Source organism: Gossypium arboreum, chromosome 13 (assembly GCF_025698485.1).
Source record: "Gossypium arboreum isolate Shixiya-1 chromosome 13, ASM2569848v2, whole genome shotgun sequence".
Taxonomy (NCBI): Eukaryota; Viridiplantae; Streptophyta; class Magnoliopsida; order Malvales; family Malvaceae; genus Gossypium; species Gossypium arboreum.
In genome coordinates, this window is record NC_069082.1 from 97,011,002 (window position 1) to 97,083,090 (window position 72,089).

Here is a 72,089-nt window from a genome sequence, read left to right on the forward strand (position 1 = left end):
CAACACCCTGCCAAAATTTCAATTGTATTTTTCCCTCTTTTCCCTTCTTTCGTCTTTCTATCCATCTTGTTCTTTTGCAAAGTGATTTGCACTAGTGCGGGTTCAGTGAGTCCTCTTTTCTTTTCTGTTGTAACCGTGTAACAATTGAGTAGGAATCTAATTTTATGCAATTAATGGTGTAGGAGAAGACTTTGGGCAGAAAGTTTCGTTCCGGTTGTCTTTAGCGGCGGTAATGTAGGTTTTCGTGGGCGGTAAGTCACGTTTCTGTTAAGTTATTATTTTCGAGTTTGCTTGTTAATTCACTAAATTAGTAACGGATTCTATGGTTTTAGGTTGCAGAAGTCTCAGGTGTGTTTCTTCGGTGAATTAATATCAAGTGTGTACCCAAAAACACAAAAAACGAGAAATGGCGAAAGCCAAAAAATGGTTATGTCGATGTAACACAGGCGTGTGATCACCCGTGTGGAAGGCCGTGTGGCAGTGCACAGCCGTGTGAATGAAGAGGCTAGGCCGTACACAAAGGACACAGCTGTGTGATGGCCAAGTGAGGCCGTGTGCGACACACGGGATCAACCAACTGGGTCGTGTGGGCCACACTGGTGAACCATAAGGGCATGTGGGATTTTGGGCCAGGCCGTGTGATCCACACGACCAAGGCCAAATTGCATCGTGTGGGCCACACGGGCGTGTGGGCCTATACGAGTAGGCCACATAGGCGTGCGAACCTAATTTTTTGAAATGTTTTGTAAGGTTGAACGGGTCGCACTGTGGACCTACTGTAAGGTCGGTAAGCGTTACTTAGACCCCTAAACAAGTATTCTGACTGTCTGATTTCGGTATTGGGCATGAACTATGATATCTGAATTGATTGTATGATCTGATAAATTGCATATTAGCATGTCATATTTGTATGTTGCATTGCATCGGGGTTGGATTGATGTTTTAGAGGAAGTATTCTAAAAGGCTCTTAAGCCTGATATCTAGCAGCTCAGCTGTAATTATATGATTATGTGCCGCATTCGGTACAGCATGGTGTGTAGGGATGGATGAGTCGGTTTTATCCCCACATAGTGTATAGGGTTGGACGGAGTTGGTGTGTAGAGGCTGGTGGGTAGGACCCTGTTATTCTATTCTGTTCTGCTTGTTATATCTGAGATGGGTTAAGGCCCTAACTCGTATCTGATTCTATATCCAAGTAGGCTAAGGTCCACATCGATTTTGTAAAGGGCTCAGGCCTAAACTATTTATAAATATATGACTGATTTCGGATATTGTGTTGTGTGTATATTTTGCTGTGGCGATTACACACTGAGTTTGCAAAAACTCACCCTTTTCTGTTTAATCTGTTCAAGTAATCGCCAGCATTAGACGGATCGGTGCAGCGGAGAACTCGACAGTGACCACTACTTCTGCCTCACGATAAATTTATGGTTTTATGCTTATCATGGTTTTAATTTTTATTTGCGGAATTTTGATGTAATTATGGTCATTACAGGTTTTTGTTTAAATTTGGGTTTTGCAACATTTTTATAGTTTTACTTCTAGTAGTATGAAAACTCGGGTTTTCAAAATAAACAAATGTTTAATCAAAATATTCATGACTACTCAATAGTTTTGAAAGCTTCCACGTAGGTTAACGTTTTGAAGATGATAAACTAAATAAGTGACTCAGTTTGAAAACTAGTGTTAAGATAATGTAGTGTTTTAAAATGGGAAATGAGGTAATAGCAACGATACAATTTCAAAAGCACTATCATGTGACATCGCCAGATTTGGCCATGACGTCCAGGCCGGGTTTGGGGCATTACACAACTTTCATCCTTTATGCAATTTAGTCCTTATACCTAATTACTCTTAATTCATGCAAATTCACCTAACCAAAACCAAATTAACCACACAACTAACTTCGTAAATATTGCTAATAAATATTTACGAGTCTAATTTACAAAAATAGAGTCTCGAAAATACATTTTTTGACATCCATGACTATCGGCTGTTACAATTTCACATCAAATCCTTGTATTTTTACTATTTCAACAATTTAGTCCCTAATTGGTAAATTCATCAAAATTACTTAACAAAATACTTATAAATAATAACTAATACCTCAAATTCATCATTTAACATTTAAAATCACAAAGATTCATCAATGGCAACATTCAATATCTTTAAAAGTTTCAAAATCGAAGGTACGGGTTACTAGACCTAGTTGCAACAACCTAAACATAAAAATTATTAGAAACGGGGCTAAAACAGACTTACATGCATACATGGAAGCTTGGCCGAAGCTTCAAGGTCTAACAATGGCTTTCTTCTTTTCAAATTCTGTGAATGAACGAATTGAAAAGATAATAAAAACTTTGTTTTATTTAATTTATCAAATTACCATTTTATCTTTGGTTAATAATTAATTAAAACACCAAATCTATGTTCATATATGTCCACTAACTCCTTAAATGGTTTAATTACCATTTAAATCCCTTTTCCTTTATTCAATAAGCCATTTAATCACTCAAATCAAATATGATTAAATTTTACATCTTTTACAATTTAGTCATTTTAATTAATTAACTATCAAAATATTAAAATTTCTTAACGAAACTTTAATACAACCTTAATTAATCATTTTCTAAAACTACTTGACTTTAGGGTCTTACCACTTGAACTTAATTAATTATTTATATAACATCAATTATCATATCAAAAACTTTTTTAAAATCATAATTGATTATGAGCTTACTCGTCAGATTTGTGGCCTCGAAACCACTATTTTCGACACCACTGAAAAACAGGTTGTTACATTAGAAGGGAAAATTATAGTCATTTGAAGAGGGTTATGGAATCATCTTGTTTCAAAGGCTCTTTAGGATCTCCATCTTTTCCATATCTTTTCTTTATTTTCTTTGTTTTTCTATTCTATTCTTGTTATTTAAATCTAATATTTCATTTTACTTAATTCTAGGTCTTGTTTCAATCAAGAAGGATGTTCTCTTATCTTCTCTCATCAAGAATCGTCTAAAAATAGGAGTTCTTTTCTTTTCTTGTTGATTTGAATTCTTTTGTTACAAAACAATTTTTATTTTTCTTAATTTTTCATTCTAACAAACTATTTTATTCTTTTTGTTTTCAGATTTGGTTGAGGGCTTCTTTGAAATTCAAGAATAGTTTCTTCTCATGCAAGAAACCCTTGTTTGATCATTCATGGACTCTTTTTCCAGCCACCTTCTCTTTCTTTCGATTTGGGTTTTTTTTAATTCAATTTTGTTCAATTACTATTTTTTGTTTCTCTTGTTTAAATCTCATTTTGACAACTTCTTCTAAATCAATAACGACCCAAATCACTTCAAATGTTTGGTTCTCCATTATTTTTGGCTGGCCAAATATTCTTTTGATCTTTTCTTTTGATTTCATTCGGTTTTAATTGTTATTCTTTCAAATATATTCTAAAAATTTGTTTTCTCTTATTTGGAAACCTTGAATTGTTCCAAATTCATCAAGAACAAGTTTTCTCTTTCAAACCGACTTGGACTCCCAAAAACCCTAATTTTTCAATTTTGTTTACTTGTTCTTTCTCTCTTTTTCAATCCGTTTTACTTGCTGCCTTTTTATTAAATTAGATCCAACTTGGATTGTTGTGTTTTTAGGTTTAGTAAAATCCAAATATCCTCATTTTTCTAGAGCCCTAGGATAAATATACGACTTGGAAAAGCTTTCGATCTTATTTTGCTCGGGTCTCCTTTCAGGCTTTATGCATTAACATATGGTTTTGGAATCTAATTTTTGATGATCTTGCGTTAACCGTCCAAAAATGCATGTATGTGGACCATTATCCTTTTGTATCTCCAAATCTACTTCTTCTTTGGAAGTGAGGCATCGATCTACCAATTAAACCCATTGCCAAATTTAACTCACTTGCCAAAATATATGGTTGGGGTTGACTCCACCACCTTATAATTTGAGGAGGATTTAATGTTGTAATGCTTCATGACTGCTAGTACATTCTCTTTCGATGAAAATTATGTCCCAACAGATAAATCATCGAAATGCGAAGTTGGGAGCTTATGAGCCAGTAATATATCAAGATATTCGGGGAATTCTAACGCATCCATTGCATCTTCATCGATCAACTACATATGAGAGGAAGGGTCATATGGTGGGATATCCACTTCTTGTTTGGCGACATCCACTTTTTTATTGGCTCGAATATCACCTTCTTATTCAACAGCATCTGCTTCTTCATCACAGTATGGGTCACTAAATCCTGTCACATTCGTGTTGGCATCCCTCTCCTCCCCATGCAACCTTAGCTACTGAAGGTTGTATCACTGTGGAAGTTCCCACTCTGTTATAAGAAAATGAATCTTTATATGAAGAAGGTACAGATGTTGATGGTGCAACGAACTAGTATGGATCTTCCAAACTTAAATTCAAATAAAAAACCAACTCGTATACAAGAGATCATCCTTCAACTAGTGCGGTATACTAACATGTATTAGTAGGATCACATTGAGGATATAGTGCTCTAGACATCATGTGACATGATGTTATTAGGGATTGGGGTTTTAATGGAATGAAGGGATAAAATTAGATAAAAAAATTTAATTTTGAATTTTTTTACCTAATGGATGCTTTAATTAACTGTTGGGTAAGGATCTAAAATCATCCCCTAAACCAACTATTGTAGAAAGAAAATATTTTTTTTTACATATTAAAATCGTCGTATAAGGGGGTTCTTTTAGAAACAAATATTTTTATATATATATTGAAACCACCATGTAAGGGAGCACTTCCAAAATTTAAAAAAAATGTTTTTTATATCAGAAACAACATGTGTTGAAGCCCGTAAAATGTTCTTTTTTTATATCTTGAAATCTCCATGTGTGGGGGCACTTTTAAAATAAAAAAATTATTTCAGAAACCACAAGTATCAAAGAGGGGTAAAATTGCCTTTTTTTGCAATATTGAAACTGTCGTGTAAGGGGATACTTTTAAAATAAAATAAAAAACTATATCAGAAATGACAAGTGTTGAATTCAGGTGAAAATACTACTTGACATGGAGGTTTCACTCGCTTTCGATATGCGTTTTGCTATAAAAAAATATTTTTTTATTGTGAAATCATTGTGTAAGAGGTAATTTTAGAAAAAAAATTTATGTGAAAGAAAACTATATTATTTTTCTAAATAATTATTAAAAATACAATATTTTATAATAAAATACAAAATTATAAAATTGCCTTAAAATTATAAAAAATAATAAATCATAAAAATAATTGAAAATATGGAAAAATTTTAAAAAGTTATCAAAATTATAAAAATATGATAATTATTTTTACAAAATTTATTAAATATTATAAAATATCATAGAAAATTATAAAAGTCATGGAAAATGTTAAAAATATTATTAATAATTATAAAATTTAAAATTACCACTCTTTGTTTTCTCTCACACACAATCTTATATATTACCTCAATCCATCTTTTATCAACTTACCTTGCATCATCTTTCAAACAAAACCATTACCTATCACTCACCTTAAATCACAAAACACTAAGGATACGCTTGGTTCACTATAATGGAATAGGGCTGTAATTGAATAGAGCTGTAATTGAATAGAGTTGTAATCAGTAATTCAACTGTTTGGTTGAATGGAATGGAATAGAGCTGTAATAGTATTCTTGTGTTTGGTTGAATGGAATAGATGTTGTAATAGTATAAGGAAAAATACTTAAATGACCAAAGTACCCTTAATAGAATTTTTTAGATAGATAATTATTGTTATTGTTATTAAATTTTAATAAAATTATTGTTAAATATATTTTAATAAAATAAAATAAATAATTTAATCATATTTTAATATAATTATTATTAAATACAATTTAATAAAAATTATATAATTTAATAAAATTCTTAATATAATCATTATTATATGAATTAAAAATCATAATATATAATATTATAAAATAATATATAACCTACTTTATTATTTTTAAACTACAATACATATTTAATGTGCTAAAATATCATTAATGAAACAAATAATTTGATTGTTCTACAATAAAAAAACAAAGTATTAGAAGTAATAAATAGCTTGTGATTAAAAAATTTAGACACTAAAATAGAATTAATGATATAATTTAAATGTTAATTATGAGTTAAGTAATAATTTTAATCGATACTTTGTTACATATAACAAACATTATAATGTTACATTTCACCTTCTCATTTCATTTAAATTGTGAGAGAAGGAAAGAGCATCACCATTGTCAATGGAGATTCCCATTATTTTTGTAGTTTCTAAAGGTCACTTTCTCAATACAGGAAAATTCTCAGGACATGTATCATTCTTGTGATTTCATGCCAACCCAACTCCACCAGATCTTTAAACTTGTATCTACAATAGGTATGCTGGAGAAGTACTCACATGCATCTCCGATTATGCACTTATCAGCCATCAAGTTGAATTTTTATCAGTATTGCCTTCTTGTTGTGCTTTAGAAGAATCTTCCTTTTTCTCCATGATCTGCTGGATACCCTCTTGATATCCTTCTATGAAACTCTTAAGAGCATCTCTATATGCAGAAGCCCTTGTCATGTATAACCTCTGTAAAGCAGGTCTCAAAGTCTCCACCCCTCCTCTTGCAACAATCGCTATTAAATCATTTCCATAGACAACATCAAAACAATGTAAAATTCAACAAGATAAACTATAATACCAGGAAAATAAGAGAGAAAATGGTGAGAACTAAATAAAACAAAATGCAATCACAGATGACTTTGAGCAGCAAGGGGAAAAAGAAATCGATATTATACCACAACAGTACCTTTGAAACACTCAACACCAAGGTTTTCTGCAACAAGATTGAGGTCTCTCAAAATTGTGAACTTGTTCATCCTGTTGAGCCAACAGGCTTTTAGTGTAAAAACTAAGCTACTCCAGGCAAGCCAAAAGTATCTGCAAGGAATATCGATGGGATATTGATAGGCATATAACTTAAGTTTGACACAAAACTAGAATATAAGAAAGTGAAGTTGAAATAAAACTGACACTAGCATAAGGATACTTCTTTACTTTTCACTCGCTCTCCCAAAATAGAAAACTTAAGGCTTTGCTTGGTTGCAGAAATCTAAAAGAAAACAGAAAACGGGACCATGTTTCCAACAAAGCACATTATTATTTTCATTTGACACTAGTATCCCTTGAATGCAAAAATGAAGATTAACCCATTAAGATAATACAGTACTTAAAAAATGCCATGCTACCTATTTTTCCTCCAGAAGAACTTCCGTGCAATAAAAAAGTGATGACAACTCTTCTTACTTTGCCAAACCAAAGCCCTGCCATCTTATTCAACCAAATTTGTCAAGCAGAAAACTATACCTTCAAACAAGTGAAAAAGCATCTTCTTAGACTAACAAAACAAAACTGTATGAATATTAGTTATGTTCTTGATTAGGATATAAAAAACTTTTGATTACCTAGTTAGAAGGTTCAGTATCTTAAGTTCCTTTCTTGTGAAGCTCTAAAAGACAAAAATATAAAACATAAATCCATGAAGAAAAATAACACATAAAAATTAATAGATCATATGCATAAACGAAAACATACTTGATCCAGGCTTTTCAACTTCCCTCACAATATGGGTTATTCTGGCCTTATAACCCAAGAATGTAGTTAATCTGCATGCCTTAATAGGATCATCTTTAGGGAAAGCCTTCACTGAAAACCATAAAATAGTAACATAGATTAGCAATTACAAATTCAAACACAAAACAAAAACAAGATAATTTATTTGATCTAACAACTACAGCTACAAAATAAACATTATTAAACAATTAAGAGGGAAAACTAGGGGAAAATGAACCTTTTCCTCGATGTTAGGAGCCTCTTTTTCGCGGGAGAAAGCCCAATGAACCGTGCCTCGGATGCTCAAACTTGCGATCAGACATGCTTATTCACTAATAAGAAAGCTGTAAAATTCAACTGAACTCAATTTGATTCTTAACGTAAGCTATAAGCCACAAATGTGAGCAAAGCTCCATTTACAAAATTATTTGAAGTCAATATACATGTTCATCAAATAATCACATTAGAAGTAAAAACATAAACCCAAATACGAAATTGGGTATTTGAAGATTTCAACAATTACCCAAACATAAACTAGAAAATAGAAATCCATTTAACCTAAAACTGAATTAACCCGAACATACACATACATGTAGAGCAAAACTATACAATCCAACCATAAAGTCGATAACTAAAATCCATTTGACCTAAACCCAAATTGATCCAAATACAAAATGACCAAAACATGAGCTTAAAATCCAAATCAGCTGGTCATAAAACAACTAAAACCCATATAAAAAACAATCCAAACCCCAAATTGGCAAAACCCAAAATAAATAAAAAATTTTAAAACTTAATTTAATTCAATCTACATTGATCCTACTCAAAATCAACCCAAACTGACAAACTGTTAGATCTATAAAGATGTATAAGAGATTACAACAAAATTCAAGCTAATAAGTAAACAAATAGATGGATCTGCTAGGAGTAGAAAATTGGGTTGATTGAAATTGTATTGATTAAGCTAAATCAAAATCGTTATTGAAATTTTGAAACATGACAGATCCATTTTGAAGTATCATAAAATGATTAAAAACGATTTTCAGAAATAATTCAACAAAATAAGTGTAAAATGAAAGAAAAAAAAGTTGATTCTTGATGTTAAAACATATGAAGAACAATAGATCTGGCGAACTGAATGGAAATGGATCCCCCAAAGACCAAAGGCCTATGGTATAAACTTAAAGTATGCCAATTCTGTAACATCCCAAAATAGGGCCTAGTCGGAATAGTGGTTTCGGGACCACAAATCTGACATAAAAATATTTATTTTATGATTATTATAAGGCCTAGAATATGAGAATATGCATGTGTTAAAGTTTCATGAAGAAATTCTTCGAGTAAGGTGTCCAATTGGAAATTAGGGACTAAATTGAATAAATTGCAAAACTTGGATTCTAGAAGAAATTTGTATGAAATTGCTTTATATTATAAATTATAAGGTCTTGGAGAGTAATTTTCCCAATTTCTAAGTTTTTCGACAAAAATAGGCTTGCATGGATGAAATTTTAAAGAAAGGGCATAAGGGCATTTTGGTCATTTGGCATTTTAATAAAATAAAATGGGAAAAATGAAACAAAAATCAGCCATTTTATTCTCCATGGCTGCCAAAAATTGAAGGGACACCATAGCTAGGGTTTTCAACATTTTCAAGCTCAATAGTAAATGCTCCCAAGCCCCGTTTTTAATGTTCTTTGTATTTTTAAAATCTCGGTAACTTATTCTCTCTATTTTTACCCATATTTCATGCTAGGATCCATGTCTAAAAATTTACCCATGCATGATTTACTTGTATTTTGATGGTTTAGGGAGGAATATGAAAGTTGGATGAGTGTTAAACATCTTTTTCTAGGTGGTTTTCATGAAAAACACCTAAAAGGACCTTTTTGCAAAAGGCGTAAAATATGTGGTGGAAATGAGAAATAATGGAAAATGCGGGTTTCCATAAGAGGGAAAAACATTCGGCTAGGCTTGGGTAAGATAGAAAATGCATGTGTTTCATTATACGAGCCTAGGGACTAAATCGTAAAAATATGAAATGTTAAGGGCAAAATGGTCATTTGGACCGGGGTGGAATTTAGACTTGAAATGTATAATTTGGAGTGTTAATGATTTAATTTTGTTGTAATAGACCCCAAGAAATAAATTCTGGAGGTCGATCGAGGAAAACGAAAGGTTTCGGAATAACCGAAACACAGCTCTGAAACAAATACCAGGTAAGTTCAGATAACTTAAAGTAAACTCTTAATATGCCTAATTATATGATTTGTGAATGAATTATGATTTCATGTATTGATAGCATAAGATTTCATGAAATGCATTCCCAATAATGATGTGTTGAAAAATTATCTCGGTTGAGGTTAAAAAGGGAATTCGATAGATAAACCATGCTTTACATGTGTAATAAGATCCTGCATGTGTTGCAGAAAAGATTTAGCCCGGATGGGTAATCCGTTGATCTCAATTATGAAAAGGATCTAGCCTGAACAGGTGTTCCTTTGGATGATTGAGCCTTCCGAAGAATACATATGCATTATGGATTTAGCCCGGACGGGTAATCCGATCAGGGTCTAAATTTAGCCTGGACTGGTAATTCAGATCCGAGCTCATTAAAGGTGTTTGTCGCAATAAGGGACTTAGCCTAGACTAGTAATCCCGACATCACCTTATGAATTTACGATATGAGGGATTTAGCCTGGACTAGTAATCCTGACATAAAATGTGAGGTTCGCAGGAGTGCACACCTGAAATGATCATCCTTATGAATTGACGGTTAATGGATATTTCATCGAGATTTCCTAGACACTCAATGGGATTAACATGAAAGACATGTACAAAATGAAATGTTGAATGATGAGCTCATCTAAGATAAATTACATGGTGTTTTGTTATGTGACTATGTGACTAACTCATTGGTTGAGTGCATGTGATAGGGAACCATTTCATACTTGTTGGTTTCCTTATCTATTATGGATGTATGCTAATTGCTTGGTAAGTCTACTTTCCGGTTATTTGAGCTTACTAAGCATGAAAATGCTTACCCTTCTCTTTTTGCTGTCTTTCATAGCTCGAGGACTCGTAAAGGTTGGAAGACGGTTAGAGAGTCAACACACTATCAACTAGTCCAGCTTTGGTAGATAGATACTTTATTTTGTTTAATAGCATGTATAGGTATTTTTGGGTCATTTTGTCATATGTGTCATTTGGCTAGCAATGTAAAGGTTTGAATGTTATGTCTATTCTTTTTGTATATGGCCTTGATATATGGCCTGTATTGGTGTAGGTTGCTATCCTACTAATTATGCAATTTTTACTTGTTGAAATGATTATATGGTGTATTATGAATGAATACGATAAATGTGACCAATTTATTTGAAATTGGGAGGATCACAGTTGGCAATGAGTTAAAAGACGAGCCAAATCCGATATTGTGATTAATGAGACTATAATCCTTAATACAAAAAGGGTAACCTAGCATGTGCAAAACCAATGATATGAGGTTTACACGCAATTGACAATTATGATAGAACTTGAGTGTGATTAGGGAATGTCAGATATCAGTAGAAGCTATAGATGAGAGTGGGCAATTGAGGGTGACCAAAGGCTTGAAAAGTAGCCTAATAAGGTCCACACAGGTAGACACAAAGGCGTGTGTCCAGGCTGTGTGTGACACATGGATCACCCTTGGGCGTTTGGTATGACCGTGTGTCCACTGCACCTAAAATTTTAAGTCATTGTTGAACACGAGCTAGATACACGAGCGTGTGCCTTGGCCATGTGAATCTAATAGAATACTCAAGTTTTGGACACAGGTGACCACACGAGCATATCGTAATGCACACGAACGTGTGTATGATCTCAAAACGGGCATGCGAGGTATTAACCTATAAGTTTTCCTTAGATCTTTAGTTTGCTCCCGAACCTTTCTCAATGTTTGTTTAGGGCCTCGTAGGCCCAAAATTTGGACACTACAATGTTAGTGGGTTTGTTTTGAGTTGAAACAAAATTTTATAACCCGTATTTTCCGTTTATGCTCATATATATGTCCAATAATGCCTCGTACTTATCCCCGATCTCGGGTACGGTAAGGGGTGTTACATTTAGTGGTATCAGAGTTACGATTTAGTCAGTTCTAAGACTGCCGTAGAGAGTATTAGATTTCACTATACATGTCATTATTTAAACACTGATAGTGTGACATCTCCTAACCGTTTAAATTGTTTTTAAATATAATAAATGTCTTCTAATCAAGCATAAAATGAGTTCGAGGGAGTCGAGAGGCATGCTCCAGCTTTCGTACATCAAACCGTTTCTAGTAGTAGCAAAAGGTCTATGTCTGAAGGCCGGGAAGAGGCCAAGACCGCCTTCTTAGAAATGATGGACGAGTGGCTTGGGGATTACTTGAGGAATCGCCCCAACATACCACGACCTCCCCCGCCCCCTAACCAACCTAATGAGGAAGTACCACGAGGTATGGTATCTATGAGAGTTGGTAAAGCCGCTGTAAACAAGCTTAAAAAGTATGGGGCTGAAGAATTTAGAGCTAAGGTTGATGATGATGCCGAAAGAGCCGAGTTCTAGCTTGAGAATACTACACAGGTATTAGATAAATTGTTATGCACACCTGGGGGTGCTTGAAGTGTGCCGTGTCCCTCCTGAAGGATACTGCATACCATTGGTGGAAGACTGTATCTTCCATGGTGTTGAAGAAAAACATTACTTGGGAATTTTTCCAAGCAGAGTTTAAAAAGAAATACATCAGTTAGAGGTTCTTAGACTCAAAGCGAAAGGAGTTCTTGGAACTCAAACAAGGAAATAAGACTGTAGCAGAATACGAAAGGGAGTTCGTAAGGCTAAGTCAATATGCAACTGAATGGGTCTAAACCAAGCCAGAAATGTGTAAACGCTTCGAGGAAAGTCTGAATGAGGAAATCAAGTTGTTGATCAAGATTCTTGAGATACAAGAGTTCGCTACATTAGCTGATCGGGCTAAAAAGATCGAGGAGCTTAATAAAGAAAGAAAGCAAGCTAAGAGAGAAGCTCGAGTTTCGAGCAAGAGGTCCAGTGGTAAGACGCTTTCATTTCTTATGAAGAAATCAATGAGCCAACATGAACGCTCCACTTCATCGGTAGGATATTCGGGTAAAGCGAGAGGCTCCAAACGACGAAATCAGAGGTCTTCCTCCCCGTTAGTGAGTATTGTAGGGAGTGTAGATGACCAAAAGCTGAAGTGTAAAATTTGTAACAAATTTCACTAACAAATTTCACTCTAGAGAGTGCCGAATAAAGAGCGGTGCATGTTTAAGATGTGGTTCTCTTGATCACTTTCTCAGAGACTGCCCAGAACGAAATGAAAAAAAGTGGAAGTGACTCTGAAGTCGAGTACTCCTATTACTCGAGGTAGACCTCCGAGGTACCCTAGAAGTGCTAGTGGCAGTCGAGTCGCGACTAAAGATACTGCAAAATCAGAGGCTCGAGCCCCAGCGAGAACATACATAATACGTGCTCGAGAGGAAGCCTTTGCTCCCGATGTTATCACGGGTACTTTTTCTCTTTTTAATACATATGTTATTGCTTTAATTGATCCGGGGTCGACGCATTCATATATTTGTATAAGATTGGTGTCTAGTATGAACATACCCATTGAACCTACAGAATTCATCATTAGAGTGTCGAACCTACTAGGCAAATCAGTCCTGGTTGATAAAGTCTGTAAGAATTGTCCTTTGACGATTCAGGGTCATTGCTTTCCAGCTAACCTTATGTTATTACCATTGATGAATTTGATGTAATACTTGGTATGGATTGGTTAGCATTTCATGATATAATTGTAAATTGTGGTAGTAAGCATATTAAATTGAAATGCCTGGATTGTGAGATTCTACAGGTCGATTCAAGAGAATTGGGTTCGTCGTCGGTTGTAATCACGGCAATGGTTGTTCAGAGATATATGAGGAAACGGTATGAAGCCTACCTTGCATTTGTATTGAACACTAAGGAAACGAAGTTGAAGATTGAGTCTGTGCCGATAGTATGTGAGTACCTAGATGTGTTTCCAGAAGAATTACTCGAACTACCCCCTGAAAGAGAAATAGAGTTTGGCATTCAATTGCTCCGTATAGGATGGCACCAACTAAGCTGAGAGAGTTGAAAGCATAGTTGCAAGAGCTAACGGATAAAGGTTTTGCAAGGCCGAGCTTTTCACATTGAAGTGCTCCTGTATTATTTGTAAAGAAGAAACATGGTTCAATAAGGCTACGTATAGACTATCGGCAATTGAACAAGGTAACTATCAAGAATAAATATTCTTTGCCAAGGACCGATAATCTGTTCGACCAATTGAGGGGAGCCACTGTATTTTCTAAGATAAATCTGAAGTCCAACTATTATCAGTTGCGAGTTAGAGAATTGGATGTGCCTAAGACAGCTTTTAGAACAAGGTATGGTCACTATGAATTTCTTGTCATACTGTTTGGGTTGACGAATGCACCGGCCGTATTCATAGATCTAATGAATAGAATCTTTCGGTCATACTTGGATAAGTTTGTCGTTGTGTTCATTGACGACATTTTGATTTATTCTAAAGATGAGACGGAACATGCGAATCATCTGAGAACGGTGTTGCAAACCTTACAGGAGAAACAATTATATACTAAGTTTAGTAAGAGTGAATTTTGGCTCCGAGAGATAAGATTTTTGGGTCACATTGTTTTGGGTGAAGGCATCTAAATTGATCCAAGCAAGATCTCTGCTATTGTCGATTGGAAATCGCCTAAAAATGTAACCGAGGTTAGAAGCTTTTTGGGCTTAGCTGATTACTATCGAAGGTTTGTAAAAGGATTCCCCATGATAGCGACTCCGATGATGAGGTTGCTACAAAAAGATGTTAAGTTCGAATGGACAGATAAGTGTCAGCAAAGTTTCGAGAAGTTGAAAGCATTGTTGACTGAAGCTCCAATCTTAGTATTACCTGAGCCGGGAAAAGAGTTTGTGGTCTACAGTGATGCATCCTTAAATGGACTGCGTTGTGTACTCATGCAAGATGGCAAGGTGATAGTCTATGCTTCGCGGCAGTTAAAGCCACACGAGAAGAATTATCTGACACACGACTTAGAACTTGCCGCTATTGTTTTTACCTTGAAAATAGGGATGCATTATTTATACAGTGAGAGTTGTCGTATATTTACGGACCATAAGAGTTTGAAGTATTTGATGACTCAAAAAGAATTAAAATTGAGATAGCAGATATGGTTAGAATTGATTAAAGATTACGAGTTGATCATCAATTATCATCCGGGAAAGGTGAATTGGTCACTGACACATTAAGCAGAAAGTCCTTGTTTGCATTAAGAGCCATGGATGCTCGATTGGCATTGCTCGATGATGGTTCAGTTTTGGCAGAGCTTGAGGCCAGACCGACATTTCTTCAGGAAATTTGTGATGCCCAGACTAATGATAGTGACTTGTAAGCTAAAAGAGATCAGAGTGAGTCGAGTATCGAGTCAGATTTTTGGGTTGGTTCCGATAGATATTTAATGTTCAGAGATAGCGTTTGCGTGCCCAAAAATGATGAGCTTATTTGAAAAATTTTGCGAGAAGCACATGATAGCCTTTTTGTCTATCCATCCGAGAAGTACCAAGATGTACAATGATTTGAAGAAAATGTACTGGCGGAAAGGCATGAAAAGAGACATCTTCAAATTTGTATCGAAGTGCCTGATATGTCAGCAAGTCAAAGCTGAACATCAAGTACCTTCAAGATTGCTACAACCCGTAATGGTTCCCAAATGGAAATGGGACATAGTTACTATGGATTTTGTGACAGGATTACCATTGACCCCGAAAAAGAAAGATGCTATATGGGTTATGGTGGATAAATTGACAAAGTCGGCTCGTTTTATTTCGGTAAAGACAGATTTTTCACTTGATAAGTTGGCCGACTTGTATGTATCTGAGATTGTGAGATTACATGGTGTACCACTATCGATAATTTCAGATTGAGACCCGAGATTCACTTCGAGATTCTGGAAAAAATTGCAAGAAGCTTTGGGTACAAAACTAAATTTTAGTATAGCTTTTCACCCACAGACTGATGGTCAGTCTGAGCGGATGATACAAGCCATTGAGGATATGTTGCGATGTTGCATCCTCGAATTTCAAGGTAGTTGGGAAAAGTACTTGCCATTGGTAGAGTTTGCCTATAATAATAGCTTTCAAATGAGTTTGAAGATTGCACCGTGTGAAGCCTTGTATGGCAGGAAATACCGAACTCCATTGTATTGGACTGCACTCAAAGAGAGTCAGATTCATGGAATTGACCTGATCAAGGAAACTGAAGAAAAGGTTAAAGTGATTCGTGACTATTTAAAAGTGGCATCGAATAGGCAAAAGTCATATGTTGATTTAAAAAGAAAAGAAATTAAATTTCAAGTCGGATATAAAGTATTCTTGAAAGTATGCTCATGGAAAAAGGTATTGAGATTTGGCCGGAAAGGCAAGCTGAGTCCGCGATTTATTGGACTATACGAGATCATTGAAAGAGTTGGACCATTAGCTTATCGATTGGCATGGCCACCTGAACTGGAAAAAATTCACGACGTGTTTCATGTATCCATGTTAAGGCGATATCGAACAGACTCCTCTCATGTAATTTCACCGACTGAGATAGAAATTAGACCGGACATGACTTATGGCGAGGAACCGGTCAAGATTTTCGCTCGTGAGGTTAAACGGCTGAGAAATAAAGACCTGGCTTTGGTAAAAGTCTTATGGTACCGACATGGTGTAGAAGAGGCTACATGGGAGCCAGAAGAAACCATGAGAAGCCAATATCCGAATCTGTTTACTGGTAAGACTTTCGAGGACGAAAGTCCCTAAGGGGGAGAAATGTAACATCCCGAAATAGGGCCTAGTCGAAATAGTGGTTTTGGGACCACAAATCTGACATCAAAATATTTATTTTATGATTATTGTGAGGCTTAGAATATGATAATATGTATGTGTTAAAGTTTCATGAAGAAATTCTTTGAGTAAGGTGTTCAATCAGAAATTAGGGACTAAATTGAATAAATTGCAAAACTTGGATTCTAGAAGCAATTTGTATGAAATTACTTTAGATTATAAATTAGAAGGTCTTGGAAAGAAATTTTCCCAATTTCTAAGTTTTTGGTCAAAAATGGGCTTGCATGGATGAAATTTTAAAGAAATGGATTAAGGGCATTTTGGTCATTTGGCATTTTAATGAAATAAAATGGGAAAAATAAAACAAAAATCAGTCATTTTCTTCTCCATGGCTGCCAAAAATTGAAGGGACACCATAGCTAGGGTTTTCAACATTTTCAAGCTCAATAGTAAATGCTCCCAAGCCCCGTTTTTAATGTTCTTTGTATTTTTAAAATCTCGGTAGCTTATTCTCTCTATTTTTACCCATATTTCATGCTAGGATCCATGTTTAAAAATTTACCCATGCATGAGTTACTTGTATTTTGATGGATTATGGAGGAATATGAAAGTTGGATGAGTGTTAAATATCTTTTTCTAGGTGGTTTTCATGAAAAACCCCTAAAATGACCTTTTTGCAAAAGGTGTAAAATATGTGGTGGAAATGAGAAATAATGGAAAATGTGGGCTGCCATAAGAGGAAAAAACATTCGGCTAGGCTTGGGTAAGATAGAAATTGCATGTGTTTCTAGGGACTAAATCGTAAAAATGTGAAATGTTAGGGGCAAAACTGTCATTTGGATCGGGGTGGAATTTAGACTTGAAATGTATAATGTGGAGTGTTAATGATTTAATTTTGTTGTAATATACCCCGATGAACAAATTTCGAAGGTCGATCGAGGAAAACGAAAGGTTTCGGAATAACCGAAACATATCTTCGAAACAAATACCAGGTAAGTTCGGATAACTTAAAGTAAACTCCTACTATGCCTAATTATATGATTTTTGAATGAATTGTGATTGCATTTATTGATAGCATAAGATTTCATGAAATGCATTCCTAATAATGATGTGTTGAAAAATTATCTCGGTTGTGGTTAAAAAGGGAATTCGATGGATAAACCATGTTTTACATGTATCTTGTATGTATTGCAGAAAGGATTTAGCCCAGACGGGTAATCCGCTGATCTTAATTATGAAAAGGATCTAGCCTAGACGAGTGTTCCTTTGGATGATTGAGCCTCCCGAAGAATACATGTGCATTATGGATTTAGGCCTGATGGGTAATCCGATCAAGGTTTGAATTTAGCCTGGACTGGTAATTTAGATCCGAGCTCATTAAAGGTGTTTGTCGCAATAAAGGATTTAGCCTAAACTGGTAATCTCGACATCACTTTATGAATTTACGATATGAGGGATTTAGCTTGGACTGGTAATACTAACATAAGATGTGAGGTTTGCGGGAGTGCACACCTGAAATGATTATCCTTATGAATTGACGATTAATGCATATTCCATCAAGATTTCCTAGACACTCAATAGGATTAACATGAAATACATGTACAAAATGAAATTTTGAATGATGAGCTCATATAAGATAAATTACATGGTGTTTTGTTATGTGACTAACTCATTGGTTGAGTGCATGTGATAGGGAACCATTTCATACTTGTTGGTTTCCTTATCTATTATGGAGGTATGCTAATTACTTGGTAAGTTTACTTTCCAGTTATTTGAGCTCACTAAGCATGAAAATGCTTACCCCTCTCTTTTCCCTGTCTTTCAGAGCTCGATGACTCATAAAGGTTGGAAGACAGTTGGAGAGTCAACACACTATCAACTAGTCCAAATTTGGTATATAGATACTTTATTTTGTTCAATGACATGAATAGGTATTTTTGGGTCATTTTGTCATATGTGTCATTTGGCTAGCAATGTAAAGGTTTGAATGTTATGTCTATTCATTTTGTGTATGGCCTTGATATATGGCCTGTGTTGGTGTAGGTTGCTAACCTACTAATCATGCAATTTTTACTTGTTGAAATGATTACATGGTGTATTATGAATGGATATGATAAATGTGACCAATTCATTTGAAATTGGGAGGATCACAGTTGGCAATGAGTTAAAAGATGAGCCAAATCCGATATTGTGATTAATGAGACTATAATCCTTAATACAAAAAGGGTAAACTAGCATGTGCAAAACCAATGATATGAGGTTTACATTCAATTGACAATTATGATAGAACTTGAGTGCGATTAGGGCATGTTAGATATCAATAGAAGCTATAGATGAGAGTGGGCAATTGAGGGTGACCAAAGGCTTAAAAAGTAGCCTAATAAGGTCCACACGGGTAGACACACGGGCGTGTGTCCAGCCCGTGTATGACACACAAATCGCCCTTGGGCGTTTGGTATGACCGTGTCGCCCCTGCACCTAAAATTTTAAGTCAGTGTCAAACACGGGCTAGACACACGGGCGTGTGTCTTGGCCGTGTGAATCTAACACGAGCGTGTCCCAATGCACATGGGGTGACCACACGGACGTGTCCCAATGCACACGAGCGTGTGTATGATCTCAACACGAGCGTGCGAGGTATTAACCTATAAGTTTTCCTCAAATCTTTAGTTTGGTCCCGGACCTTTCTCAATGTTTGTTTAGGGCTTCGTAGGCCCAAAATTTGGACACTACAATGTTAGCGGGTTTGTTTTGAGTTGAAACAAAATTTTATAACCCGTATTTTCCGTTTATGCTCGTATATATGTCCAGTAACGCCTCGTACTTGTCCCTGGTCTCGGGTACAGGTAAGGGGTGTTACAAATTCTCGGGCTCCTTCGGTATGTCTTTCCAAAAAAACCCTTTTTCTTAGGATTTTTGGCAAAAAAATAGCCCTAATTGAGACTCTAGCCTTGATTTCTCCAATCATGGGGAAAATCCAATTCACATACAATCGCAAAAACTGAAGCTTACATCAATATGTTTTCACACCCCAAGATTAAAAAAAAAAACAAGAAAAGTTAACAAAAATTATCAGCAAATAGACTAAAAAAAACTTGAAAGTTAATACCTATTATTTCTATTAATTTAACAAAAAAAAAACTAGAAAAAAAAGGAAATCAAAATAGGAGAAGAGTTACCTGAGGGAAGACTGCCGATTGTTTCTCTTCTCAAGTTTCCACCTCAATCGAAAGCCTTGTTGAGGGTTGGAGTTAGAAAAACGATTCTTAATTGAAGGCCTTGTTAGGGTTTGTCAAAGGAAGATAGAGTTGGTGAGAATAGAAGCATGAAAATGAGGGAGACAAGTTTGGAAGAAAATGGGAGGAAGAATGAAAAAAGAAGAGATTGCTTCAGATGTGAGAAAGAGAATGGTAAAGTTAAAAGTCTAACATAATTTTTCACCCAGCCATTTGTTGAATCCCTATTCCGTGGGGAGAATGCCGAATTGTAAACGGCACTTTTGCGTTGAATAAGGTCGTATTGAATGAGGCTGTAATAACCCATTACACCCAACCAAACAAAATTTAAATAAGGGGCCCACTGAATTCAACTGTAATGACTTAGCATTACAACCAACCAAACATGCTGTAAACTTTTCATCGCTCAAACTCCTTACTTAACACTCCACATAATTCCAATCACTATAACACTTTAACCTTCTTATTTCCTTATTAGTGAAACCATCATCACCTTCAGCTAACTCACCGCCTAACAAGTTTTAATGACTTTTTTTTATAATTTTATTATTTTATCAATTTTCATAATTTTTATTATTTTAATTTTTTATAAATTTTATATAATTTTTATGATTTTTAATAATTCTTAATATTTTTGCTACATTACTCGATAATCACCCAAATTTTAACGCATTCTTGTTTTGGATGTCCTTTTTTTAATTTAGTCACTCTCGTTAATTTAATTTCTTTTTGTAGGCACTCAAAAGTTAAAAAGCTTTGGTCACCAGGTGGAAATACTAAAGCAACCTTCGGAATAATAATATTTTTAAATCTTTTTAAATTTTTATGTAAGTTCCATTTTGAATTGATTATAGTTATAACTTTTTATTTTTAGGTTATAACTAAATTGATAGAATATGTAAATATTGAGAGATAAATTTGTTAAACTTTTAGAAATATAATTAAATTGACTAATTAAGTAAAATATTAAAGGCTAAAATTATTATTATATCAATAGAAACAAAGCCACATCAACATTTTCATCTGGTATCTAAAATATTTTAACGGTGGAATGACTACAAAATAAAATTAAGCTATGGAGAGCGGGTAAATTAATGAAGTTTTTTTTTTCTGGTGACCAGAACAAGACTGCGTTAAAATATGGGCAACTATCTATGTGATTTACCCTGTTTTTTTTATTATAATTTTCTACGATTTTGATTTTTTTATAAATTTATCTTTTAATAGTTATTTATATTTTCCTTGAAAACAAATAATTTGCTAAAGGAAAAAGGCAAGGGTGTTAAATTGGACCATTAGCCATTAAATTAAGGATAAATTTTTGTTTTAATCACTAAATTAAAAGTTATAATTTAATTATTGAATTTTTCAAATTATTTTTTATCACTCATTGTTAAGTGATATTTTTTAGTTGATTTAATAACAATTTTGGTCCTTAATTTTTATGCATTTTGTCAATTTTATCCTAATTATATATAAAATGATAAAATTGAATCTTTTAAAAATTAGAAAACTCTAAAATTAAAATTAAAATTAAAATTAAAATTAGACTAAAAAGAAAAGAAAATTTTCAAAAATAGATAAAGTGAGAGAAAATGAGGAAAATTATTTTAAAACTCTAATTTTTCTTTTTGTATTTTTGTATAGAATTATTCAATATCCATTATTTAAAAAATAAAAAGAATAAAATATTAAGCAAAATTATTGGTTTTCTTGTTTTACCTCTTTGGTTTTCTTAGATGGCTTTTTGATTAAAAGAAAAAATTCAAAACATAATTTATATTTATAATTTGGGTTTTAGAAAATAATTTAAATGAATTGAAATTTTGAATTAAGTTTGAAAAAAGAAAATTTTTGGTATATTTTATATTTTACTTTTTAAAAAATGACATCGAATCGATTTCACAAGTCTCTATAATATCAATTTTGGATATTTTTAATGGCTTGAAACTTGACTCGAATATATTACTAATTTGATTTCAAAAATATTGAAGAAATTTGTAATGATCTAACTTTTTTTTCTTTTTAGTTTTACTTTGTTTTTAATTTGTTATTGAAATCTATTGAATGATAAAAATTTTATTTACCTTCTTCAAAACCAACATTTTTGATATTTTATTTTTTAAAATTTTCATATAAAATTTTCGGTTTTTAAATTTTTAAAATTTTAAATAATTTTATATAGATCAAGGTTAAGTTGATAAAAGATATAAAATTTAAAATTACTATCATAAGTCAGTTAATAAGCGAGTGATGATCAAATTGTTGCTGTGACCATAATGAAAATTTATGCATAATTTAGTGAGTATTAATTAAGTCGATGAACTACTATAAATTTGTTGAGATTCTCAATCGTCACGTTTCTGCCGGCTGGGCTGAGTTGTCCCGGCTTCTTTTTTCTTGGTCATTCCGTCATTCATGTTCAACAATGTCCTTCCTTTCGAATTTCACCGCCTCTTTTCCCGGCGAGAGGCCACCGTTTATTCCACCATACTCCCAATTCAACTTACATTCGCTTCCTCCCATCAGTTCTAGACCCACTATTAGGATTTCCCCACCCTTCCAGGTAAATTCTACTCGCATTACTAACATTATAATTTTTAATTTCTTTTTTATTTCGTTGATCCATTTTTTTTTAGCTGCATTAATGCTGTTTGTCTTTCTTTTTGGCGATTTCCTCCTATTTTTCTGTCGAAGGACACATTTCGGGTCTCCCAGATAGGTGTTGGTAGGTCGAGTAGATACAGCAGAAAACGAAGCGTATGCATGACATTGATAAATGAGAGGCTTGGGCGTGATCGAGATATAGCCGACCCGTCTTCTATACTGGTAAATGAAACTTTTGGGAACTGTTATACATAAACAACCCCGCCGCCTCAGAGCGATGTTAATACTAGGGTCTAGTTCGCAACTTTTCGAATATTTAGAGAATATGCTGAGCTTGGTTACTAACACGAGGAAAAAAAAACTTATTTAACACATTCCTTCTAAAGAGTAATTAGTATAAATTTAAATCTGCAATTAGAAAGATGAGTAAAATCTCTTGTAAAAAGTAAGAGCTCTTCAAATAAGCGATAAGTTTTGCCATAAGTCAGTCATGTGAGTGGCTAAAAGTTACCAATTGTGATTAGTTATAGATAACCAAGGACTAAAACATGTGGAAAAAATAATACTCCAACCAAATCTAGCTTAAGTATTTTATTGATCGATATATTTGTGTAAATCCTTATTTGTTCCGAGGCTGATTAATATCTCTTTGTGTAAATTAAACATTGTTCTTGAGTACGATGTTCTTAACTGGATGCTTTTTATGTTTGTTTTTGCAGGCATATGAACTAGTTCAAGGAAAACTTGTATGTTTTCTTCTACTAAAATACGGTATTTTGTAGTCTTATAGCTTTGGAATAGATAATTGGAATGAAAAATAGGTCCTGGTATAAGATTTTGTGATGCATTATGTGATTGCATTCACTGGTTTGATATGGTGAATACTAAGCCCAGATCATTTGTTTGTAAGTGGATTCAATATTAAATTTAAAAGTTAAAACCTCCTCATGCTTTTTAGCTTGTCTGACCCTCTAAAGTTCTTCCCTCTGTGGTTATTGCATGCTATAATTGCTTGATCAGATGTGCTTGTTGCAAAACCATTTTTTTAGATGTTGTTTTGTGCATGCAGTGGGATACTAGAATCACCTCTATTGCCAATCGAGGGAAAAATAATTATGGTTTTTCTTTCCAAAATATTCTAATTCTAACGTGATAAATGAGGCTTTATTTTCATTTTATAATCATAATTATGGTGATAATAATATTTAGTGTATGATAACTATGAGAAGTTATTGTAAAATGCCTTTCTTTTTTTCTCCATTTAAGAGGTTCAATATGATTCTCTTGTTTCTTAACATTAAATTTAAAATGATGTTTCTGCTTGAATTTCTGAGAACTTATGCAAAAAAAAATGCCTACTCAGGTAAAGTGGAGCTCTATGGTAGTACTGAACAGGTCAATTCCAGAGCCACCAACAGCTGTTCTCTTGCATGGAATTCTTGGTAGCAGAAAGAACTGGGGTAAGCACCAAATATAAAATTGGTTAATACCTTTTTATATGCATGTATATGCAAGTCATGGTTTTTTGCTTCCCTTTTTCTATCATAGCTTGCATTTTTGCACCTTCTTTAGGGAATTTAATCGATCTTTTCCTTTGTGATCATATATCTCATTTGTTCCACATGAGAGGCTGAGTTATCCTAAAATCTTGTTTCCAACTCTTTCATGAAGTTACATAATATTTTTTAATTTAGTTAACATATTGAGCTTTTTGATGTGTCCATTTTCCGCTCTGTTTGTGTATTGATGCTCTGCTGTTTGTATTCTTGGACATATCTCATTATATTTTAAGATAAAAAAATTATTGTTTGGAATTTGCATGCAAAAGTAAGAGGATTGTAAAGTACATTTGTTTTAAATGTTGCAGGGTCTTTTGTTCGGCGGCTGGCACAAGAATTTCCAACATGGCAGGTAATGAAACTTTCTAGTTTTTGTTTCAGTCTCCTGGTAACTTTGTGTAGTGATACCATTCAATTAATTTGTTGGTTTTCTTTTCTTTTTTCTTTTTATCATTACTAAGTCCCATGTCTGATGTCTCCCATTTCAAAGGGAAGACTTTTATTGGAAGTTTTACAAAAATTTGATGCCTTATAGCAATATTGATAATCATTTTGAGTTTACTTGAGCTTATGATGGTATTATGACATCTCTATGATGGATATTTTTAATCAGCTTAAAGTGGATTATGTGGTAGCCTGGCTCTTGAAAATTATGATGTTAACACGCATTAATATCCACATGTTGTGGCCAGCTATTTTTGGATGATGAATATATATCGGAAATTAAGGAAGCAATGCACTTCATTGATTGAGATACTTAAATTGTTAAAAGTTAAGGTTGTTTGAATCTTTTACTGAATGAAACTTGAATAAAATAGAGTTAGGCTCATTTGAATCTTTAATTGAATGAAACATGCACAAAATAGAAAGAAATACTTGCTACAAAGGAGAAGGACAATCAGAAAAAAGAAAAAAAAAAGTCTGAGGATCGAGGTAAAAACTAGAAATTAAAAAGTGATAGAAAAAAAACTATTAGATCAAAATTCAGTGCGACACTGTTAGAAAGAAAATAAATAAGAAAATCCTGAAATTTTAACATGCTAGGTCCGAAAAGGATTAAAATAAAAGATTGAGAGTTAAACTATGAGGATATTATCAATAAACTTCCATCATTAGTTAAATACAACCAATGGCATAGCAGTAGCAGTTAGTACATTTCAATAAAATGGTTTGATAGCTTTTTAATTATAATATTACTTTCACTTAAGTCATTTCTCAAATGTGTAAAACTTGTGGTTAGAAACCATTATTGGAAAAAATAAATTCTCATATATTAGTATTTATTATATTTAAAAAGAAAAAGGCTGTAAAAATATCAAATAAAAAGTGGGAATGAATTCAATAAAAAGATAATAAGGAATTAAGAAAATATGAGACAAGAAAATATGATATTGTCAAAAGGAAAACTAGAATGGGCGGAAAGTTAAATGTTAGTCAACAAAAGGACCAAACAAAGTAAAGAGTTTGTGTGGTACATGAAGGGGCATATTTATGTATTAGTAATTGTTTGACTTGGTTTAGATTTGTACATTGGCTGGACTTGGAAAATGCAAGTTACTAGGAATTAACTTCTAAAGCTGAGTTAAAATTGTTGGTGAGATGCCATATCATAATGATGTGCTAGGCGTTTATGATATAAGCAATGTATATTGGGGCTTCAATGGAACATAGGATAGAACAGGTTCATTGTCTTTCAGGAGTGTTATAAGCTTTGTTGAACTGTTGGCAATTACAACAGCCAAGTCAATAAATTAAAGATCTTGAAAATTCATGTCAGTAAAATGCAAAGCATACTTAGGAAAGTAACCCACTAATATGCCATGCAACCACTGTACCCAATGATGGAACAGAATGCCTTATTTGTGTTATGCCTTTGAATTAAAATAAAATGACAGAAAATGGTACACCAGCATCCAATTAAAGCATATGAAAGGTGACTGAAAGCTGGTTCTTGGGTGCAATATTCAATTTGAATACCTGTGGAGTTATTGCTGTCTAAGGATCTTAACTGTTTAGGTTTGGTTTAGTTGTATCCTTCAGTGTCTCACGTTTTCTTTACTTTACTAGGCCAAGGTGTTTGTTTGAATCTTACCGTGGTATCATTGGTCTTAGTTTGGTGTAGGAGAACTATTGGATCCTTATATGTGGTCCAACCATGGGGTTGGTGTCAGTTTTCTTGCAGTGCAGGTGAAGTTGCCCTTTTATATTGCCATGTGGCAAACTTAGAAAGAGAATCCTTTTTCTTTTTTAAATCTGGAACGCTTGTAGGGGTGAGAATGCCATATTATTTCATAATGCATTAACAAGCTTTAATGCCCTCATGTTCTGTCAGCCTTTTTTTTGGTGATAAATATATATTAGAAATAAAGAAAATAATTTAATTAATTGATTAAGATGCTTAGATTGTTAAAAGATAATGAACTCTGAACTTTTATTTGGTATATTTGAGAAGAGGACTAACCTTAGAGCTAGATTGGTGAAGATGACATTTCCCATGTAATTGTGCTGCCACTGAGATATTCTTTCTTTACTTGGCTTTTACTTATTTTCTTTCCTACCCCCTCCCTTATTTACTTATACTGCAGCTAGATGGATTGCTAGGAAGTTTAATTTATTATGTTGCCAAGAATCTTATGTACTTATGTATTTTGCTTGATGCAGTTTGTTTTGGTAGACTTGCGGTGCCACGGTGACTCAGCATCAATCAAGAAGAGAGGTCCACATACTGTTGCTTCAACTGCTTTAGACGTGCTAAAACTAGTGCGTGGTTCTTAAGCCTGACTGTCAGTTTTATACTTCAATGTGATCCTTGAATTTTGGTTTTGTTGATGGGCTTGTGTGAGAGAGAACCATAATGAGGCAGAATTAATATGTTAATTCTGATTAAGATAACCAAGATATATTCTTGAAAATGCTTTAATACATTAACATATTAATTGAACCAAGATGTAATGATGAGAATGCTTCAATGCCTCCTGTTTCATTCTGAAATTATTTGATTTTGCTTCTTTGTATCCATATTTTAAAATATTTAGAACATACCTACGCCAAATTTTGTTCCTTCTGGTAATTTATTGATTTTAATTATAAGCATGACACCGTTGATTATGGTACTTATGATTGATTTTCTAGATTGTAGCTTCCTAGGAAAGTTTGGATTGTTCTTATATCACTTAAATTCCTTTAAAGAAAAAAAGAACTTAAAGGATGATGACATTTGTTAGTGAGAAATTGAAATAATCCTTGTTCTCTGATTCAATCCCTCAATTATAATTCTTTAGCTGCTTTGATCTCAGTAGATGTGTTCTTTCCTTCCCAAGTAATAAAGAGTTTTATAAGCTAATCTAATAAACTAGGTCCTTGATATTCAAGTCTTTCATTTAAAAGTAGTTTTCCATTTCTCTGTATCTGAAAAGAACCTGAAATGTGAGAAAAAAATTTATACATTAAGACTTAGTATTCTTTTTATTAACAATTTTCTGGATTTTTGCTGGAATAGATTGCACAACTTAGAATAACACCCCGTGTCCTAATTGGCCATAGTTTTGGAGGAAAAGGTACTTTTTACTCTTTAGATTGGTTCATAAACTAAATTCTGGTGATATATGATATAAATATAATTAGTTGAAGAGATAATAGTTTTTGTATGCTTTCTATTTGTTTTTCAGTTGTCCTGAGCATGGTCGAACAAGCAGCAAAGCCACTTCCACGACCAGTTAGAGTAAGTTCTTTTCTTTCCCTTAGAAAAATTCAAATTGGTTCTTAGTCTTTTAGATGCACTTGTTGAGTGTGATGCACTGGTTGAGTGCTAATCACATCTCTTAAGGTGGATATATCTAATCTGGGGAGGTTTAAGGAACCCAAATTTATACAAGAGCTCAGGTATTTGCAACTTGTTCGATATAGATATGGAAAAAAGATCATGTAGTTATATAATCAATCATAGACTTGAAATACATACATACATATATATATCAATTGGTTCTTTATTTTCTTGTCTCCAAAGTCCAATTACTTTTCCTTATAATTTGTCTTTGTGAAAAACAGGATATTTTCTATTATATTTTCCACAAGAGATTACATACATATTTATACACATAGTTAGCCTAACTAAGGTAACTTTACGTTAGGAAGCAGAATAATTGTAGGGATCTTGTATGCCTTAAAGTTAAGGATAGAATATTTTAGAATCATATTTGATATACTCAAATATTCGAAATCGACACTCCCCTCAAGTTGGGAAGTGGATATCATCCATTCTCGACTTGCTTACTAATTTCTGAAACAACTTTCTAGACAATCCTTTGGTAAGTATATCTGCTAGTTGTTCATCAGTGGACACAAATGGAGTGCAAATTAAACCACTGTCCAGTTTTTCCTTTATGGAATGTCTGTCCACCTCAACGTGCTTTGTTCGATCATGTTGAACTGGATTATGTGCGATATTGATAGCAGACTTATTATCGCAATACAACTTCATTGGACCTTCCCACTTGATCTTTAAGTCTTACAATATAATCTTTAGCCATAACAACTCACAAACTCCAAGAGCCATTGCCCTAAATTCAAACTTCGCACTAGATCTAGCCACAACGTTTTGTTTTTACTCCTCCAAGTTACAAGGTTGCCTCTTAGGAAAGTGCAATAACGAGAGGTTGATCTTCTATCAACCATAGATCCCGCATAATCTGCATCGGTATAGGCTTGAAGGGTTAAATTTTCTCCTTTTTAAATAAGATTCCTTTGCTGGCGTGCCTTTTAAGTAATCTTGTAGAATCGATATACAGCACTAAGATGTGATTCCTTAGGATTGTGCATAAACCGACTTACAACACCTCTTGCATAGGCAATATTTGGTCCGGTATGGGACAAGTAAATAAGCTTCCCACAAGTTTTTGATATGACCTTCTATCAACTGCTGTATCTTCTAATACATCTCCGAGTCTGTGGTTCACCTCTATGGGTGTCTCTGCTGGTTTACAACCCAACTTGCTGTTTCGTCAACAAATCAACTATGTATTTTTTTGAGATATGAATATTCCTTCCCGAGAGTGTGCCACTTCAATACCAAGGAAATATTTTAACTTACCTAGCTCTTTGACTTGAATTCTTTTACTAGGCATTTTTTAACTTCTCCATTCCTTCTAGATCATCACCAATCACAATAATATCGTCAACATAGACTAATAAAGCAGTCACTCCCCCTGAAGATGAATGTTTCTGAACGAGTATGATCTCCTTGACTTTGTTTATACCCCAACTTGAGCATCACTTTGGTAAATCTTCCAAACCAAGCCCTCGGGGACTGTTTTAGTCCATATAAAGCCTTTTTTAGTCTGCAAACTGCCTGTCTTGTATTTGGACCGAATCTTGGAGGAACATCCATATAGACTTCCTCTTCAAGGTCACCGTGTAAAAAGGCATTTTTGATGTCAAATTGCTGTAATTTCCAACCTCGGTTGGCAGCTAGTGACAACAACACTCTTACAGTGTTCATCTTTGCAACAGGGGCAAATGTCTCAAGATAGTCTATCCCATACATTTGAGTGTACCCTTTAGCAACCAACCTTGGTTTGTACCTCTCCAAAGAACCATCTGACTTATATTTCACTGTGTACACCCAGCGACATCCCATCGGTTTCTTTCCTTCCGGTAATTTCGCTAAGTCCCATGTCTTATTTTTTTCAAAAGCTTCTATTTCAACCTTTATGACATTTCTCCAATTCTCATCTTCTAATGCCTCAAATACAGTTTTAGGAATGGAAATAGAATTTAGGCTAGTAAGAAAGGCTTTGTGGTTATGGGACAAGTTTTTGTAAGACATTAATAGGTGCAAGGGATGTTTTGTACAAGCTCTACTCCCCTTTCTAATAGCAATGGGAAAATCATCTAAATCTGTAGTATTAGAATTTAAAGTAGGTTCAGCAGTTACCTCAGGTCGTATAGGAGAAGAAGATGATTGAACTTGCACTGGTGCCTTCTTCCTTGAGTAAACCAATGCAGACGAGTAGTGTCCTGAATTCCTCTTGGTGATTTGGGTGTACTAGGCTCGATTTCAGGTTGTATAGGGGTCATTGTTTCAAGTTAGGCGGGTTGGGTAGCGAGCAAGGTCCGAGTGAGAGTGTTTGATTCTGGACAGGAGCCGGAATGGGAGTGTTTAGAGCTGGAATGAGAGTGTTTGGCTGCTGGACAGGAGTTGGAATGTCAAGAAGAAAGAATTCTTTGTCCTTATCTTCTGTGAAAAAGATCTCCTCCTAAGGATAAGGACGAGTGAAGAAATTTTCTTGTTCAGCAAAAGTAACATTAGCTGTTACAAAAAAAATTTTTGTGGCTGGATGATAGCACTTGTACCCTTTTTGAGTGGAAGAATATCCAAGAAAGACACTTGACAGCCCGTGGATCAAAATTCCTTCTATTTTGAGAATGAACATGGACAAAGGCGACATAGCCAAATACTTTGGGAGTAAGATTACTGGAGGTATTGAAATCAGGAAAAAATTTGGCTAGAACTTGTATAGGACTTTGAGATTCAAGGACCTTTGTAGGCAATCTATTTAACAAATGAGTAGCAGTTAGAACAGCCTCCCCCCAGTATTGTTTAGGGACGTTTTTTTGGAACAATAGGGCTCTTGTAATGGCTAAAATGTGACCATTCTTTCTTTCAGCTACACCATTTTGTTAGGGTGTACTAACACAAGATGACTCATGTATAATGCCTCTTTCTTGAAAATATGTTGAGAGGAATTGATTGAAATAATCTTTGGCATTGTCTGACCTAAACCTTTTATTTCGACCCCAAATTGTGTTTTGATCATGTTGTAAAAATTGGAAAGACAGACCTAACATCGATTTTTGTTTTAAAAGAAAATCCAAGACACACGAGTACAATCATCAATAAAGGATACAAACCACCGAGCTCCAGAAATATTTGAAATAGTGGATGACCCCCAAACATCACTATGAACAAGAGTAAAAGGAGTGGATGTTCTTTTATTGCTTACTGAAAAAGAGGTACGTTTATGTTTTGCAAGTTCACAGATATCACAATGAAATTTTTCAACAGTTAATCCTTTGAATAGTGAAGGAAACATAATTTAAGGATTCTAAACGATGGGTGACCAAGGCGAAGGTGATAGAGCCAAATTTGGTCTTTATTGGTGTTAATAGACTCGGATATGAAAGATAAAGGTGAGGAATTCAGAACACTAACTTTTTCACTGGATTCTTCAAGATAGTATAGGCCATTTATTTCCTAAGCATGTCCAATCATCCTCCTCGTATTCATTCTGAAAAAGACACCGATTGTGATAGAAAACCACTTTACTGTTAGTCTTTGGTAATTTTTTAATGGATAAAAGATTGGTAAATAATTTTGGAACATGAAGAACATTTTAAGAGTAAGGTTTTGTTTATAACTATATCACCTTGACCGCCACTTGTGATCACACAACCATCACCATCTTGTTATTTTTCTACTACTAGAACAAGGTGTATATGAAACAAATTTTTGTGAGGAGTGGGTCATGTGGTCAGTAGCTCTGAGTCAATGACCCAAGAACTTTTGGTATCTGTTTGAGACTTTAGAACTTTGAGGAGAGGATATACGAAAAGGCCAAACTACAAGTACTGTTGAAGAAGTTTTTCCAATGATCCCAAGAAATTTTTAACTTCTCAATTTCTTCTTTATTGAATTCAATAGGTAATTCACGAGAATTGTTTTTATCTAGTCATCTAGCTGTATTTGCTCGTCCTTGTCCCTTTGATTGTCCGCCTTTTTCTAAAAAATTTTTGTTTCTTGTCTGTCTTCCCATGGAGTTTCCAGCATCTGTCTTTAGTGTGACGAGCCTTTTTGCAGTAGGTGCACCATACGGAATCCTTGTTAAAAGACTTTGTATGTTCTATCTGTCTATTATCTTCACTAGTTGGCTGCTACAGGCCAAATCTCCTCTCATTTACAGCATTAGTAACCAAGGCTGAACTATCTACTTGATTGTTCTCCACCATAACTCCTCTTCTTCCTTCCTCAGCACGCTCAATTGCAATTGTTTCATTTAGTGATGGTAGTTCCTCTTTTCCAAGTATTTGAACTCTTACTGCATCAAACTCAACATTCAGTCTAGCAAGAAAATCATAAATTCGATCCTTTTCAACAAACCTTTTCAGGAGTCTTGCATCTTCACTGCACTTCATCTGAATGCACTGGTAATGATCCATCTCTCGCCACAAACTTTGCAACAAATTGGAATACTCCGTGATTGATCGACTTCCTTGCTTGGTGGATGAAATCTTAGTCTTGATTTCATAGATTTGAGCAACATCTCGAACTTTAGAATAAGTCCCGCTTCACGACTTCCTATATTTCTTTGGATGTGTTAAGAAACATGCATGTATCAACGATTTACGGCATCATAGAGTTCCATACCCAAGACATTACCATAGAGTCTTGTTCATCCCAAGCATCAAACTTAGGGTCCCTTCTTTAGGTCCGATTCCGAGTAAGTGACTCACTTTCCTCTTCCTTTCAAGAAGGTACGAACCGGTTGGGACCATTTCAGATAATTTTTCCATTTAGCTTTGTAGGCTACTTGGATATTCTCAAACTCACTCATTGGATTTGAGTTATTTACGAAATTTCGAGCCTCCCGGTGTTCTTGGTCTTGATGATTTCGGTTATGTTGTGTCCGAACAAGTTCTATAGACTTGAGGACTGGTTGGGAGTAAAAAAAAAAAACAAGCTAAAGAAACCGGCTAAAAAATCCTAGAAATCGGGCTAAATAACAGGCTCTGATACCATGTGAAAAACAGGATATTTTCTATTATATTTTCCACAAGAGATTACATACATATTTATACACATAGTTAGCCTAACTAAGGTAACTTTACGCTAGGAAACAGAATAATATTGTACAGCCTTAAAGTTAGGGATAGAATATTTTTAGAATCATATTTGATATACTCAAATATTCTGAAATCTGACAGTCTTTTACGGTTTGCTTTATAAATTCTATAGGCTTGGGTTCTGGATGCCACTCCTGGAAAAGTTCGAGCTGGCCAGGATGGCGAGGACCATCCAGGGAAGCTAATATCTTTCTTAAGAAAATTGCCTAAAGAGGTGATTTATTGTGTCACTTTGTGGATCTATTTTCTCATTTGATATATGAACTGTGCTATTGAGACCATTGTCCCTTGTGTGATCTTTGATGAGATGGATTTGAACTTCCTTAATTCAATTATTTGCATCCTTGTAGATTTCTTTGGCCTTGCTATTGCTTCATTGGAACCCAACCAGTCTATATATTGGTTATTTTGATGTTTTCTTTGATCTTTACAGTTTTTGTGTATGGTTTAAGAGGTAATGTGAGTAGTACGTTATCTTTAAAGAGTTTAAATGGCTAGGATTAAATTGGGTTTATGTGTATCCAAGGGTTAGGAACATAAGCTACTGTAACTCTAGTATACATAGTCTTCCAAACGCACTGGGAAGCCATATTGTAGTTGAATATTATTTGCTAATAGGTTGGGCAACCTACAGTACTTGAGCCTCTATTATGATTTTTTATGGTTTTTTCTTAATTATGTCCCTTTGTTGAAGCTAGGTGTCGTTATATGATCTCATCATGCAGATATTGTTTGTAAAACCTCTTCAGATAGAATTGTTTCTGTTTCTTTTTTCATCCCTAATCTTAGATTTAAATTTTCTATTTACTGGTTCATTTGTACCTGGATATAGTTACCATCTTTTTCTGAAATAATTAAACTAATCCATATATCATTTTCTTGTATTTTCAATTTGCTATTTTGCATTTCCTGCATTCCATCTTCAGAAAAAGAGAAATACTTTCTTGTTCTTTTCCTTCTCTTGTATGTAGCTCTAAACTTGCAACAATTTTATTTGAGGCAGGTTTCTTCAAAGAGGGACATTGTGAATGCTCTAATTCAGGAAGGGTTCTCAAAGGATGTTGCGCAGGTATTTTTTTTCCACAATCACCAAGTGTGGGGCTCCTTTGGAGTATTACTTCATTTCATACTCATATTAACCTTTATAGTTTTTATATATAGTGGGCCTATTATTTATGTTTGGTGTCTAGTCACCATCAACGGCTATTATATGATTGGAGAAATACTACAGCACTTTATTTACATGTTCATTTCTTTAATAAATGTGTTCAATGTAATATATTGTCTCATTCAGTGTTGTTAAGGTGCTGCGCCTCAGGCAAGGCACATTTGATCAGGTTCGGCATCCGAAGTGTCATGTTTTTAGCCTATTTCATATATGCATAGACACATACAAAAATACTTACTGCACCTTCACTCAAGCGAGTGTATTTATTTCCCTTGCACTCTATAAGTGTTGTAGTGCTTAGAATGTGCCTTTTGCCCTTGACAACATTGGTTTCAGCTTAATTTGTCGACAAAAGCGTGGATGTAGTTTTCTACTTTGCTAAGTAACTAAAATTTGCTCTTTTTTTTTTTCTTTGTAATCAACAAAATTTCACCTTTATTTAGATCGTCTTAAATAAGGCACATCAATTTGGGCAATCTACTTGACCATCATGGATGTGCTATATGATCTGAAAATACTTGACCATCATGGATGTGCTATATGATCTAAAAATCAAGTATATAATTGATTTTCTTGATCATTTACATTCTCTTTGGAGGGCGGAACATTCTTATTCTGCTATTTTAGTCCATTCAAGATTTATGCAAATGCAAACATGTCATAGGAAAAAGATACCCTTTAGTAGTTTAGCTTTCATTTTTGGTTATGAGAAATTTTAGTTACTCTAGTTATCCTGTTTGGCTATACTTCGTTTATGAACCACTTAAGCATGTTAAAGATAGAGGACTTGAGAATAGTTTAAATAATGGCTAAATTACTAAATAAGCCTCTGAACCATTTCAAAATTTCCTAAAAAACTTATATCCTTGTATATATTCAAATACACCTGTTTCTCTGATTTTGACCCATAAACATGGTACTCGGTACCATACTGGTACCAAGTAGTTTGGGTTCCGTTTCTGTTGAGATTTTGACCCGTTTCAGTAAATGCCAACTTTTAGTGTGTACTGGCCCATACTGATTGGTACAAAATTTTTATATTTTAAACTTATATTTTTTTTCTATAATTACATTTAAAATTAAACTATAATTATTAAATTAAGTTATTGAACCTAATTAACAATTTTAAAACTTATATTTGCATATTATAAATATATTTATATGGATGTAATTGAAATATATTTGCATGTATATATAATATATAATTTATTAAAAACTAAAATTTAGACTATAAATGATACAGAATTGGCCCTAACCTGCTTGAACTCTGGACAACCCAACTTGAGAACAACCCGCACAGGAAACAATCAAACTTGATGTGACTTGAACCCAAGATAAACTAGCCCAAATTGTCTATTTGCCACCTCTGCTAAGCACTACCAAAAAATAAAATAAGTCACATGCACACACATACACAACCTTCTATGATACAAGATTTTTGGCAATCTTATAGAAAACAGCTTGATCTTGTCTCAGGGTTAACAGTGTAAGATGCTAACATAGATGGAAGTAGGAGTAGCTTTCAGAACCTCCTACCTTTTGAATATTGATGACATAAAGCTAATGTATCTGGATGCCTGTCAATATAGTTAAATCTGTTACCTATAGATTCTCTTCTTGAAGACTTAATACAATATGTTCATTCAATGTGCAGCATTACAATTGGAGGTACTTTTATATCTTTGTGCCCTATTCTATGAGATCCTCGAAACTAGCATTTGCCATTATCCTGTAAAGTCTGTTAAGCATTTGCTTGTTAGTAGGCAGGGCGCATGAATTTGTATGTAATGACCTTTCAAAAAAAAGAAAAAAAAAAGGAAAAAAATGTCTTTCATGGCCGTTTCATTGATTGAAGTTGCACCCTGTTCAGGATTGAAATGATATTGTCTTGCTGCTAGTGCTTCTTCTGTGATTTAACTGTTATGTATAAGCCAGATACTCTGCATAAAATATGTGATCTTCTTGAATTGTTTACACCATTCTTTCTGTTTACTGATTTATCATTCTATCTCCAGTGCATCTTTTGGTAAGGAAGCCCTGAGCTGCGAGCTGTGACTTTCAATCAGTTATCAGTACTTTTAGATATTGCCATATTTAGTTTTTGAGATGATTTAATGACCATAAAAAAGTAATAAAAAAAGGGAAGGAACAGCATTTTATCTTTCATTTGACTTCATTGTCATGTTTCTCAGATAAAGTCATATTTTTGTTGCCCCCAATTTTTTCCTAGTTTTCACTCTTCCCATGTGTATTAAGTAATATTTGACGACGTTGTTATTAAACAAATTTGCGGGTTGTCTACAATTCTACCAAAAGAAATATATGTTTAACTTCTTGAAATGCTTACATCATTCTTACTTTAAATTCGTGCATCCATGTCTTGTTATCGTGTTAAAAGTATTTTATATTTATGTAAAATTTAACATGGTAATAATTTGTATTACATATATTTTATGCATTCGTGTATTCATGTCCCGTTTGTGTTTCTTTTCAATGTTATGTCTTGTTTCTTGTATATTTAGCTATTTTTTGCATGCATGTTTATTCGGCTCGTATTGTATCCAATATTGCCAGCTCTACTTACTACATACATATTTTTCATTGTATATCCAGCACATGATTTGGTAATGAAGCTTATAAGCTGTCACTTCAATTGGCTATCTGTATAATTTTTGTTTCTCAGTTCTTTTAGATACCGTCGGGTGTATTTTTGTGTTGGTTATAGAAGAAAAAAAAATAAAGAGCAGAAGAATACCATCTTCATCTTTGATTTTGACTTTATTTGTCATGTTTCTCGGATTAAATCATATTTCTTTTTCTCAAATTTTGGCTGGTTTTATTAATTCAGTGGGTTGTCACTAATCTTCGACCAACTGGTGCTGCTAGTTCTTCATCATCAAGTTTCTCGTGGGTGTTTGACCTTGAAGGGATTTCAGAAATGTACGAGTCCTATGAAGAAACAAATTTATGGTAATCTTATCTGGATTAAGCTATAGGGTGTGGTTTGGATTTTATTTTACTTGTCCATATTCAGACTGAATGTTGGTGTCTGTTATGTTACTTTTATATGTTAAATATTTCAAATGATAAACATAAAAATAAGAAGTAAAATTTGTTCTCATTTTGAAAAGAGCTTTCAACTGTTTATTCTAAGTTTCTTTTGGCTGCATAATTACAGGAAAGTGGTGGAAAATCTACCTCGTGGTGTGCATGTTAATTTTTTGAAAGCAGAAAGGAGTTTGCATCGATGGGCCCTTGAAGATCTTCAACGAATTCATGCTGCTGAAGAGTCTGCTGCTGATGAGGGCGGTGGTGTAGAGATGCATGTCCTTGAAGATGCTGGACACTGGGTACATCTATTGCTCTGTGCATGCTTTAATTACTTTATGTTTTCTCCTTTGCACATAACATATGCCTGGATTTACACCCATTTCTTATCGTGTTGCATCTTTGGTGTTTGAATGATGTTGATGTAGAACCTACGATGTAAGAAGTATTACTGAGTTTCATGCTCAATAAAGTGTGTTAACCCAATAAATGTCACAGCTTTTCAAGAAGAAGGTTATACTATCCCACTATGATGTCTAATTTTGACAGTGTTCTAAAAATCACTCTCGTCAAGAGATAAAAGGGATGTCCAGGCTGCTTGAAAGTATGCAACCTATATAGAAAAAACTTGTGTAACCTGTGAAAAAGAGAAAAACAAAAAATGTGCAACTTTTCTGCTCTAGAGCTCTCGTTTTCCAGTTAGCACATTAGAACATTTGGAAGTCTGGTTAGCTGCATTTTTACATAGCAAGAACATACGTAAAGCATCTAGCCAGAACCATGTTCGTTGGACATGATTACAAGTGTTGGATATGGGTAGATGTCTAACAGAGGTATATCTTTTTCATGGATTTGGAGGGTCAAATCCCTATAATCATGGGTTGACTTGGTTCATATTTGCTGAATAGTTCTGGTAGTTGCTAGTTGTATCATTTGTAATTTTAGGTTTGATGCAGAGCTATTTTCCTTAGTGCGAGATTTTTAGTAATGTTGAACTTGCTTTATTTTCTTAATAGGTACATGCAGATAACCCAGATGGACTCTTCAGGATTCTTTCATTTTCTTTCAAGGGAGTTAAAGCTTAAAGGTGTTGTATGTTTTCAAATTTTGATCTGTTAAGACTCTTTTTTGGGTTAAAGTACACGTCCAACACATTTAAATATGAATAGGAGGGTATGATCCTGAAAAGAGTGAGCTGGATACATACTTGTATCCTACAATCATTCCCGAGTACAGGTAACTTAAGCTTTGAGTTGCATGAAATCAACCTTAGCCATTTATCTTAGCTCAATATTGTAACTTTATTCATATGATTACCAATCTTCTAGTCATTAAATCATTACTGTACTGTACCATAGTAACTAATAACTTACATAGTTGTTCTACATTTCTTTTTTGTTTACTTCAAATTGCCTTTGTTCAAATATGAATTGGAGTGATAAATGACTTGTTTGTACAAGTTTTATCCTTTTATAATTTATTTATAAAAAGAACGATGCTAGTTAGAAAGTGATTTTTTTTGGGTATAAAGTTTTTTTTTTTTTTAAATACAGCTGTAGTAATTAAGTTATATTGTATCATTAACCAAGTGATGCAATTAACATTAGTATTATCAACTCATTGCTACAGACAGTAATGGTTGAATGGTTGCAGATTGACTAACGCGTTTCAATTAGTTAATTTTGAATTTTAAATCCAAGCTTTTGTACTCTGTGCAGTTGAAATTTAATCTTCTACTTATATTATATTTTCAGGTCTAATTATTAATAATGTTAAATTTATTTTGTAAAATTTGATGGTGTGGTATTTTGAAATAAACAAATATTCACTTGAATTATTTAATATAATGGAGAATTTTAATTGTATCAATAGGACTTGATTTTTAAATGTCAAAAGTAGAGACAATATAAATATTATTTTAACTTTTTAAAATAGGGTTTAAGGTTTAATGATAAAGGCTTAATAGTACCCTAAGCAATAAAATTTATCAATTAAGGTTTCGTTTTTTGTTAGTAAAATATTTTCTAGAAAATAATTTTTAAAAATGATTTACTTTTTGGTATTTAGATGAATTTGTGTAAAATATTTTTATTATTTAGCAATTTTTTAAAAATATTTCATAAAAATTGTTTTAAATTAAACAAATATATATTTAAGAATTTATTATATTTTCATTGTTTAATTAAGTTTATTATATATATATTAATAAATTTATATTTTAAATTATTTTTACATATCTTGCAATAATTTATTTATAAATAAATAAATCAAATTAAATATATAATAATACTCAATTATTAAACTAGAATATTAACTGTCATAAATTGAAAACAACCAAAGTCAAATAAATTATTTCTAATTGTATTATATAAAAAAACAATGATTGAATAATTATAAATTAGTTTCTAAATCACAATTAATATTAGAAATTAATAATATTATCCAAATACATAATTAGTAGTATATCATATAATAACAACAACAATGTTCAAGTGCATAACTAATATTACACCACATTAAAAGTATTAATATCTTCAACCTTAAGAAAATTTTTGAAGTCAAATTTTTCTATGTTTGTTACTTTTTTAGCATAACATCAAACACAGAATACAAAAAATCATCATCAAATCATTCTACCTCCATCAACATCACTTTTTTGTAAAGATGTGTTTTATCCGTAGTAAATTGTTCCAAAACATTAACAATTTTGCCAAGCTGTTCACCCACAAATTTAATTTGTTCATCAATGACACTTTTTTGAGCATTTTTTCTTTTACGTTTAGATGTACTAGATGAAGATACTTTTTTTCTTACCTCTTTAGTCTCTTCATTCTTGCAATTTATAGACACTGAATTTTAGTTACCATCATCCAAATTTATGTCAACAAATGTTCTGACAAAATTCTCTGTTGCCATATCTTTACCAACAACTAAAACCATTTCATCATAATGAGCAATGCTTTTATTCAAAAATAGTTCATACTTCTTATGTGCCTGTTGAATATTATACACAATTAGAATAACAAGTAAAACACAATTGAAATATACTTAACATATATATATTACCATCACTGTTGAATCATATGTCGCTCTATCACATGTGATCATTTTCATATTATCATCCCATCCAAATCCACTTTCACCTTAAATTGTGCATATAATCTCTCACTGGTTTTTTACAGTCCTCAAATAATTTTCTACATGTTTTGCATCGCATTGGACTTGAAACCTTTCAGAAATAGCTTCGGCAACTCGACTAATAGAAACTGCTTTGAAAGTGTTTTAGAAAGCTTATTTACTTTCTAGGCCTTCTTTGCTAGAATTTCAAGAAAAAAATGTTCCATCAATTTTGTCCACCTGAATTGCTTGAAGGTCACTTCTTTGTTGCCCTTACCCATTCTACATGAATAATTGACATTGTCAATCATTTAATATCCAACAAGCTTAAAACATAATAAATTCAATATCTAACAAATTCAAGACATAATAATTTCAAAATCCAACAAACTAAAATTTCATTATTATTAAAAAAAAATTAATACTAAAACATACATAACATAAAAACAATAACCCTAAGTCTTAAACCTACCTAATATTTCTAGCCATATAATTAGTCCACATAGTTTGTGCAATTTCGTCTTTCTTAGTAGACCATTCTCTTGCTCTTTTTTCTTCTTGCTCCGTAAGAGTTGGTATTATTAAATCAGACTCAGACTCCTTGTATAATCCTTGATTAAGTAAATCATTAATATCAACTCCCATTATATGATTATGAATAATACAAGTCAAAACTATATCTACTTGAGTTTGAAAATTCCACAATGGTTTAGTATCTGATACACGAAACCGTTTCTTCAAAATCCCAAAAACACATTCAATAATGACTCGCAATGATGAATGACGAAAATTAAAGAATTCCTTTGCATTTTAAAGCCCCGAGCACTTAACCCTTTTAAATGATATCGGACACCACAATATGGAATAATATATTCATTTCAGATGTCATATCCAGCATCAGCAAGATAATATTTACCTACAATTTTACAAAACATTATTATTACTAATAAATTATAAGCTTACTAGAGCTATTTGGTATTTAATGTTAATTCTTAACTTCCGAAATTCTTAAATCTCTTAGGCGTGAAAGTGTATTACTTAAAATACAAGAATCATGTGCATTACTTTTCCAACTAGCTAGAATATAGAAAAATTTCAAATTAAATTTAATGGCAGCCAATACATTGTGTCGTCTCCCCTTTATGGCTACGAAATCTTCCTTGAATGCTAACTAAAACGAATACACGTACATGAGTTTCATCTAATACTTCAATACAATCTTTAGAATAAGAATAAAACCTTGGATTGTTTCTGATTTCACTAGGAGTTGACTCATCAGGTAATCTAATAACTAGTTTATACAATTTCAAAATAGCTCTCAATACAACCCTAAAATAACGGTGAATTGTCTCAATTGATCTATAATATCTAGATCTAATCACTCGAAACCTTAAATTATGACCAATTATATGTAAAAATATAACTACTTGCTCCCTAATATTCACCGATTTAGTTGATTGTAACAAATTATTCCTACTAAGAATATCACACAACTTAAAAAAAAGGCAATTGGTCTCATCCTTATCACATCAATACAATGCTGGTCACCACTACATAAAATACTATTAATATAATTTTCTCTTTCATAATCTCGATTCACACGAGGGTGACAAGCAATTTCCTTCCAAATTTTTAATTTTTTAATCTAAAAAATCCCAAAAACTAAAATTAAAGTCATGACTCCAACAATTGCATTTTAATCTTGATTACGATCCATCCACACAAAATAATATTTGATCATTACAAAAAAGATGCAAACTTTTCATACGATCACATATATGACTAAAGTTAACTAAAATGCAGACTTATCTAAACTAATGAATCAATTCCAGCACTGATCCGAACAAACAATGAAACAAGAGAAGAATCTTCAAGTTTCCTTATTCTTTTCTAAGAATATATATTGGACAGCTGCTTAGATTAAAGTAAACAACCATGATTCACAGACTTGTTTTTATTTTGCAATGCTTACCTCAAAGATTCCACTATTAATTGTATAATAATTTTAAGATAATGATTAAAAGTGTCCACATGCTGGTGGCATGATTTTGCTAAAAGTCATTTTTGCTTAACTTCCAATTGAACTTCATCTATTAAATTATTAATTAGTTGGAATCAAATTTTAATTCTATAAATAATTTTTTAAATAATTATTAATTTGTATAAAAAGATAATTAATATTATATTTAGAGCATAAAAATGGGGGTCAAATATCAAAATGACGGATTTACCCATTACTTTAACATTTTCTGCGTGACTTAAGTAACATAGATCATGTACTTGCTTATTATTTCTCCCTGAGGATTACCTTTAAAATCATAAGCAAACAAGCTAGAAATTTCCAGTACCAGGTATATAAACACTTGAAAACAAAGTAACCTGAGAGCAAGCTTTGTTTCTAACTTCTAATCTTGTATTTTAACTTGATAGTTCCATATAGGAAAGGGTAAAGGACTTGCAAGGCAGTGCCAAAGCAGGCAGTTTATGGAAAGATACACATAACTTGACACTTAATAAACTAAAATCTCTAGTTTTCATCCAGAATCTGTGAAAGAAAATTTCAGAACCAAAAGCAAGACAACAACAAGTACATTCTAAAAAGTCATCAACATCGCATGAAACCAGAAAAATAGAGATCAGTATATATATATATATATAGGAACTCATAAGACCAAAACAATTAAACTCCAACTGATTAATCCTATACGTTTCCATTCGAGGGAAAAACAAAATTCTATCTTTATTATCCCTGTAGAAGAAATTTCCAACATTAACACAACTCGCCTGTTTCCTTATCTAAGCCATTGTTTTTTAATCAAACACAACAAGAAACAGCGAGTGAAGGCCTTTTGTCCAATGAAATCAAGATTATAAATTATACAACAACAAGAAACAAAAGTTAAATGATGACCATGTAGATTAGTACTTTAACCATGGATCCATGTAGATTAAAGAAGGCGAAGTGAAGGGGCAGTTTAGAAACAAAAATAATCAACAAATCAACGCTCAAGAGGATTATACAGGAAAAATAGTAGTTGATCAAGAAAACTTGCTCACGGTCCAGTTAATAAAGTTTCAATTCCAAGAGTTATCATTGTTAAGCAAGAACTATTGTTTTCATGTATGACTTTCTATTGATTTTTCTAATATTTCAAGCGGACAAACATTAAATGAGTGAGGTGAGAAGGGAAGGGAAGAGAAGTTCATGATGACTATTCATAAATAGGGTTCAGATAGGGCTTTGCTCCTTTCTCTCCGTGTCTCAGCTCAATCAAATGCATGCGAAACCATTACAACCAAATTAAGCCAAATACATAAAAGGCAAATTGAAGAAACCTTAACAATAAAGCAAAAAGTCATAAAAGGCAAACATTTAAAGTTTCAAAAGCCTTACGTGTTACTAAGAGCCAGCTCCTTTACCCAAAACTCGGCATGTTTAACCAGCTGCAGGACCAACAAAATTTTTTTATTAACATTAAATGAACCACCAATATGGCAATATATCATAACTCCAAGACTGAAAGAAGGGTAGGTAAATGTAAATTTACTCAATCAAAACAATTATAGAGTAATGCATGAAAGCTAATTCAATTTTGCTAATCATTTTTATTAAATTGTTATTCATAAAATTTTTTATTGCTTGCCAGATACATAGCACAATTCTATGACATTGGATCAGCTATTAAATTGGCCGTAAAATAAGTTGGAACAATTTTGAGGCCGTAAAATAACTTGAAAATGGGTCTTTAGATGGAGAAACAAGATATATAAAACAACAAGCTATGTCCACTGTAAAAAAAAAAAAGATATATAAGACTTGAAATTGTGGATCAGTTTCAGTTTCATATATAAGGTTGCATAGAAACAAGGTGTAATTGATGACTTAATAATCTGGTAACTCCAAATCTATGTCCTCTGTAATCGGTGAAATTCATCTTTGTTTAGTTACTTTTCAGCTATTTGTTTGGGCATAAATTGCTTAACCCACATTTAAATGAAGCTAGAAGCTGGAGTTGATATGCTGATAATGTCTCATATAGTTTGGCTTGGTGTGTATTTTTAAAGAGCATAGAAAATGATACTGTAAGATTTAGGAAAAATTAAAGAAGCTCATAGAAAAAGGAAAATTGAAAAAGTTCTACTTTTTTCAGAAAACTTCTCTACGCAGATGGAGCGTTTGGATTTTTCTAGGCTTAAATGTTCTAACTTGGATAGTTCTGCTATAGTTTTTTTGTTTCATTTACACGTGATTTGTGAAAGTATAAAATGACTCATTAATGCATGGTCAGCTTAGAAAATTGTCAAACATTTTAATAAAGCATAGTTTTGCTATACTTCCTCTGGATCGAAAAAAAAAAAAGACAAGAAAAAAGAAAGGTAAGGCAGAATAGAAGAGGGGAGAGGGAGGGAAGGAGGTCTCTGCTACCCAGCACATGCGTCCAGCCCAAGGGGAAAAGGGAGAAACTTTAAACACAAGACAAACAGATTTTAATAAAGCATAAAAAAAGCTGAATGATGCAAAACCCAGAAACAAACAGAGCATAAAAAAAAAAAGGAGAAGAAGATTCTTCAATAGACAGATGAAATACAGAAAATAAAAAACCATAAAAAACTTACCTTGATTGAGATTCAAGAAGGGAACTGGATGAAAAGGAGAAGGAAGATGAAGAACAGAAGAAGGAGAAAGAATATGGTGAGAGTGGACAAAGATTTTTCAGAAAATATCTTACAGAAATAAAATTATTTTCCCTAAAAACCCATCTCATTTATTTTGTTTTGGAAAATACTTCCCCGTAAAATAAAGGAACCCTAACCACTTATGAACCTTTTATACTTAATTGGGTTTTTTAATTAACAAAAATAAATTCATTGACTGACGTCAATTATTAATATTTAATGGCGAGATTAATATCATTGTAAAAGATTGGGAGGATTTAATTTATTTTTCAAAAAAATTTAGCAAAAATTATAATCACATATAATAAAATAATTTCTTTAATAATATATTTAACCTGTAACTAAGAGAATGCGGTTTGGATTTAATTTTTAATGAATTTTTTAATGATAACTATGAGAAAAAAATAATTTTAGCCCTTGATTAAAGTGAATATAGATTAATCATTTATACTATTTCATTAAAATAAAATGTCTATCACCATTTTTTTACCTTTTACAGTACACATAAGGAAGAATGTTAAAGAAAATGAACTCGACTTTCATATTCAATTTATTGATTATAAAATATATATAATCTTGATATTGCAAAATACAGTAAGACATTTAATCGAAACATACAATGAATAAAATGTATAAATATTTGGAAACAAAACATCTACTGGAATTGTATGTATTCAATTGCTAAAATAATCTTACAAAATTTAATAAAATTAAATCATTCATAAAATTTTAATCCAACTACAAATTGCTATTATATATGATTCTTTGTATTCTTATATCGAATAAAATAAAATCTTCAAAGATTTTAAAATATGAAAACAAAGTTAGTTTATTTTACATGTTACCACTGTGTTTGGTGACCCGGTTCATATGGTGACTTGATTTAGAAAATAAAACATCTCGCCATCCTCTATCTGCTTGATGGCCACGACTCGCCATCCTATGTCCGTCTAATGGCAACGACTTGCCTCTCCCTCGTCCACAGCTCGCCATCCTTATGTCCACCTGATGGCCACAACTCACCTTCTCCTTATTCGTACTACTTCACTAGCTTGCCACTTCGCTCCTAGCTCACCACCTTCCCCAACTTGCCAGTTCGCCAAGTAGCTGATCTGCAATTTTCTATTTCCTTATTTGCCACTCTCCAACTTCACCTCCCAGCTCGCTATTCCCCCAGCTCGCTTACTTGGAAGGAGGCCCCTTCAAAGATACCTTTGAGGTTACATGTCAAACCTAGAAGGGTAATGTTATGTTGTCTAGTTGTCCCCTAGCACGTCCCATCAGGGAACCGTGCCTTATAAATATGAAGATAACTTCTATGAGAAAGGAACCAGAGAAAAAAACCCTCAACACAACATGAAATTTTTTTGTTTAAAGATTATAAAGTATATTTTTATATTAATTTATATTAAACTAAAATTTATATTAATCTTTTTTCTATGAATTATTTTTTGATACACAAACGGTGAAGTTTTTTAACTCTACAAGCATAAGAAAATCACAACTGTCCTTAATTGATTATCACATCCCAAAAATTTGGTTAGTAGAATCAGGTTAGTGGACTGAATATTCGATCTGGATTCCGAAATTAGGATCATATTAATTAAATAAAAATACTATAAAAATAATCAGGATTAAAATTTAGGTTGGAAAATTAAAATTAAGTGGTTGACTATTAATTTTCTTAAAACGGATTTTAAAAAAATGAAATCGAATTTGAAAAATAATTAGGAAAATGTGTTTAATTAAAATAGGGACTAATTTGAAAAAGGGTGAAAACTAAAAGTTTTTAAAGGGCAATTTTTCCTAAATTTAGAAATAAGTGTTCCCACTTTCCTATTTAAACCCCGAATTCTGTTTTTTCCTCTCTTCTCATTATTAATTTAAAAATTTTCTCCCATCCAAAACTGAGTTTTTCTCTCAAAATTAACTCATCCCTATAAAATTTTTAGCCTTCCAAACACCAATTCTTCCTTCAATTTTTTTAAAAAATTCCTCTTTTCCTCATCAATTTCTTCATTGTTCTTCAAACGTTTTTTAGCGAATTAGATCTATACTTCGTCATCTTTCTCATATTGAGGTAATATTCTGATTCTTCTTTTTAAATCTGAGCTTGTTGTTTTTATAATTCAAAATTTGATAAACTATTACAAGATTTTAATAGATCTAAAGCTTTCAAACCAAAAATTGGTTTAAAAATGGTGAAACTCAAAATATTAAATTAACTTGCTACTTTAAGTTTATTTTCAACTTATTTTGAACTAATTAGAAGGTTTGTAAGCTCAATTTTATAGATCGTTAAAAGATTTTTATGAATTTTGGCTTTTCCCTCTTTAATCGATTTTGTAAGCTTAAATTTTTGGAAAAGCTAGATTTGATAAATTAGGTCATTTTGATAGCTTAGATTTGTAATAATATGATATTTAGGATGCTTAGAAACATGTTTAGGGATTAGAAACAAAAATTGAGTGAGAAAATCTCTTATTTCAATTAACTAGCTAGATTTCAACATTAAAAGGGGAAAAGCATAGATATAGAATTTTACTATTGTTTGAATGTGATTAAGGCTATAAATGATGATTTTGTAATGTGTTTAATATGTATGTAAAGTTTCAGATCCAACGGGAGCCTTTGAAAATGAGCATATCGAAAGGCAAAGAAAAGCTTATTTAACCTTCGACAATTGAACGAAAGCGATTTGGTGAATGATCGAAATTATTGTTTTTAGGCATGATTCTTTAAGTTGAATGGGAGTTTAGGTTGGCATAAACACCTAACATAAGTTCCGAGTGTAAGTTTTCTTACTCAATCCATGTAATATTACATGGGATGCTTGTATATTGTGATATGTGATACATGTGACATAGTTAAGCATGTGATATGTGTTGATAGCAAATGTTAAGTGCCTTGCTGGTTTTATGCATACCTAAGTCATTTAAAGTGAATGTCGCTCTTTGAGCATTTGTGAAAGCACTTGAGAGTGCATTAAAGGTGATTGTGAAAGTGATATGTATAAGTGTGTTTGGTAAGTGGGAGTGGGCATAAAACAGTAAGTAAATGTGTGTATAAGTGAATATGTTGATATTGTGAACTCTTGGAACCATTGGATATCATTAGCATGCCATAGGATTGTGAGTACTCACCACTATTTATTTATGATTGGGTGTTGAGGCCTCGGGATAACGTTGGAGAGATAAGGGAATGTTGAGTTTACCGTCATTCATCGGGATAGCGTGGTGTGTTTGGAGAGTGTTAGCATTCATGCTACACTTATATGGGATAGCATTAGAATCTTTGAGTCATTTGGAGTGTTTGGAGATCTGGTTATCCAATGCATTATGTTTCGATACATGTTTAATAGTCACAAAATGTCAATATATCAATGTGAAATGCTATGAGTATGCTGATTGCAATCATGATTGATTGATATAGTATGCTTTCTTTTAACTATGGACCATGTGTTTAATTATGGCAATCTTTAAGCACTCATTAAGCTTGAATAAGCTCACACTCTTTTATGATTGTTTTACAGAGAAATAACTATATTTGGGGGATGGGGGAGAAGTGAGCAAGCTAAGTGATCCAAGCAAGGCATTCCTTTTGAGTATGTGTTGTGTGACTTTTTGGCTATAAAAATAAAGACAATGTGGGACCATACTTGAGGGAATTAAACTTTGTCATTTCATTGGTTTGTAAATGGACTTTTAAGGATTGTTTTAAGGATTTTTGTGTTAGAACCGTAAAATAATATCTGATATAAAACTTAACAAACCATAAACTAGGATCTGTCATGTCAAATCATGAAGAATAAATAAAGAACAAAACTAGATGCGAAAGAGTACTTGAATTCATTGATTTCTTGAAATCTACAGATCTTGCGGTTTTGATCTTCCAAATTAGCATATAAGTAATCTAGAGAAGGTGACTCTCTACTTTTTAAAGATGGGATATTATAAAAATTATCTTATATGTAATTTGGGGACCATAACCCTAATATATAACTTTGGCACATTAACCCTAATTTCTAATTAGCTCATCATCAATTAGAATTTAGTTACTAGAGTATCTACACATATTTTGACCCATACTTTATTTAATAGTTAAAGCTCAATAAACCTTAACCAAATTAGATCACTTCTAATTTGGGCTAACCTATTATGATAGTAAATAATAACATGTAATTACCCTTATTATATATGTGATTTCCATATTTTCCAGCAAACTCCCACTTGGACCACATATATTAATTACTTTATAATTACATGTCATTATATAACCTTATGAGCTCAAAACTTTACTATCATATCAAAAAAAGGTATTCTAAACAGTTTTGTCCGTTAATTATGTTAACATAAAACCAAGACGACTTTTGTTACAAATATATCATAACTAAATTCATCCCTGATCACGTATATTAACACAACCAAATAACATAGATCAAGTATGGATGTGTAGCATGAAAATTACATGCAATATGATCCAAACATGTCTATTTCCAACTAGTCCTCCCGAAACCTTAGTGAGATCAAACTTTACCAAAATCAGAGTTTGAATAAGCCAAATAAACTTTATTTTTATAGAAAATAAACTTAATATCCGTAAATTGAAATAACTGAAAATGTGTCTATAACATAAAAACATTTAAAAGTATAAACTCCCACCAAAACTAAATATCCTTAAACGACATTACACTCATATGAGCAGTGTACTCATGAAAACCCTTGGGTGTAGTCCCTTAATAAGCAAGTTCGCAACCATTGAGTTTGTCCCAATATGCTTTATAGGCACCTAACCACTCTGAACTTTTACTTTAACAACCAGGAGCTCAAAGTCTATGTGCTTTAAATTTGATATGCTCATGTTGTTATTAGAATAAAAGACTACCAATATTGTCACAATTTTCACCCTAGTGACAAAATTTTGCATCAATATTTCATCAAAATTGGAGTCTGTATACCTAATGATCTCTAACTTATCAGACATTCGATATGTGAGAATGCAATCTTTTTTTTTCTCTTTCTGAAGATACCTCATAACCCTCTTGGTTGTTATTCAATGGTCCATGCTAGGGTTGTTTAAATATGTGCCTAACATCCCAACAATGTACGCAATGTCCAGACGTGTACATACTTGAGCATACATTAGACTCCCCACTGTTGAGACGTAGGGAATCTTATGCATTTCCTTAATCTTAAAATCATTCTTGGGGTATTGGTTGAGACTTAACTTATTATTGACAAGTAGTATGACAGTAACATATAAAACCAAATAATGATCCTTACTCCCATTGAACTTGTGGTATATACAATTATCTACCAAATTCATCTCTAAACTGAATAAGATAATTATTTGGTAAAATTTATAATCCTATTGACGAGAAGTCTGCTTAAATTCATAGATGAAATTCTTTAATTTGCAAATCATTAACTTTGCATCATTAGACACAAAGTTTTCTAGTTGCATTATATAAATGTATTACCAATGTTACTATTAAGAAACTATTAAATTAACATTCATCTAATGCAGTTTAAGGTCAAAATATTCCACTAAATCCATTGTAAACCTTTTTCTAGTGGACCATTTAAATGACATTCGTTCTTGAGGTTGTTGACTTTGTTATTCTAGAACAATTACCTCACCTTGAATAGGGAGTTGTTCAACATTGTCTTATGAAGGTTCTAGATTCACTTCTTGATCAATAATAGGTATGAGAACCTAAACATTGTCAAAAGTGATAGTAAGAATTGAGTTCGAATCCAATTTCTACTCAAAAGTAATGTCTCTAACTTATTTATCCCTCCAAACTCAACATCCTTAAAAAAAATGTTACAGTTCCCGTCTTAAAAATATTCTTAATTGTGGAATTATAAATCTCATAGCCCCTAGATCGCTTAAAATAACCAATAAAGTAACTGCTCACTATTTTGGAGTCCATTTTCTTTTCATGTGGCCTATAAGGCCTTGCCTCACCTGGACATCCCCAAATGTGAAAGTGCTTTAGGCTAGGCTTTCGACTTGTCCAAAGCTCATAAGGTTTTTTTGCAGCTGTTTTAGTGGGTACTCTATTCAGAATGTAAGCTATTGTCTTTAGAGGCACTGGCCAAATGAACACTTTCAGACTTATCATGCTTTAACTTTTCTTTCTCTTGTACATAATGAAAAATGAGCTCATTTAGAGTCAATTTCTTCTTTTGACAGTTGTAATTAATTTTAAATTGGTTAAACTGTGCAAGAAGCGATACCAAAACTATAAGAACAAGTAATTCATCGGAAAGCTCGATCTTAAGTGCCTTAAGTTTTGAAGCAACATGGAACATCTCCATAATGTACTCCCTCACATTTCCTTGACCCTTATACTTCATAGATATAAAAAAAGTCAAAAGTGATGTCATCTCAACCTTATTATTTTTGGAAAAACGTTTCTCAATTTCGTCAAGGAAAATTTAGCCCGAGTAATCTCTTTAGATTCTGTGCCCCTAAAAGCTTTTGGAATGCTGTGCTTCATGATCATTAGACTCATGCAATTTGAACGATCACACCTCTTAAAATCCCTTTTAACATAAAAGGTGCTTTCCACAGTGAGAGGTGTGGGTTGTTCTTCCCTTAATGTAAGGTTTATGTCCATAAAACCAAGCACTATAAGTGCCTTTTCCATTCCTTGAAATTAGTCCCATTAAGTATGGGTGTAGAATTTATATTAGCAGATATTGTGGCAGCAAAAGATGAACTAGCTGAATATAGAAAAAAATAGATAAAAATAAGCTCACATGAATATTCATATTCATAAGAAAATAATAAATTCAAAATAGTGGCTCTAATCCCAAGGTACCAAACACTACATTAATATTAAGTTTTTGGACAGTAATATTAATAGTAAGCAATACTCTTATTGTAGCAATCAAACATTGACAATAAATTATGTCAAACAATGAATCAATCTTTGGACTAACTTATTGCTCACATAAAATACCTTATAATTGTTACACATTTATCACCATAGATGTCATTGAAATTCTACCAAATATTACTTACCATTGGGTCAATTAATAAACACATGAATCACAAAAACATATAATCATCTCGATATTAATAAACTAATCTATGTAAAAAAGGTCACTTTGGTGGCATTTTGTTTCAATTAATCTATTTAAAATATTAGACATCCTTAATTAAATCTCAAAGCCAAAATCTGAATTTATTTGTTTCAAAATATTTCAAATTTAAACCAACATAATTTGAATAAAGGTAAATCTCATCTCAAGATATTAGACACTCCATTAATATTTCATCTTTGGACAAAATATTAACTTGTAAGTGATATCTTGGTGTAGTAATCAAACACTGACAATAAGAACATGTTGAAAAATAAATCTTCCTTTGGGCTAATTTATTACTCACATGTAAAACCGAATAATTCTCACATGTTTATTATCATAGTTGAACATGTAATTTTATTAAATAGTAACCTTTCTTTACACTGATCAACATTAACATAGCTTAAGTTACATGCACACAACCTTTTATATTTTAAAACAAAATAATTTTAATATCAAAAGTCACTTTGGCAACTTATTATTTCAATTAAATTATTTTAGAATATATATGTAATTATACTAATATTCAAATTTAAAATTTATCCAATAGTTAAAGGTCAAAATTAAAATTTCGATTGCACTACAGCTTTCTAAAATAACCCAAAATAAGGTTGTCTTAATAGTGCAATTAAAAAGCTGAAAACTTTAATCTTTGACTGATTTTTATTATAAAAAACCATATATGTCAAAACCAAATTCGACCCAAGTTTATAACCGTACCATTAAAATCAATATCCATTCATGAAAAATAAAATCATGCATTATTCCTTAAATTCATTGATATGTATATGCATATAATAAAAATAAAAGCCTTTATATACATGAATACTTATAAAATTTCAGTAACCACAAAATACATATTTTAATAATAACATAAATACATAAATCATATATTGCTTTTGGTCCTAAAGCATATAAAATTTAAAACCATTAAATTAAAATTTTTAAAATCAAAATCATAATAATTGAAGTATATCACAATTCATACCGTAAATCATATTATTATAATTTAATCAAATATTTAGAATCATAAGATGTAAAAATACAATACTCACACACAAAATTCATCCTTAAGTACATCACATAAATAATACATACATGGTGAGTCTAATAAAAAAATCCAACAATCGCAATGAAATTAAAAGTCTATCTAATTGTAGCGCTGCCTAGTGCACTTCTTCTCGTCTTTTATTATTATACTATATTCTTTTAAAGCCACATGACTTTTCAAATATAAAATCATAATAATCGATAAAAGAACATACAAAATTTTCCTCGAATCAATGCCTGAAACTACAATAACAGAGGTTGAATTCATCGATTTCTTGAAATCTACGAATCTTGCGGTTTTGATCTTCCAAATTAGAATGTAAGTAATCTAGAGAAGGTGGCTCTTTCTTTTCTAATGATAGGATATTAGAAAAGTTATCTTATATGTAATTTGGGGACCATAACCCTAATATATAACTTTGGCACATTAGCCCTAATTTCTAATCAGCCCATCATCAATTTGAAATTAGTTACTAGAGTATCTACGTATATTTTGACCCATACTTTGTTTAATAATTACAGCCCAATAAACCTTAACCAAATTAGATCACTTTTAATTTGGGCTAACCTATTATGATAATAAATAATAACAAGTAGTTACCCTTATTGTGTAACACCCTGTACCCGAGTCCGAGGCCAGGACTGAATACGAGGCATTATGAAACTTAAACACATGCATTCCAACATTAACAAATCACAAAAACTTGATTAAATTTAAAACTTTTCAAACTTTGTCTAAAATTCCTTATTACAGGCCTACGAGGCCCAAAACAAGCTTTAAGGACGATTCGAACCAAATCGAGTCCTTTAAAGAACTCTAGAAATTGACTCTTGAAACAGGGGCACACGCCCGTGTGGCCTTCTTAACATGGCCGTGTTAAAGGCTCGTGTAGTTCACATGGCCTAAACACATCGGGACACGCTCATGTCCCTAACCTGTGTGGAATTAATTCCTAATTCGAACCTATAGGGGTTTTCATATGGCCTGACACACGCCCGTGTCCATAGCCCATGTCCCTCACACGGCCATGACATGCCCGTGTCTCAACCAGTGTCCAAAAACCTTGACATTCTGTTTCTGACGTTAGCAACCATTTAAGGGCACACAGCCAAGGCACACGCCCGTGTGTTAGGCCGTGTGGTGAATTTAATTCTACATTTAAGGTGCAGACTTCACACGGCTGAGACACATGGCCGTGTCTCAGCCCATGTGTTTACTACCATGCATACTGACTTGAAATTTTAAGGTGTAGGGGACACACGGCAGGACAACACGCCCATGGGGCTGACCGTGTGTCGCTGTGTCTACCCTTGTGGACAAAACAAGGCTATCTACCAAGCCATTTTGCCACCCTTACTTGCACCAACCTACACAACAACAAATATCTCCAATTCACACAGCAATATAATACTAAATGAACCACAACATGACAATTAAATGTAAACCTCATAACACTCTAACAACCAAACGTGCACTTGATCATTCATACATTTTGTTTATCTGGGGAAGCATCATCATTTGCAATTATCAATAATTAATATTAGCCATTAACAATGGCCTTATAAAAAAGAAGGTTTTTGTTCTAAGCCAACACAATTGATTAGCTTAACAATATGACACATAACAAAAAGACTCAATCCCTATACATGCCATACTCAAAATAATAAAACTAACTATACCAAAAGCTTCGAGTGATAGTGTGAGTGATGCCTCCAACGTTCTTTGATCCATGGGCTAATTTGGCGGCACTACAAGAGAATGAAAAGGAAAAGGGTAAGCACAAAGCTTAGTAAGTCGCATGTAAATATCAAAATAACAACCATGTTACCACATGTGATCATATTCCCAATATATCATAACTCGCACAAAGAGTAAATGTTCATAACACAACTTACTCATGTTCATTCCTCGCTATTCGTACAACAAAAATAGAGTTAACATAATATCAATTTCATATAAGTACTTGTACCACTCACAACAAGGTCAGTGCTATCATTTTGACATAAACCGTAAATTTCCCGTTGAACCATTTGGAATACTGCAAGATAATCACTAAGTCTTAAACATAGGGTATGATGCCTACGTCATGTTCCAAACAAGGTCTTACACTGGCTCTCACATCTAAGTCGATGCCATGTCCCAGACAGGTCTTACACTGGTTCTCACTTATCTGTGTCGATGCCATGTCCCAGATAGGTCTTACACTGACACACCTCAAGCTGATGCCATGTCCCAGGCAGGTCTTACACTAACTTGCATATCTTGAGGCCGATGCCGTGTCCCAGGTAGGTCTTACACTGGCTCTCATCTATCGGTGTCGATGCCATGTCCTAGACAGGTCTTACACTAGCATACACATCACCCAAATGTCATGGCATGGTTATCCAAATTATTCCTAAGGTTCAACCGGGAGTCTCTACTACATCGATTTTCATCATGCACATTCGCAACAATAATCCAAAATTTATGCCATATTAATTATACAATACATAAATATAGATAAGTTGCATTATTTATGTACAACTTACATCGATACACAAAATGTAGGCAACTAATTGTATTTAATCTGCTTGCTTGACTTTTTCCTGGTCTAAGTCCGGATTGTGTATTTCTTGATCTATAATAATAAAATTTCACCCATTTAATCATCACATTAATAAAATCATACTACAATTTACAATTTGGTAAAATGACCATTTTGCCCTTAGACTTTACAAAAATTACAATTTTTCCCTTAGGCTCGTAAATCAATTTTTATTGAGTTTCCTCATTAACCAAGCCTAGCCAAACTTTTTTTATACCTATAGCAACTCACAATTTCAAACATTTCACATAATTACTGTAACACCCCTCGCTCGTATCCAACGTCGAGACAGGGTTCGAGGTGTTACCAGACTTAAAATCAATCAACTACATAAAATCGGGCCATAAAATTTTGATAAATTTAAAAATTTTCATTTCACATACATTTTTTCCCTTAAACGGGCTCACGAGGCCCAAAACATGCATTAGAGACGGTTCGGGACTAAACCGAGAACTTAAGAAAAACTTAGAAAAATTTCATGCTTTAAGGCTCCACACGCCTGGGTGCTAGGGACACGCCCGTGTCCTGAACCCGTGTTCAAAAACCTAGACATTTTGTCAATTTGGTCATGAACAAATTGAAGCCACACGGCCAAGTCACACGCCCGTGTTCTATGGCCGTGTCCTTCACATGGCTGAGTCACACGGCCATGTCTCTACCCGTGTATTAACTACCATGCATTCTGACTTGAAAATTTTACGTGCAGGGGACACATGGTCGAGCCACACGGCCATGGGGTAGACCGTGTGTCACACACAGCCTAGACACACGCCCGTGTGCCTACCTGTGTGGACAATTACAAGGCTATTTTCCAAGCCATTTTGTCACCCTCTCAACGCATGCACACATTCTTATACAATAATATACAACATGGTATAAATGAGCACTTAAACATCCATGAACATGTTATGGTCATGGCAATTTCACATGCAACCAATATTATAGGTTTTACCTTTATTTTTACCATATTAATGCTATAGCTATCAACATGTCATCAAACCTCATTTTCATCACTAAGCATTCATGATCACATCCATATACCATTCATACCAAGCCATTAAAGACTTTTCATAAATAAATAGGTTTACCAACCCCATAATCAAAATAAGCTAATACATTTGGCTAAAGCAATATCACATACTCAAATATTTAAACTCCTATACATGCCATAGACTCAAAGCACTTGAAATCACTTACACCGATAGCGATAGCTTGATAGTGTGATAATATCTCCGATGAACTCCAACCCAAGCTAACCTGGCAACACTAGAGAACATGGGAAAGGAAGGGGGTAAGCTTTATACTTAGTAAGTTCATATGAAAACAATAAGCAACTCATTAACATGCTTTTATCAATGTTCCCAACATATTCTCAAGTTCATGATAAGCTATCTTCTTGTACCATAGTCAATAAAATATTTATATTAGGAGCTACAAAACTCCAAATTAGGTTCCATTAATTTTCCTTGAAACTAGACTCATGTACCTTTCTACCATAAAATTTCCAGAATTTTTGGTTTAGCAAAATAGTATAGTTTATTCCTCAAAGTTACCCCTGATTCACTGTCTGACAGTTTCGACCCTTCTGCACTAAAGTTCAATTCTCTAATAGCACAGGACTAAAATAATGTTCTCGTCTATTTCTCCTGAAAATAGACTCATTAAGGATACTAAAAATATAAATTATAATTCATAAATATTTTTTTAGATTTTCTCAAATCAGAACAGGGGATTTCGAAGTCATTCTGACTCTATCTCACACAACTTCAAATATCTCATTATAGGAAATTCTTTTGCTTACACGGTTTCTTTTATAAGAAACTAGACTTAATAAGATTTAACTCCATATTTTATTCAGCCTCTAATTCACTTTCTACTATTTTTGGTATATTTTCAAAGTTGCACCACTGTAATAGCCTAAAACTGTCCAGGCTAATTTACTCACTCACAATTGTTGTTCACCAAATTAATACAACATCATCTCATTTATCATAGCAAGAACACATAGCTATGCATCATAGGTATGGACCCATAATCTCAATGTCATCAAGTATCAAAAACTTATTCCAAATCATGCCATTTTCATAGTATTCACCAAATATTATATACGTCATAGATTATCACATATCAAGGCATTGCTCATAAGCTTAGTGTACATACCTATACCAACTGGTAATAAAGTATATAATCATACCTTGTTTAACATGCTCTCCTTAGGACTTTCATTACATCATCCATTAGATTACCTGTTGAACACTCGGGATGCTAAAGTATGTTCGAAATTATCATGCACTAAATAGAATACCAAAGCCATGTCCCATACATGGTCTTACATGGATCCATATATCGTTGCCATATCCTAGATATGGTCTTATACAAGGTCTCATATCAGTGCTGATGCCATGTCCCGGACATGGTCTTATACTAGCACACATATCATCACCTTTTCATTGAATCATCACAAGTCAATTCCAATAAAGGCATATATCCATATTTCATACAATATCAAGTATTAAGCACATGATAATAAAGTTGATAAAATACTTTCATACCAACTCACTCGTTTCAAAGAAACATCATATTCCATCAAACTTCTTATATTTTAAATCATACAGTTAATGCCATAACAATAAAGAATTTTAATTCAAGCCTGATATTGCATTATTATTGCCATTCGAACTTACCTCGACACCAAATTGGTAAAAGAGGCCTAAACATCAATTTCTTGTTTTTCCTCGTTCTATGCCCGAATCTCGTTTTTCATCATCTATAACATCAAATTTAACTTTTTAACACAATAAACTAATCAAATTAGTCCAATGACACATTTTAGAAAAATTTCCAATTTTGCCCCTATACTTTACCATAATTACCGAATTGCCCCTAGGCTCGTAAAATGATATTTATCATATTTTCTTACTCATTAAGCCTATACAAACCATTTTAATAACTATAGCAACTCAAAAATTCAATTATTTCACACATTTACACTTATTTTACAATTTTGCAAAATACCCTATTTTCAGTGTTTTCATGCAAACTTTTTTCATGAAAGTTGTTTATAACACTACCAAGGCTCATATTCTTCCATAAAAACTCAGAAAACAACACATATTCTTTCATGGCAAAACCCTAGACTCTTAATTATTTTGCAAAATAGTCCCTTCATTTGAAAGCTCATGCTTTAGGGGTTCCAAAAATGTAAAAATTATCAAGAAAGACATTAAAAATCACTTGCTAGCATAAGAGTTTCTTTGCTGCCATTTTCAGTGAAAGAGAAGAAGAAAATGAAAGAAAAATGACAACTTTTTCTTTATTTTATTTTATTACCCAAAAAGTCACTTTAAATCCCATAAAATATGGCTTTTTGACCAATCTTGTCTCCCTTGGCCGGCCATCACACTTTCAATGGCCTAATTTCATATTAAATACCCCTAATTTAAGATACAAAGAAATTTAACACCTTTAGCCATCAAAACACAACTTTTACTTTTTACGCGATTTAGTCCTTTTTCGAAATTGAACTAGAAATTGCTAAAATTAATATTCCAAAATATTTATGCACCTTTATAAACATGCTATGTCACATAAAATAACATCAAAATAATTTTCTCCGGCCTCAGAATAGTGGTTTCGAAACCACTGTTCCAACTAGGCCCAAAATCGGGCTGTTACAATTACCACCAATTTTAGAAGCTTTACAAAATAGCCCATTTAGGTGTTTTCATGAAAACCCCTTTCACAAAAGTTGTTTATTTAACAACCATGATTCATTTTCTTCCATGAAAATTCAGTAAACAACATGAGCACTCTCATGGAAAATCCCTAGTCTCTCAACCATTTTGCAAAATAGTCCCCCCATTAGTTAGCTTAAGCTATAAGGGCTCCAAAAGTACTAAAATCATTAAGAAAGGCCACTAAAATCACTTACTTGCAAGGGTGAAGAGTTGCTGAAATTTCAAGCTTCAAAAACCCTTATTTTTCTAAAAATTTTGGTGGAGAGGAGGAAGATGAAAGGTGATATCCTTTTCTCTTTATTTTATTTTATTTCAAGTCAAATTAGTCACCAAATTTCACCTAACCTTTGACCAATTCATTTTCTTTGTCTCTATGGCTGGCCACCCTTATTAGAATGGGTTTATTTTCCCTTTAAAAACCCCTAATTATATTTTTCTAGCTATTTAACACCATTTGCTAGTAAAACAAAACTTTTGCCCTTTATGCAATTTAGTCATTTTTCGCAATTAAGCTCACAATTGCTAAAATTGATTTACCAAAATTTTCATGCACTCATATAATCATGCTACAACACATAAAATGATATAAAAAAATAATTTCTCTGACCTTAGGTTAGTGCTTCCGAAACCACTATTCTGACTATGCCCAAAATCGGGTTGTTACAATTCTTCCCCTTAGGGATTTTTGTTCCCAAAAATCTTACTAGCGAAAAGATTCGGGTATTGGTCTCTCATAGTCTCCTCGGGTTCCCATATGGCTTCTTCGACTTCATGTCTATGCCACAAAACTTTCACGAGTGCTACACTCTTGTTCCTCAATTGCTTAACCTCTCAAGCTAAAATCTTAACCGGCTCTTCGTCATAAGTCATATTTTAACGAATCTCAACCTTTGCCGACGAAAGAATGTGCGAAGGATCCGAACGATAACAGCGCAACAGCGACACATGAAAACATTGTGGATCTTCTCTAACTCGAATGGCAAAGCAAGTCGATATGCTACCGATCCAATTTTCTCAGTCACCTCATAAGGTCCAATAAATCGCGGACTTAATTTTCCTTTCTTACCGAATCGGAGAACTTTCTTCCACAAGGACACTTTTAGAAATACCTTATCACCGACTTGAAACTCAATTTCTTTTGATTTTAAATCAGCATAGGATTTTTGTCTATCGAAGCAGCTTTCAAGCAATCTCCAATCACCTTTACTTTTTCTTTGATTTCTCTGACTAAGTCGACCCCATAAACCTGACCCTCTCTAAGTTTGGTCCAATATAAGCGCGTTCAACACTTACGTCCATATAAAGCCTTATAAGGCGCCATTTTTAGACTTGACTGATAACTATTGTTATGGGTGAATTTGACCAGTGGTAAATACGTTTCCCAACTGCCTTGAAACTCGAGAATACAACATCGTAACATGTCTTACAGAATCTGAATTACTCTTTCTGATTGACTGTCAGTTTGCGGGTGAAAAGCAATGCTAAAATTTAATTTCGTCCCTAACGCCTTTTATAACTTCTTACAGAATTGTGAGGTAAATCTCAGATCTCTATCTGAAATAATCGACAAGGGCACTCCATGAAGTCTCACAATCTAAAAAACATACAAATTAGCAAATTTCTCAAGGGAGTAGTTGATACACACCAGTATAAAATGTGCCGACTTGGTAAGCCTATCAACAATAACCCAAACGGTATCCTTTTTCTTTAGCGTTAAAGACAACCCTGACACGTAATCCATGGTTACCCGATCCCATTTCCACTTGGGAATCATTACGGGTTAAAGCAAACCCGAAGGTACTTGGTGTTTAGCCTTTACTTGCTAACAAACTAGACACTTGGAAACGAACTCTGAAATGTCTCTTTTCATTCCCGACCACCAATATATTTTCTTCAGGTCATTATACATTTTAACACTACCCGGATGGATAGATAAGCAACCACTATGTGCCTTGCGTAAAATTCTTAGAATAAGCTCACCGTCTTTAGGTACACATACCCTATCTCAAAACATCAAACAGCTGTTGGTACCAATTCGAAAGTCCTATTTATTGTTCGTCTTGCCCTTAGTAATTTTAGCTTGTAAATCTTTATCACCCTTCTGAGCTTCACAAATCTCTTGTAAGAACGTCGGTCTAGCTCTTAATTCTGCCAAAACTGAACCATCATCAGCCACAGACAACTGAGCATTCATGGCCCTCAAGGCGAATAATAACTTTCTACTTAGAGCGTCGGCGACTACATTTGCCCTTCTCGAGTGGTAGTTAATTTTCAACTCATAGTCTTTTATCAACTCTAACCATCGTTGTTACCGTATGTTCAACTCCTTTTGAGTCATCAAATACTTGAGACTTTTATGGTCGGTGAACACTTGACATTTTTCACCATACAAATGGTGTCTACATATTTTCAATGCGAACAAGATGGCGGCTGACTCTAAATCGTGCGTCGGGTAGTTTTTCTCATGTGGCTTCAATTGTTTCGAGGCGTAGGCTACAACCTTACCTTCTTGCATGAGCATGCACCCCAATCCATTCAAGGATGCGTCGCTATATACCATAAATTCCTTTCCCGATTCTAGTTGCACTAAAACTGGGGCTTTGGTCAATAAAGCCTTTAATGTCTCAAAACTCTGTCGACACTTATCTGTCCATTCGAACTTGGCCTCTTTCTGTAGCAACCTCGTCATTGGAGTAGCTATCATAGAGAATCCTTTAACAAATCGTCGATAGTACCCCACTAAGCCTAGGAACCTTCTAATCTCTGATACGTTCTTCGGCAGTTTTCACTCAACAATAGCCGAGATCTTACTCGGATCAACTCTAATTCCATCACTCGATACAATGTGTCCTAGGAATCTGACCTCTCGGAGCCAAAACTCACTTTTACTAAACTTGGCATACAACTGCTTATCCCTTAAGGTCTGCAAAACAGTTCTCAAATGCTCCGTGTACACTCTTTCATCACGAGAATAAATTAATATGTCATTGATAAATACCACAAAGAACTTATCTAAATACGGTCAAAAAATGCAGTTTATTAAGTCCATGAACACCGTAGGGGCATTTGTTAAACCAAAGGGCATGACAAGAAATTCATAATGACCATACCTTGTCCGAAAAGCAGTTTTTGGCACATCTTGCTCCTTTACTTTGAGCTAGTAATAATTGGACCTCAAGTCAATCTTTGAAAATACAGTGGCTCTTTTCAATTAGTCAAAGAGATCATCGATTCTTGGCAAAGGATACTTTTTCTTCACAGTCACCTTATTGAGCTGTTTGTAGTCTATACATAACCTCATCAACCCGTCTTTCTTTTTCACAAAAAGTACCGGAGCACCTCACGGAGAATAGCTCGTTCTCGCAAAACCCTTATCCTTTAACTCTTGCACCTGCACTTTTAACTCCTTTAATTCTGTCGGAGCCATCCTATACGGAGGAATCAAGATAGGTGCCCCACCAGGGACTAACTCATACCAAACTCAACTTCCCTAGTTGGGGGCAATCCGAGCAATTCTTTCAGAAACACATCCGGGTACTCACATACTACTGGTACTGACTCGATCTTCACTTTAGATACTTGAGTATTCAACATAAAAGCAATATAAGCTTCGTACCCTTTTCTCAAATATCTTTTCGCAGTCAAAGACGATATTACTATAGGCAAGCTATCCACTTCACCTGATTTAACCTGAAGAACATCTGCACTTTCACATTTCAACTCGATAACTTTTCGTCCATAATCCACTACAACACCATGAGAAGTCAACCAGTCCATACCGAGGATTACATCGAATTAATCAAATGGCAATAACATAAGATTAGCTGGAAAACAATGACCTCTAATTGTCAAGGGACAGTCTCTGCATACTTGGTCTACTAACACATGTTTGCCTAACGGGTTAGACACTTTTACCACAATTTCAGTGGACTCGACTAGCATATTCATACTGGGCATCAATTTCATACAAATATAGGAATGGGTAAACCCCAGATCAACTAAAGCAACAACAAGTGTATCATGGATGGAAAAGATACCCGTAACCATATCGGGAGACGCAACCTCTTTACTGGCGCGAATGGCGTAAGTCCTTGTAGGTGCTCTGCCCTCGGCTTCACAACAGCATCTCTAGGCACACTTCTATTTCTAGCCCCATTTCTCGGGTTTTTATGTGGTCTATCCCTTGAAGGAGCGTTACCTGATCTCACACTATGATCCTTATCTTTCTTGACCATCTCGGGACAGCTATGAATAAAATGGTCCAGCGACCCACATTTGAAACAGCCTCTTTCATTACCCTGTCACTCACTAAAATGACATCTACCGCACTGTGAACATTCTGGTCTGTTTGATCGAGCACTACCAACACTTGCGATAGAAGTGGTTTGAGCTCTAGACATTGCATGCTGCTTGTTCTTATTTCTGCTCGAGAATCCTACTGACGCATTTGATCGGGTAGGAAACCCTCTCGATCTCTTGGATGAGGTCTGGTGTGATTTCTCTATTTGTCTTTTCTTTGAGTCACGAGACTTAATGTCAGCTCTTCTCTTCTCTTTGGCCAATTCTTCGGCCTTGCAAGCTCTCTTAACAAGTACCACAAACTCCCTCAACTCCAAGATGGCAACTAATAGATGGAAGTCTTTGTTCAAACCATCTTCAAACCTCTTGCACATGGTGGCTTCTGTAGATACGCACTCCCAGAATATTTGCTGAGCCTCACAAACTCACGCTTGTACTTCGTCACTGTCATACGAACTTGCTTCAGTTCAAGGAATTGTTACCTCTTTTGATCAATAAACCTTTGGCTAATATATTTTTTTACGAAACTCTTCCTAGAAGGATTCCCAAGTTACTCTCTCTCGATACCACTGACACGTGAGTATTCCACCATTGGTAGGCTGAGTCTCATAGAAGTGACACTACACACTTCATGCACTCCTTCGGCGTGCATGATAGCTCATCAAATACTCTGATGGTATTTTCTAACCAGAACTATGCTTTCTTCGGTTTATCATCAACACTAGCCCGAAATTCTTCAGCCCCATGCTTTTGGATTCTGTCCACTAGAGGTTTCTCTCACCTAACCATTTCTACTCCATGAGGAGCTATAGGGGTAGGCTGTGGGATCGGAGGAGGTAGGGGAGGTGGAGTGTTCGAATTCGCATGAACGAACTCCTAGTACCAATCATCCATTATAAGGAGGTAGGCTTCTCCAGCCCCTCCACCCTGACTCATCGTCATAGGCTCACTTTCAACTGGCATGGCCCTTTCAGCGGGAGCCGGTGCATTACTTTCTACATCGTCTGTCATAGCTCCTTCAGGATCCATTTACTATATAAAATTATGATTTATATTTGTCAGGAGTCGTCACACTATCAATATACAACTCTGGCATGTATAGCTAGACTCATGCTCATACTAGGCTAGTCCTAGAATCGACTAAACCATAGCTTTGATACCACTAAATGCAACACCACTTACCTGAGTCTGAGGCCAAGACTGAGTACGAGGCATTACGAAACTTAAATACATGCATTCCAACATTTACAAATCATCAAAACTTGATTAAATTTAAAACTTTTCAAACTTTGTCTAGAATTCCTTATTATGGGCCTACGAGGCCCAAAACAAGCTTTAAAGATGATTTGGAGCCAAACCAGGTCCTTTAAAGAACTCTGGAAATTGAATCTTGAAATAGGGGCACACACCCATGTGGCCTTCTTGACATGGTCGTGTTAGCTCATGCAGTTTACACGGCCTAAACACATCGGGACACGCCCGTGTCCCTAACCTGTGTGGAATTAATTTCTAATTCAAACCTTCAAGGTTTTCACATGGCCTGGCACACGCTTGTGTCCATGGCCTGTGTCCTTCACATGGCCATGACACGCCCGTGTCTCAGCCCGTGTCCAAAAACCTTAACATTCTGCGTCTGACGTCAACAACCATTTAGGGGCACACGGCCAAGGCACACGTCCGTGTGTTAGGCTATGTAGTGAATTTAATTCCACATTTAAGGTGCAGACTTCACACGGCTGTGTCTCTGCTTGTATGTTTACTACCATGCATACTGACTTGAAATTTTAAGGTGCAGGGGACACACGGCCGGACAACATGCCCATAAGGCTGACCGTGTGTCTATAATGCCCTAAAATATAGGTACTTATTTTCTGTATGTTGTGTAACTCAAATGCATGCTTATTTCAATGGTTAAGTGTCCTGGGAAGTGCCTGAGAAGTCTTGGGCTCAAGCTTAGGCATTTGCAAAAAACTTTGTTTTTAGGAAATTAACCTTTGCTGTAGTTAGTAGACTTTTAAATTATTGTGGGTAAAATATGTCATAAAATGCCTGTTAGTATAGGGGTAGAGGCGTCTGGAGTGTTTATTGGGGTCTGAGTTTCGAGGCGTGGCATTGAAAAAGGAGCATATTATTTTGCTACAGGTGCCGTGGAAGTGTTTGAGGTGAACTGAAATTGAGGTGTTTGAATGGACTTTGAATTATGTGGTTGCGAGGGAGTGGACGACATGGAGGAATTGTAGGAGGAAAAAAGGGGATTTAGATAGAAGTGTGGGCGATTGGAGTGTCTGAGGGGTGTGGGGATTATGTAGTCGAATTTTAAGAGAGATTATAGGAAAAAAAGCAAGGGAAGTGAGAGGAGAGGGGGAAGTGTGCTGAAATTGGACTGTGGCACTTAAGATTTTGGTTAGGGGCTGAGTTGAGTACTCTACTTTGGTTTGTGAATTTTCTGAATACTCTCTTCTTATTTTCAGGTTCTATTGTGCTTTCGGGTTCTTGTCATTCCTTGTTTTGGGGTAGTTGAATGTTGGCTATTGGCCATTCAGGTTTTTCGTAGGGTTGTTCTTTGCTTGGGCCGAATAGGCAACTTTCTCTTTATTCTCTAATCGGTTTCCCTCTTGGTTGGTTACTTCTTCTTCTTCTCTCAATTGTTTCTCTTTTTGACCGAATACTCTTCTTTTACCTCCATAACCCTTGCGAATCTCTGCTAGCTCTCTTTCATTTGGTTCTCAGCAGACACCACTCCCTTTATTACTAGCCGAATACCCTCTTCTCTTGAAGCCGAATCTCCCTACACTCGATTAAGGTAACTTGGTTCTTCTTGGCTTATAGCCAAATCTTACTGTTGCTGCTACCACTATTTTGGGTTCTCAGTTGTTCTTTTTCCCTTTCTTTCCTCTCTCTCGTAATAGTTTTCCCCTCTAACACCATCTTTTGTCTGTCGTCTTTGACAGGGGTGTGATTGTTCATCTCGTGCCTTGATTTTAGGGTGTACTATTGTAGGCCGATTTCTTCTATCTACCTTTTTTAGTTCCACGTTTCGGTAAGTTGTTTTACTTGGTTCAAGTTATTCGCGTATATGGTATTGGTTAACAAGATTCGACAGTAATGCAAATTTTTGCCAATGATCTTGAATTTCATTTTAGTTAGCGGTTTAAAGTGGATAAACCAATTTCGTTCAAAGCAAGGCAGGTAATAATTATAAGTTGCAAATTAAGTGTTAATAAGAGGGTGTTAACCCTATCAACTAAAGGACTGATATTGGGTTTTGTTTGATTATAGGTTGGTGTTCGTGAAGATTTGCGCTCTTCTCACAAATAGGTGTGTAACCACATTGCTACAAATGTAGATCGACAAAAGCCGAAAAAGTATGACTATTGACGCTACACGAGCGTGCGCTAGCTCGTATGGTAATCCAAACGCGTAAAACATGGGTGTTTGATCGTAGAGGCCACCATGAGCGATTTTATAGGCTTAAGCCGTTGTGGACCATGTTGGGCCGAAATGGGCCATGTAGGCCCCACATAGGTAAACTACACGGACGAGTGAAGATTATTGGGCTAGGCTATGTAGCTTACACAGCCTAGGCCATTTTTGGGCTTTGAGGGCTACACGGCGTGTGGTGTGACAGCCCTAAAACGACCCTAGATGGAATGTGGTTTCGATAAAAATAATTTAAAATTTATTTTGATGCCTATAATATGTGTTAATTCATGTGTGACATTTTTTATGTTTAGATTTAGAGTTATAAATGTGAATTTCACTAGAAAGGACCTAGTAGCAAACTTCGAAAGTATGATGGGGAAATGTGTGATGACTAGTTGATAATGCATGCAAAAATAAGGGATTTGCATGTCAAATTTCCCCCCTAACATGAAGTGGCCGGCCATGACAAGGGAGTATGGGCTAAACATGTCATGAAACATGTTTTGTTGGTGCATTAGGGTGAAATAATAAACAAAGGTGTATGGGTGATAAAAGAATGAAAAAAAAAATATGTGTGAGTGTGGTATTCCCCCCCTTGCCGTGAGTTGAGAAAGAAGGAAGAAAAAAAATTGTTGTGTTCATCCTTTCTCATCTTTTTGGCCGAAAATCATAAGGAGGAAGAAAGGGATTTTTGCTCCATTTTTGGTTTAGAAGAGAACTAGAAGGAGATTTGGCCATACTTGTACCAAGATTAAGGTATGTATGAGGTTGTGTCATGAGATTCATGCATGTTTTAGTTGCTAACTTGATGTTCATGTTAGCCCATGGTTCAAATCCTTGTTGTGCCATGGAAATGGTATTTGGCCAAGGTTGATATTGTGTTAAAGCCATTGCATGCTAAATGTGAAGCTTGTTGATGATGCATGCAATGATGGATTGACTACTCTTGAAATTTCTTTTAGCATTCTTGAGTAAGACATTGAATTCTTTGTTTAACCATGACCGAAGTTGAAAGGGTATGGTTGTGATGTATTCGGCCATGGTGCATTCATGAGCATGATTTATGCTTGTTATATGATTGGTAAAAATTTGTGTTTTGGATGGTTATGAACACCTTGAGATTCGGCCTTGCACCTATATGTGTACATATGTTTGCACATGATGTATTGGTATGACATATATACTATCTCGAAGTATGTATTTTCTTGTGATTATGTTTTGGTTATGAAGTAAATGATAGATGTGTATTGAGCTACAATATGTAAAGCATTAGCTAGTAAAATGTGTGCCATTCATGTGTGGTATTAAACATGTAATTGGCCTCAAGATCAACATGCATAATCGGCCCATGAATGAGTACCTAAGGGGTTGTGTTGTTCGGCCATGAGTAAGCATGTTGAAGGCTTTGTGTGTTGAGTTGATTCATGAATTCCGTACTTATGTGACTTTAATGTCTAGTGAACATATGTGGGCTAAGTGCCTTGAGTTCCTCTTTTCGATACTCAAATGATTGAATCAATTTATTTGTTAAATCAAGCTCAAAGAGTTAAAGAAGGAGAATCAAGCAAGGGAAAGACGAAGGTCATCGAGTAGCCGACTTGGAAATTCCTTGCCCAACACAAGGTAAGTCATTAAGCATATATTTGATATTGCTTAAATGATTGTAAAATCTATGCAATTGTGTTTAATGAGATGAAAAGATGATAATGTTGAATGTAAAAGATATAGTGAAATGTGTAGAAAGTTGGCTTTCGGCACTAAGTGTCTTGAAAGTAAATGTGTACGGTGATTTAGATTGGCACTTGAGTGTGCGAGCTTGAAATGTATGGCACTAAGTGTGCGAGTTTGGACTATATGGCACTATGTGTGCGGGCTTAAATCACATGGCACTAAGTGTGCGTGATCGAGTATTAAGCACTATGTGTGCGAACTCTATATATATATTTCCGATTGAATATTTATACGGAAGGGTGACTTTATCGAGTTGAGTACGGACAGCGGAAAAAGTAAGTACCTTGAGTTCATGGCTAATAGATGCTATGTTCATGCTCGGGGTTGAGTTGGTAAGTTTTAAATCTATGTGATGATTTCAATTGCATTCCCGTAAATAAAGTATCGTGGAATAGATGAAAGTTCATTTGATTGCATGATTATTGCGGAAATGAGATGATGTATGGAAATGCCTCTATTATTCTATTGAACAGATATGAAATGTTATTGGGTGAATTGGTATGAGAAGGAACCAAAGGTCCGAGGAACTATGGTATATTTTCGATATGGATGGAGTACCTAGCCTCGTACATTATTTCATGTTGTGATAATTTTATTGATGGATGATTGTCGAATGCTTAGGACTTACTGAGTTATAAACTCACTCTGTGTTTTCTTGTCACCCATTTTAGGTCTCTTGGATTCGCCTCGTTTGCGTGCTCGGAACCGTCGTTGAAGTCATCACACCGGCTAGAAATCTTTTGGTATTGTCTTCGTAGTTGAACTAGGAGAACATTTGGCATGTATAGGTTATTTTGTTTTGTTGAATTGTGGGTTGTAAACTTTAAGCCATGCGAAAATGGCCTATGTGGTCGGTTGAGTGTGATTCTAAAACCTATAGTAACGAGCCTTAGAAACCTTAATTTTGATAAGGTGGCCATATTTTGTATTATGTATGATGAAATAGTTGGCCATGGAAGAATTATGAAATAGTCATTGCTTGCTTTAGTAACAGATGCTGCCAGCAGCAGTGAGGTGAGATGGAAAAATCACTAAAAATAGTAGAAGTAGAATTAAATAGTGAATAAATTATGAAATTGAACCTTGATGAATCTATTTTCAGATGGACAAAACGAAACGACCATATGAGTTGTATTTTAAGAGATATTCAGGTTTTCGTGAAACAGGGCCAGAACGGTTTCTGGATCCCCTGCTCTGACTTTGAAAATTCACTATACATTAACCAGAGAGAATTAGAAGTCATGCTCTATATGTACAGATTCCCTTGTGAGTCTAGTTTCTCTACAAACAAACGGCATAAGTGTTGGAGCCTTGTACAGGAAGATATCCAAGTCGTAGTGCACAAAGGTCAGTGTAGTCGAACCCTGAAACAGGGGAGACTTTAACTAATAAACTGTACTAATTGGCTTGACCAAAAATTCTAGAAAAAAATTTTTAGATGGGATTATGAGTCTAGTTTCAGGGAAAATTTACGGAACTGATTTTCGAGTTCTGGAAATCGAGATATGATTTTTAAGGTGACAGTGACGCAGTTAGTTAGCCTGCCTGGAACAGAAATTAAATATTTCCAAGAGAGAAATAAGGGAAGTAAGCCCGGTAACACCACGTGGTCAAATCCGGTGACGGTCACGGGTTTGGGGTGTTACATTTTATTGGTATCAGAGCTATGTTTTAGTCGATTCTAGGACTACCATAGCGCGTGTGAGTCTAGCTATACATGCCAAATTGTTAGTGCTTAAAAATGTGATGACTTCTGACGGTTGAAATTGTTGTTTTGATTAGCAAATGGAACCCGGGGTAGAGAGACCCTTGGCGGATGACGTTGAAAGTGTAGCGGCTGCTCTGCGCAAGGGACACCACCTGTTGAGCCTCGGTCATCCGCGAATAATCAAGTGAAGGCGAAACAAGCCTTCTTCACCATGATGAATGAGTGGGTCGCGAATATGCCCGAACCAATCCGGTACATCCAAAGCAATTCCGAATTTAAATACTCCACCCCAAGAGCACATAATGCCTTGATTCTTGATCCCGTGAGGCTGAGTAAACCACCTATAGACCTGATTAGGAAGCGCGGGCTGAGGAGTTCAAGGCCATAGTTCTTGATGATGCTTGAAAAGGCCGAGTTCGCTCGATAACACCATTCGAGTGTTAGATGAACTGTCATGCACACCGATGAATGTCTTAAGTGTGCTATATCCTTGTTGCGAGACTCGACTTACTATTGGTGGAGGACTTTAATTTCCATAGTCCCAAACGAACGAGTTACTTGGGATTTCTTTCAATCGAATTTCGAAAGAAATACATTAGTCAACAGTTCATCGATCGAAGCGTAAGGAATTCTTGGAACTCAAGCAAGGCCGTATGATCAGATCTCGAATCTGAACATGAGTTCGTAAGACTTAGTCGGTATGCTCGGGAGTGTGTGGTGATGAGGTTGCTATGTGCAAAAGATTTGAAGAAGGATTGAATGAAGATTTAAAGCTGCTAGTGGGTATTTTGGAGATAAAGGAGTTCCAAACACTAGTCGAACGAGCCTGCAAGGCGGAAGAACTTGGAAATGAGAAGAAGAAGGCTGAATTTGAAGCAAGAGATTATCGTAAAAGATCGGCGAGTAAAGCTCCGTTCTCGGCGGTAAAGAAGTTCAGGGAGGACACTAATAAGTCGAGGGCGATTGCGGGAATTTCCATCAGAGCCCGACCATTGACGGACTCCCGAGCTACTTCGATAGCTAGTGTGGGCAATAATCGTTAAGAGAGACCGAATGTCCCCAATGTGGAAGACGACACCTAGGTGAATGTTGGGGTAAGTCTGCATTAATAGGGCTCATTACGGATGCGGTTCAAGGACCACTTCATTAGAGATTGCACGAGCTAGATGAGAAGAATAAGATGAAAGGTGCAAGACCTAGTGGAACGACGGCTAGAGGTAGGCCCCGAGAATTTCTCGGAGGTAGGGGTGGTAATCGAGAGGAGCCTCGATACGGTACATTCGATTCGAGACCGTGCTCTGCTAGAGCATATGCCATCCGCGCACGAGAGGAGGCATCCTCCCCGACGTTATCACCGGTACTTTTACTCTCTTTGATACTAGTGTGATTGCATTGATTGACCCGGCTCTACTCATTCATATGTATGTGAAACCTTAGCATCCAAAGAAGACACTACTGTTGAGTCTCTCGAGTTCGTAATTCAGTGTCAAACCCTTTGGGTCAATACGTACTCGTTGATAAAGTGTGCAAGAGATGCCCCCTAATAATTCGAGAATCCTGTTTTCTGGCCGATCTGATGCTTCTACCATTTGATGAATTCGATGTTATTCTTGGTATGGATTGG

At 34.3% G+C, this 72,089-nt stretch overlaps 1 protein-coding gene and 2 long non-coding RNA genes across 4 annotated transcripts; 2 read left to right on the plus strand and 1 right to left on the minus strand.

The window, feature by feature from the left end:
• The first annotated feature begins 21,997 nt into the window (after positions 1 to 21,997).
• Positions 21,998 to 38,487, plus strand: LOC108469997 (uncharacterized). Of its 2 annotated transcripts, none has more exons than XM_017771165.2 (13): positions 21,998 to 22,330; positions 22,462 to 22,593; positions 23,091 to 23,117; positions 23,735 to 23,831; positions 24,239 to 24,282; positions 26,592 to 26,690; positions 27,430 to 27,487; positions 27,599 to 27,651; positions 32,941 to 33,042; positions 33,832 to 33,897; positions 36,845 to 36,966; positions 37,175 to 37,346; positions 38,061 to 38,487. In XM_017771165.2, the coding sequence occupies exons 1-13, from the start codon at positions 22,085 to 22,087 to the stop codon at positions 38,127 to 38,129; spliced, it is 1,287 nt and encodes a 428-aa protein (XP_017626654.1). In that variant the 5' UTR covers positions 21,998 to 22,084; the 3' UTR covers positions 38,130 to 38,487. The 2 variants fall into 2 exon arrangements, with proteins under 2 accessions (XP_017626654.1, XP_017626655.1); XM_017771166.2 differs by having other exon boundaries at positions 22,483 to 22,593.
• Positions 38,488 to 39,983: 1,496 nt separating this feature from the next.
• LOC108467772 (uncharacterized) lies at positions 39,984 to 44,983 on the minus strand. Its single transcript, XR_001868899.2, has 3 exons — positions 44,779 to 44,983; positions 43,556 to 43,605; positions 39,984 to 40,443 (listed from the first exon to the last, which is right to left on the minus strand). It is a non-coding gene; the product is annotated as an uncharacterized LOC108467772 (long non-coding RNA).
• A 1,732-nt stretch (positions 44,984 to 46,715) lies between these two features.
• Positions 46,716 to 48,583, plus strand: LOC108469486 (uncharacterized). The gene is made up of 3 exons (XR_001869106.2): positions 46,716 to 46,918; positions 47,449 to 47,629; positions 48,371 to 48,583. It is a non-coding gene; the product is annotated as an uncharacterized LOC108469486 (long non-coding RNA).
• The last annotated feature ends 23,506 nt before the right edge of the window (positions 48,584 to 72,089 follow it).

What these genes read in the sequence shown, in the direction of transcription:
- LOC108469997 (XM_017771165.2), top strand. Translation starts at nt 22,085, where the DNA reads ATGAACTACTATAAATTTGTTGAGATTCTCAATCGTCACGTTTCTGCC. An exon ending in CTTTAGACGTGCTAAAACTA is followed by an intron (nt 26,691 to 27,429) that starts GTGCGTGGTTCT and finishes TTGCTGGAATAG; the next exon opens with ATTGCACAACTTAGAATAAC. An exon ending in TATGAAGAAACAAATTTATG is followed by an intron (nt 36,967 to 37,174) that starts GTAATCTTATCT and finishes GCATAATTACAG; the next exon opens with GAAAGTGGTGGAAAATCTAC.